The 70,016-nt window shown below is 51.3% G+C and overlaps 2 protein-coding genes across 3 annotated transcripts in view; both read left to right on the top strand.

Moving 5' to 3' along the window:
• The window catches only part of NPM1 (nucleophosmin 1), a 16,222-nt gene extending 13,042 nt beyond the window's left edge, over window positions 1–3,180 (top strand). Inside the window, exon 11 of the mRNA XM_059417353.1 lies at window positions 2,803–3,180. Coding sequence (XP_059273336.1) covers window positions 2,803–2,841 — 39 coding nt within the window. The 3' untranslated portion in view covers window positions 2,842–3,180. The remainder of the gene's footprint in view (window positions 1–2,802) is intronic.
• An 8,199-nt stretch (window positions 3,181–11,379) lies between these two features.
• On the top strand, window positions 11,380–43,854 carry FGF18 (fibroblast growth factor 18). 2 transcript variants are annotated; one of them, XM_059416558.1, is made up of 6 exons: window positions 11,380–11,468; window positions 11,641–11,677; window positions 25,010–25,190; window positions 36,139–36,245; window positions 42,841–42,929; window positions 43,648–43,854. In XM_059416558.1, exons 1-6 carry the CDS (start codon window positions 11,437–11,439, stop codon window positions 43,835–43,837), a joined length of 636 nt encoding a protein of 211 aa, XP_059272541.1. In that variant the 5' UTR covers window positions 11,380–11,436; the 3' UTR covers window positions 43,838–43,854. The 2 variants fall into 2 exon arrangements, with proteins under 2 accessions (XP_059272541.1, XP_059272542.1); XM_059416559.1 differs by having other exon boundaries at window positions 42,841–43,740.
• Window positions 43,855–70,016: the final 26,162 nt, after the last annotated feature.

Genomic DNA, 70,016 nt, shown 5'->3' on the forward strand with positions numbered 1-70,016 from the left:
TCCTGAACTCACTTTTAATTTTGGTGCTTTGTTGGTTAAGGAAGTAGTATTCTGTGGTTTCCTTGCTGCTCCATTTGAGTATTAGAGGTAGTCTGGACTTGGACTTTCTTGTGAGTTGGCAGAAAAGACCATTTTCTGCATAGGTCTTAGGGGAAGCACGTTTTGCTGAAATCAACCTAAAGTGTAAAATCTGGAAGCAAGAAGCCAAATTGTAGTTAATATTCGATATCTTAGTTTGAGTCATCTGTTAAGTTTTGTGTTATGTGTTATTTTGTCAATAGAAAAAAAATGCATTTATTTTTATTGTCTTATTTATGGTTGCTGACTCAGATTATAAAGGAAAACGTAAAAACAGGTAAGGTTCCTAGGCGTCTTCTATATACAGAACACTCTGTTAAACGGCTTTTGTCAAGAATCCCCAAGCCTCAACTTTTCTCAGTAAACGAGGAAATTTTGTCAGTTTGAGTTTATTTTCTGCCAGTTATGACTTAAATGGCAGTACTGTTTATGTCCAGTTTGAAACCCATTCAGTATTTCAACACTACTATTTATGAGGTCAGCCATAATTGACATGGCTGTGAAGTGATGAAATTCAGTTTTGTACTCTTGGTTGCTGTTCTGTTTGTGTATATTTGAACCCCAAAGTACAAGTGTGAATTTTCTGAATAGTGGACATCTGTTAAACAAAAATCTTGTGAAACTGCAGTATGCAGCTATTAGTTCAATATTGTGTAGTGGAAAGTAAGATGTAAACCAGCATTTACTAACAGGGAAGCACAAAACAAAAGATTTCTTCCACTAGTACCAAAGGAAGTGGTGAAATAAACCGGGAATTAAGAACAGTTCAGAGGAAGAAAAAATAACCGAAGATGTAAAGAATTTCCACCCAGTATATCAGTCTTGGTAGCTGAAATGACTGAATTCCTGCTTTCAGAAGTATTTTCCGAGTCTAAGACTGAAAGCCTATTCTTAAGTGCAAGGATGAAATTTCTGCAATATTCAAAAGTAGTTCTGCTCACTATTAACATAGATTTATCAAAACTATAAATATGCCTCACGTTTTTACAGCATACTTACAGATACAGGTCACAATGTATAAACAATTTTTTCCATTGCTTGTGCAGTTTTTCTAGTGAAAAAGAGTTGCTTCTGAGGATTTGGCTAATAAAATCCCTTCCAGATGGGATTTGAGAAATACTAGCAAATCTTTGCAAACGCTCTTGAATTAAGAGTTAATGAAAACAATTGTACTGCCTTTTGTGGAGAAACAACAGATGAAATTTTGGTGAATGTTTTTGTAAAGATAAAATGTTTACTCAAAGCAGTGATGATACTACGAAAGGTGTTTTGCAGTCCATATATTCTGCATAGCACTGCCCCGGTGGCGTCCTATGTTTCTTTTGACTTGAGTGTCATGAGATTGTTCTTCAGCATTTATATTGAACTGAGGGAGGATTTTTGTGAGATTTACTCACGTTTGATACTCCGTTCCTTTGTGTTTGAAACCCTGTGGCTGTTGAGTAATGGTATTTTTCAAGACTCCTATTTGAAGGCCTGGAAATCATACTTCTGAAGAAAAGATTCTAAATGTTCGTAGTGATCTTTTTTTTTTAAAAAGATTTTATTTATTTATTTGACAGAGATCACAAGTAGAGAGGCAGGCAGAGAGAGTGGGAGTCAGGCTCCCTGCTGAGCAGAGAGAAACCTGATGCGGGGCTCGAACCCAGGACCCTGAGACCATGACCTGAGCCGAAGGCAGAGGCTTTAACCCACTGAGCCACCCAGGCACCCCCTTAGTGACATTTTTAAATGGTTAATTGAATAAAGCCTACGTTTAGCAGTAGGATTATGTAAATGCAGAGAAGTTCAAAAAACTTAGTCTAAGGTACTCCTGTTGTCTTAAAAGAAACTTGTTAAAGGCTGTAGAGTTGACAAACATTAAGGCTATTATTTTTATTCATAGTTTTAAAGGTTTTTTTTTTCTTAAGTACCTCCCATCCATTGCAGGAATTGTACCACAACCCCAAGATCAAGAGTAACACGCTCCACCAACTGATCAGCTGGGCATCTCAAGATGCCTTTATAAAAGAAGGTTATCTATGAATAGGAAAAGAAATGCCAACTTGAACTGGATAATTAATAACTATACTTAGCCAAGACTGTCATTTGAATAATGATTCTTTTACATGGATGTTAATACTAGCATGAGAATAAGTAAGAATTTCATCATGTGTTAGAGGAGGACAGAGAAATGGACAGAGATGCTCTTTTGTCAGTAGACAACATCAAATCATTAGATTTTAAGAATGGAAAACAGATTATGTCTTGGAAGATTGGTATTCAGTGATTTAACAAACCAGATAAGAGCAAGTGTGAGTAGTTAATCTGGTGTGTTTCAAGTAAATATAATTTTTTTTAGTATGTGTCCCATAGGCTTAGAAATAAATGTGTTTAACTGTGTGTTCTGTATTTCTCCATGTTAAATCTGGCAGCCCTAAAGCAGATTACATTGGCCTATCTGGCTTACCTACTCTTGCATTTCATTTATCTAAGCTCTTAGGTACATACTAGTACCATTGACTCTAATTACAAAGATTCACATGATTTTAGTCTGATTTGAAGTATTTGAAATAAATTATGTCTGAGTATATATTTGGTTGAAATTAGTTCTTAATTATGTAGTGAACCTTTTTGGTGGTAAGATGAAAAATAGATATGTTGAACTGTACAAAGAGACATGGTTTAATTTATTGGTGTCTATGAAGTGTTGTGGTTCTTTAACCGCATTTCTTTTTTTTCCAGGCTATTCAAGATCTCTGGCAGTGGAGGAAGTCTCTTTAAGAAAATAGTTTAAACAGTTTGTTAAAATTTTCCGTCTTATTTCATTTCTGTAACAGTTGATATCTGGCTGTCCTTTTTATAATGCAGAGTGAGAACTTTCCCTACCGTGTCTGATAAATGTTGTCCAGGTTCCATTGCCAAGAATGTGTTGTCCAAAATGCCTGTTTAGTTTTTAAAGATGGAACTCCACCCTTTGCTTGGTTTTAAGTATGTATGGAATGTTATGATAGGACATAGTAGTAGTGGTGGTCAGACAAATGGAAATGGTGGGGAGACAAAAATATACATGTGAAATAAACTCAGTATTTTAATAAAGTAGCACTGTTTCTCTTTCTGTTATTTACCCTTCTTATACTTTGTCAAAGAAATAAGTGTATATAGTTAAAAAAAAGTGTCAAATACTATGCTAAAATCCCTTCCCTACCCCTCCAAATAGATCTGCTTCTTGGAGTTAACCCATCTATTTTTCATCTTGAGCATTACATGTTTAAAACTTCCCACTTCTTAATAACAGATGATAATTATGACCATGTAGGCGTGTTTCCAAGTGTTCAGACCAGCTATCCACTTTAGCCCAGTTTTTACTGGTAAAATCTGGCATGTTGAACATGTTGCAGCAGCTTTTCTCAACGTGGGTTCTTCATCTAAAGGGGAATGAATTCTGTTGACTTTTTTCAATTTCTAAAGGACGAATTCTGTTGACTTTTTTTAGTTTGCCCCAAAATGTGCATAATTTACACATTTTTAAATCTGTAGGAGAAAGATTGATTTATTGCATGTGGTGGTTACAGGAGGACATTTAGGGGCTAATTCTTATCTGTTTTACCCTGTGCCAATTGTATGATCGTTCTATTAGATTACTCTTCTTCCTCTTGTTTTGCTGTGGTGTCTCCCAGTAGTTGGCTAATACCGGGAGGAAGAATTTTCTGACTACTTTTAAGTCCATTTTTTTAATAAAGATTTTATTTATTTATTTGAGAGAATGAATGAGAGTGCGTGAGAGAGGAGACGGGCAGAGGGAGAAGCAGACTCCCCAAGGAGCTGGGAGCCCAACGTGGGACTCGATCCTGGAAGTCTGGGATTATGACCTGAGCCGAAGGCAGCCGTTCAACCCACTGAGCCACCCAGGCGCCCTGAAAAGTCCATTTTTGACACAATTCACTGCTGCTAAATCTTCTCAGAATTTTAATTGTGCCCTTTCTGGCTTACTCTGTTTAGATTTTCATGTGTTCGTCTAGGACCAATTTTCCTGAGAACTGATTAAGAGTGCCCTATTGCTGGTTTCCTGAAATTTTATAATTTGTCTTGTTCTGGGCCCTGGGTAGACTGGGTCTGTTCTCTAGGGAGTCTCTAGTATGGGGCAATGTTCTTGGGGGAGATTTTGCTCTCCTGTTCAAAGTCTGTCTGTTCTTGGGCCTTTGGTTTGACGCTCTTGGAAGTTTTCCATCATTGCTTTTTGTTTTCACTTTAGGAGAAAGGACTATTTTATGTCTTCAAATTTGTGTTTTATTAACTTCCAAATGCTCTTTGGTGTTTGGGGGACATACTATTTGAAGTTTGAAGAAACCCCTTTCACCCATGCATTGTTTACTCAAAGTTTTTTTTTTTTTTACCCTCTCTTATATTGATTAGGAGAATTACTGTCTTTGATGAGGCTGTAGTTCCAAATACTTCGATGGGAATGAGCGGGTATCAGCCTTTTAATCTTTGTAATGGTTTTGGTAGAGCATCCTTATTTTTTCATTTTACTTTTTAAAGTAGGCTCCATGTCCACCATGGGGCTTGAACTCATGGCCCTTGGATCAAGAGTTCTAGATGCCCTATGGGCTGAGCCAGCCAGCAGGCGCTCTTGAGTAACTACTATGGAGGGTGGAAAGGGTTGGTGCAGTAGTCTTTCTAATCCCACTTTCCAGGCTTCAGGTGTCTCTTCTAGTTATTTACTTTAGATTTTGGTTTTCTTCATTGATTATTTAATTTCCTTTTCAAGGTGTCCTTGTAGTTTCTCTTTTTATATCTTATTTTAATGGAGATTCAGTTGGAAATGGCAAATGTTCATCGTTCTTAATTTGACTTAAAATTTAAAGGATGCTTTATGCTTAACTTTTAAAAGATCATATACTTTAAATTGATAGACTCCCAAAACGCGTAGCTTGCACGTGAATTTGAAAGTTACTGGTCTTAAAGAGTGCCACAGAGTGCTACCAAGAACTAAATACATTAAAGTTGAGTCATTCCTTCCCCAGATAGTGTTTCGCATGACAGTATGTGATGATGTAGGACTATATTATGTAATTAGTTACTTAAAATGTTCAGAAGTAGATGTATACTTGGAATATAATGTCTTAACCAAAATGTAGGTCTGAACTGTTTGGAGTTGCTTCGTGTAGGAGTTAACCCTTGGGTTTAGCTGATGGGTACCTAATGTATCAGGAAGACCAAAAGGACTTCTCCCCAAAAAGCTGTTGGCCTTACTGGTGGTCGTTTTTTGCACATTAAATAAAGCCGATCAGATCCATCTTTGTAAACGATTCTAGGTAGGGCAGGTTTTCTTGTGCCTCCGAAGTCACTTTAATAGTGCTTGGTACTGGACTTCAGCCAACAAAATATGTTAATCTGAAAATTAAACTCTTAGGCTTGTGACTGAAAATTCTTCCTTTAAAAAACACTTGTGCAATACATACTGTTAAGTGAGATTGGCCATATTTAGATCAATATTGGTTTAATTACTAAAAAACAAATACATTTAAGGTACTTAGGGAAAGCTAAAGATTTTTAAAGCATTTTTAGTTTTCTAAGACTAATTAGGAAAAAAGCAATTCTTTCCCTTTGTCCTTAGTGCTTTTTTTTTTTTTTTTTTTAAATTTATGGGACACCTGGGTGGCTTAGTTGGTTAAGTGTTTGCCATTGGCTCAGGGTCATGATCCCAAGGTCCTGGGATCAAGTCCTACATAGGCTCTGTCTCTCCCTAACAAGTAAAACTTAAATTTTTTTTCTTTTTGTTAGAGTGAGTGTACAAGAAGGGGATACTGCAGGCAGAGGAAGAACTAGGCTCCCAGCTGAGCAAGGACCCCAATGTGGGACTTGATCCCATGACTTTGGGATCATGACGCAAGCCAGTGGCAGACACTTAACTGACCAAGCTACCCTGGTGTGCTCCTAGTACTAATTTTCTTTTTAAAGATTTATTTTAGAGAGAAGGGGAGAGAGGGTGGTGGGAAGGGGCAGAGGGAAAGAATCTAGAATCCCCACTGAGCAGAGTTTGAAAAAAGGGGCTTGGTCCTAAGATCTTCAGATCACATGACCTGAACTGAAATCAAGAAGCAGCCACTAATAGCCACTCAGGCACCCCAAATCTTGATTTAAAGTAGTAGAGGGACCTGTAAGAGAAACCTGGTTTATTTTCCTTAATTTGGGGAATTTATAGTAGGTAAACCTGGTTGTTTTTAACTTTTTAAACATATATTATTTGCTTCAGGAGTACAGGTCTGTTGAATCATCAGTTTTACACAATTGACAGCATTTCTTGATGGAATAACTATTATTTCCCTTTCTTAAGCCAGTCTCCAAGATACAAATATTTAATGGCTTAGTTCTTTAGCAATACTGTTCACAATTTGCAGGCATTTTCTTGAAAAATCCCCGCTTGTATTGCCTCTGTACCTGACTTAAAAAACAAGTATTTGGATGTTCTTTACTAATTTTCAGAATGATGGATTGATGTTCTTTCATCAAAGCAACCTCTGAAAGTTTTAGTTAAGTATCCTGGATTCAGATTTTTTTATATATTGGTATTTTGCTCTTAGATCATTTTTGGCTGTTGGGAGTTCCATTTGAGCTTGTTCCTACCATCACAGACTCTCAGTAGTCAGATAGTGTCTTGCTTTCTAGTGAGAACATTTTCCAAGTTCATCTTCATTTTCTTTCTCGGACCTGGAATGATCCATTTCTTGTAAAGAATGGCAGGGGCGCCTGTGTGGCTCAGTTGGTTGTGTCTGACTTTCAGCTTGGTTCATGGTCTCAGGGTTCTGGGATGGAGACTTGCATGGGGCTCCCCACTCAGCGGGGAGTCTCCTCCCTTTCCTGCTCCTCCTGCTCATGCTTGCTTGCTCTCAAAATCTTGTAAAATAAAGAATGACAGTTACGAACAGTCTGGGTGGGTGGTGATCATTAGCTTCACTTTATGGATGATCAGATCAGACCCTTTGTAAAAGTAATGGAGTTGTCAGAGCATTTAGAGGGCAGTGACGTAACTTGGGTAACTGAGGGAGGCTTCTCTTCACTTGATACCTTGGTCATGTAAGGTTGTGTTGCCTTCAGTTTCAACCACAGAACAAAATAATGCCATTTGGGGAGAACAGATCAGACTGTCTAAATGGGCTTATGCAAGTAATAATAGTATGAGGTTTATAGTGTCACAAAGCTGTAGAAGCTTCTAGGTGGTCTTGACAACCAGTAGCATAAATGAGGGAGATAAATAGTCTAGGGTGTGGGGCTTTTTTTGGAAATGCTCCAAGAAAAGTTGAGGGTCACCACACATGGAGCTGCTGAATAAAAGGTAGTAGTCTGGGCTCTGGAAATAAAAGGTTACAGTTTGTTTTTGTTTTAATTTTTAAAAATTCTAGTATAGTTAACAATAAAGGGTTAATGTTATTTCAGAAAGTCTAAGGCTATCTTCCAGCCAGTTCTTGCCAGAGCCAGTTGCTCCCTGACTCATGCATTTGGCAGTAGAGGTCCTGTTTAATGCTGTGAAAGTTCTAAGAGCTGGTTCTGAGAAAATTTTTAGAGCCTCGTGTGTGCTAAGGGTCTACTATTGAAGGCTTGAGGCTGTTCTATGTTCTTAGGCTGGAGGTTCTATTTTTCTGTATCCAAAATACTTGTATTCTACAAACTCCCTGAATTTTGTGAGTCTAAGTTGGAGAAAAGTGGAAAATAATCAGGTTGCTGTGGTGTATATTACTTTCACACTTCAAAAGGATAGGAGAAATCTAAAACATTTAACTACATACTCTGTCCCAAAGTTCTAGGTGTTCAGTCAGAAAGCAAAAAAAGTTAACTGCCCTGTGGAGTATACATCCCCTTGCACTAGCAGTCAATATACATTTTCAACTCTCTTTAAGATTTTCAGTTCCGCATAAGAAAAGGGGGTTAACAGATGAGAATCTACTCAGAAAATTGTAAGTTACTAGCTGACAACTGGGAATTGGATGTAGAACACAGTCATCCATCCCAAGCTACACTTGCCTAGAGTGGTGGTCATAGCCTTGGCCTCCCAACTGCCACAGTTGGACCCTTCCAATTCATTCCTTACTTTAGCATCTGTGATACGCTTTTGAAAAGCAAATTCATTTTGACCATGAGTTTCAAAGCCTTTGACACTGATTGCCAAACAAATTAGTATATCCATGCTGTTGAGTACTACTTGGTAATAAACTGATAAAAGCAACAGTGAGGGTGACTCTCAAAAACATAGTGAACAGAAGAAGCTGGCCACAAAGCACATAATACAGGGTTCAGTTTACGTTGTAGTAGCATCTAATGCCAACAGATGTTAATTTGGGACCAGCAGTGGGTATGGGGAGGATCTAACACATAGATCTGTGTTAAACTCTGAGCACACTTGAAACAGATGGACTTAAAAATTGTACATAAAATAGTGCCTTTAAAAAGATACTGGCTACCTGTTGGCCTCTGAGAACCTATGAGGTAGGATCAAGCATTTGCTTATTTTTACCCTGAACTTCTGCCATTCACCCCTGGCTAATCATGCCTGTTACCTAGCTTTTTTCTTGTAGGCACTTGATGTCTTGCTTGGAATATTCCTTTGCATGGCTAGCTCTCCTCACCCCTGGAGCTTAGCCTAAGTATTACTAAGAGGATTTCTCTGTCCCATTGGTTTTCTTCAAAGCACCGATAAGCTAGAATTTCTCTTGATTTCCATTACTTCCCATTTTCCGTAAAAGTGAAGTGGCTTTTTTTAGAAGAGGAAGTTGTCTGTCTTCACCCATGGCCTGACAGTAGGGTCAATAAATAGTGATTGGATGAATTGATGAGAAGTGACTACCAAATTAGTGCTACATATTAAGTTAATATGAATGTGTCAAGTTAATATAGGAGAACTTCATATGAAAATCATGTATATAGTAAGTAGATATGTGAAAACTAGATTAGAGATGTAAGTGGTAAAAAATGTGGTTAAATGACGAGCGGGAGTCAAAAGACATCCTGGTTGGATGCCTCTTCAACTGTAAGTTGAGAATGATACTGCCTCCCTACTTCATGAAGTCATAAAGAAAGTGAAAATCTGAGAAACCTAATTATAATTATTAATAATGGCTAAAACCTTTGGAGCTTTTCTTATGTGCCAGACTCTGAATGACCTCATTCAGTAACTGGAAACAACTCTTGAGTTGTTACTGTTCTTAGCCGTGGTTTGTAGATGAGGAAGCAGTCTCAGACTGTTACTTGTTGGAATTTATAAGTAAATGTTGGAGGCGATATGCAAATCAAGGATTTCTGACTCTTGAGTTCATGCTCTTACTCAGAACTATTCCCTTGACTGGACTTTTTTGGTCCGTCTTTATTTGGGTGATAGAAGAGTAATAGAAAGTAATAATGGTATGATAAGCAAGACCAATCCTGGCAATGAGAATGTCTGTTCAGCTCAGCCCTCCACAGGAGGCTTCGCTGTCACCCAGCACTTAGTTTTCAAAAGGTTTTCTGCTCTTGTGTCTAATGCTGAAACAGAGACAACCTGTTTCAGAGCCTCAAGGGAATGGGAACTTAAGAGCTTGCACAGAGGGCTGGTACACGGAAGAGTCCTTTCCTGTTTGACAGCAGCTACCCCAGTTTATGCTCTAGTACAGTGGGGTTATCAACCACTGCCAGCGACACCAGGTTTTTAGCCGAATAGTATGGATTCCTGAATTTTGCTTTTTGAGTTTGTTTCCCACTATGACCTCTCCCTTAGCATCAGGGCCAAAGGACAGCCTGACTGTCGGCAGTTCTAGAGAGGAAGCAGTTGCATGTGACAACACCTACATTTTGAAGTTGGGAGTGTTGCCTCTGAAGCGGGGAGAGGCGGGGAGAAGAGCTATCCTTATTGGAGTCGTGGTTAAAGGAACTAAATGCAAACGGAAACAAGTCTCAGCCAGGTGGCCCGAGGACGACCTGGAGTGGTCGCTGACCAGAGTCCTGCTGGTAGCTCCCCGTTAGCCCTCCCGGGCAGGGGTTGCAGCGACGCCTCGGGGCCGCAAGGTGGCAGCCGCGCGTTTCCAAAGCTGGCTCGCCTACCAGAGCCCAGCTGGGATCCCTGAGAACAGACCCGAGAGCTCCGGAGGGAGGTGAGGGGGAGAGAAGTCCTGGAGACCCCCTCCCCCGCAGCGGCAAGGACGGAGAGATCAGACGGGGTCTCAGAGTGCTAGCCGTCCGAGAGGGCATCTGGGACACGCCACGGTCCTGCGCGGACTCACCCAGAGGACGAAAGCGAACCCCCTTAAACGGAGCCGCCCCGGGGGCTGGGCCTGACCCGCCCCCTCCCGGCTCCCCACTCAAGCGCTAGTGGGTGTGAGTGAGTGCTAGTAGCGAATGTGGGTGAGTGAGGACGCTCCTCACCTAACTGCCTTCTTGGGGACTGCCGCCTTCCCAATACGGGCAGTATTTGCGCCGCCGCGGCGCGGGTCATTGCGCCTGGGCGCAGAGCTCCGACGGCTTCCAGCGCTCAACAGCTCCAGCCTCGCGGGCTCTGCCCTTTCGGAGCTGCCGGTCCCGTCTCCGAGAGTCAGAGCACCTCCCTCCAACCCGGAGCCGCCAGGAGGAGGAGGAGGAGGCGGTGGAGAGGCCGCGACAGGCAGGCAAGCAGGCTGGGCCGCCTTTGATGTGGGCGAGGCGCACCCAGCCGAGCTGAGCGCCCGTCCGGCCGCGCCCCGAGGGGGGAGCCCCCGGGCCCCGCATCCTCATTGTGCCGACTCGGGCCCGGGCCCGCCCCCGGCCCCCCGCCCCCTCGCCGCCCGCGCGTAGAAAACGCCCCGGCCGCCGCCAGTGGTGGGAGGCGGCGATGCGCACGGCCGGAGAGACACGGAGGAGGAGACATGAGCCGGCGGGCGCCCAGACGGTGCGGCCGTGACGCGTTCCTGCTGCAGCCGCGCGCCCCGGCCCTGGAGCGCTGACCTCTGGCCCCGCACAGCCCCGCGCCCCGGCCGGAGATCGCGTCCCAGCTTCCAGCCCCGCCGCGCATGCTGCCCCCGGAGTGAACCGAGCAGCCAGCCTCCCGTGGATGCCCGGACGGACGGCCGGCCAGCAGTGAGCAAGCTTCCCCGCACCAGTCGGGCGCCTCCTGCACAGCGGCGGCCACCCCGTAGCCCCCGCGCCAGCCCGGAGGGCGCAGCGCTCGGGAGGAGCCGCGCGGGGCGCTGATGCCGCAGGGCGCGCCGCGGAGCGCCCCGGAGCAGCAGAGTCTGCAGCAGCAGCAGCCGGCGAGGAGAGAGCAGCAGCAGCGGCGGCGGCGGCGGCGGCGGCGGCGGAGGCGCCTGGTCCCGGCCGCGCGAAGCGGACATGTGCAGGCTGGGCTAGGAGCCGCCGCCTCCCCCCCGCCCAGCGATGTATTCAGCGCCCTCCGCCTGCACTTGCCTGTAAGCGCCCGCGCGCGGGGCTGCCTACCCTGCCTGGCCGTCTGTCCGTGTGCCTGTGACTCTGTCGCCCGCCCAGCCGTTCGTCTGACTTTCCGACTGCGTATCCGTCTGTCTGTCCGCGCGCCCCCCTCCCTCAAGTCCCACTGACCACCTCTCCATCTCTCTCCCGCAGGTGTTTACACTTCCTACTGCTGTGCTTCCAGGTACAGGTACGTAGGATCCTGACTCTGACCTCCCCCTGCCCCTACCTCGCGGTACAGGCCGAACCCCCTCCCCTGGGCCGCGCCCCCTCCTTGTGCCCCACCCCTACTGGGCGCCGAGCCCAGTGCACCTGTTCCCAGGGCGCCAAAGGGCGGCTCCGCGCGCGCCCAGTGCCGGCGGGGGCCAGCCAAGGGCAAGGGGCTCTGCTGCAGGGCTCAGACTGGCGCGGCCCCAGTTAGCCTCGGCCGGGAGGACATCCCCGGAGCCAGCGGACTCAGCCGCTGCAGTGTGCCCCGCTCCAAGCCCCCTGCCCACAACCGGGGAGGAGTTGGGACCTGGGGATTTTTTCTGCCAACCGTCCCTTAATATCTCCGCTCGCTCTTCCAAACAAAAAGGCTCCTTTGAGCCGAATGGATTTTGAGTCCAGGGAGAAAGCTTCAGTTGTAAATTACTCTGTGGTTTCAAAGGCGTTTGCAGGGAGGAGAGAGAGAGAGAGGGAGGGAGGGAGAGAGACAGGTCTAGGAGAGACTCGGTGAAAGGTAGCAGAGACGGGCGCTCAGGCTGCAAGGCCATTGCCCTTGAAGCCGCTCCGGAATGGGCCACGCTCCGCACACCCTCGCCCAAGGTGGTGCAGCCCTGGGCTGGTTCCTCGCTTTGCTCCCCGCTCGCTCGCTCTCTGTGAATCAGAAGAGGGCTTGGCGCTCAGCCTGGAAAGCACTTGCTAAAATCTGATCTGTTACTTCAGCAGCTTTCAGACTCGGGAAGGTCTTGGCACGCAGACAGTTGGAACGCTCCGGCTTCCAAAGCCGTGGAAATGAAGGAAAGGGGCGGGGGGGGGGGGGGGCAGAGAAAGAGAAGAGGGAAAGAGGGAGCGACTTCAGCCCCGATTAGAACCAGACCAGGGCTGCCTCAGCATGGTTGGAGGGGGGGAGGGCAAAGGAAAGGGGAATAGGAAGTGCCAGCTGCCCTAGCCCCCCAACCAACCTAGAGCTGCAAGGGAGGGGCCTTAGGAGGAGCTGGACTGGGGCCAAAAGAGATTATCTGCCCCTTCCCCCTCTGGGTTGAAGGCAGGTGTCCTCACAGGGTTAGAGAGGATGCTTAGGTTTTAGCCTTTTGGGTTCCAGAGGTGCCCCAGAAGAAATTTGAACAGGGAAAATGGTGGCTCTCCCAGCTTTATGGCATAAGGAATGGTGTGTGTGTTAAGTGCTTTTGAGACCCAGTAGCCTCTTTCAGTGCTTGGTGTGGTGGTGGGTCTGCTTACCTCCCCTTGCACTCCTGCGAGAGGATCCTTACCATCAGGATGGACATTGGGCTGGGAGAAGCTAGTTGGGGCTGGGGGCTGTGAGGATGGCTGGCTGGCTGGCTGGCTGGCTGGCTGGACGGATAGACGGACTGATGGGTTCTTTCCCCCAGCCTGGGAAGGCTGAGGTCCCCAGTGACTCCTTGAATCAATATAACTGGAGTCAGTAACTTAAAACTGGCTGTTTGCCAAAGCAGATGTGACCCTGTGGTGGCGGGGGCAGGGGTGGGAATGGCTGGTGTCAAAGAGAGAGGCCAGTGCCAGGCATGACCTGCCTGATTTGCAGCTGAGTCCCCAAGCAGAGGGCAGGCCCCAGGGTCATTCCAGGGGATCTGCTTGTCTGCCTTGGGTGAGAGCTCTTCTCCTGCATGTTGCACCTGGGGATGGGGGAATGCTGCAGTGGCCACGGGGGTAGAGAGAGATCTGTGCACTCCTGCTGCCTGCTGCCTCTCTGTCCTTAGAGCAGGCCCAGGAGGGGTTGCTGTGTCGTCTTTGTGTTCTCCAGGGAAGCACAAGGGAGGGAACCTGGACTCTGCATCCCACCTCCACCTCCTGGCCTACAGCTAGAGCCAGCCTCTCAGGAAAGAGCTGGGTGGTCCATCTAGGTTAGGACTTCAAACAGGTGATGGAGCCTCCTCTCCCCCTTCTCTCACCTCTTCCTTTCTTTTCAGACTTTCCCCATCCGAACTGCCATTAGACTGATGAATTTAACCCATGGTCCAAGCGCCCATAGAATCTCTAAGGATGGGCTTCTGGAGGAGGCAGACCCCTGATATGTCGCATCAAAATGGTGCCCAAATGTGCCCATGTTTTGGAGAGGGCTCTCAGGTCCCCACAGATTTTCAAAAGCATCTACGATTCCTAAAAGATAAAGAGAGGGCAAGCTCATGTCCCCATTCATGGTCTAAGAACAAAGGTATAGTGGCCATTAGAGGTAGAGATGAGGAGTGGGGGGTGGGCTTCAAGTGTTCCTGGCTGGGAGTGTGAAGCCTGCTCCCTGCTGAGGCCGGCATTGGGCAGGCAGAGGGGAGAGAAGCTACTTCCCTGGCGGGGTACACTTAGAGAGGGGGGCAGGTGCTCCCTTGGTGAGAAGGGGCTGGGAGAGGCCTCCTTGTGTGGTGGGAAGGGCTCCGAGTTTTGCAGCCTGGTGGTCGGGGCCTGAGCCCCAGCCTCATCTTTCTTCAGCTGTAGACCTCTGTGAGGCTGAGCTCATCCTTTGTGAGTGGGCGGACTTGAGGCTGAAGCGATACATGACAGGTACGGAAGAAGGTTTGGAGAGTCTCATCCACCCAGGAGCATACATTGTTCTGCTAGGAGTTGTTCTGCTGGGAAATGGATATATCTATGCCCTTCCCATCTGCACCTCCCTGGTTTGGGGGACTGCTCCAGTCTTAGCCATAGAGTTTCTGGGCTCTTCCTTTCTCCCCATCCATCAGCCATCAGGCCCAGAATGGGCCCCCACCTCCAGACACATTTTCGAGAGAACACAACAGTCAATGCCAGCCAGACACTGCCTTCCCTGGCAGCCCCCCATGGGGTGAGCCCTGCCCCCACCCCAGCCCCTGCTGGCCACCCCAGGAAGCAGGAAGCTGGGAATTTAATAAAATCCCTTCTCCACACCACTTGGGACACCGCAGATAGCTCAAATCGGAAGAATTTTAAAAATTTCCGAGGGGAGCAGGCGGCGTGACCAGTAAATTGCTTTTCTGCACTTGGCTGAGCGCTGACAATGACACCGGACTGGGCCTTTCACGCAGCTTGGCCGGCACCTGCCTGACATTGTTCCTACCGCCAGGCTCGGCTAGGTCCTGGCCTTCCCCAGACAGGCCAGGCTTGAGGCGGGCCAGGGAAGGGGGGCTTCCGCCACCCACCCGCTGTCACTCCCACAGCACCATTCCTCTCTCACTGCCCGGTGTGTTCAAGTTTTGAAGTTTCCTTCCACACCCCCTCAGGACCTGACCACCCCCTACACCTGACTTCCTCTGGGAGGTTTAGAACCCTTCTTCTAGCTGGCTAGAATAGGAAAGCCAGAGACACAGTCCTTTGGGACATGAGGAGGATGGGGGACTGTCCTATTGAGTAGCACTTTTAGCTTCTTAGGGCGGTGACATCATCCATCCATGTCCAGTCAGGTATTTGTTCAAAACTCTGCTTCTTGCTGGATCTGAGAACAAGTCAGTCAGTCCCTGGCCTCAAGATGCTCCCATTCTAAGGGGTGGGCTGTGATCCTGCCTCCTGAGAAGTACAGTGGGGCAGGCATATCCTGTTCTGTCCAACCAAGCAAGATTCCAAGGCTCTTGAATCCAGAAGCTTGTTTCCTTCTTCCTGTCATTTTTCCTCCTGAAGTAGGTGGGGTAATATTCCTACTTCACCATTGGAGAGACTGAGGCACGGAGTGGAGAAGGGATTTGTTCAAGGCCAATGCTAAGACTCAAGACTCTGGATTCAAGGTCTTGTATTCTTTCCATGACACCAGACAGACTTCTTCAGAAAGAATACCAGGGGTGGGGGGCAATGGGAGTTCCAAGGGGCGCGCTAGGGGTTCTCAGTGAGATCTTTCCCTTGGATTCTCGCCGGTAGGGTCTCCACGGTACAGATGATCAGAACCCAGATAGGTGTCTCTGACAGAGATTTGGAGTCTGCAGGCCCTGGTTTTCGTAGAATGTTCTGGTCTGAAAGGATCCCAGAGCCATAGGTGGGTGTTTAGGAGGGTAGGGCCTGGGGCATTCTGTACACCCCTCCCAGCGTCATTCCCAGCAGGGAGGGGGAGGGGACACTCTGCCAGCATTCCTGTAGCCCAGTAGCATCACCCGCTCTGAGATAAGGAGGTAGATTGTTTAAATATCTTGTGGTTGTCTCTGCCAGTGTCAGCAGGCATGGGATAGCTCTGAGGTCACATTGGGCCCCCAAAGGGAGATGGAAGGTGACAGGGAGGAGACTTCCTAGTCTCAGCAGGACCTTCTGGCTCTGACGTGGTTTTCTAGCAGGAGACGTGTAGGTGTGGGAAATCAGGGCGCAGACCCATCAGGCGGACAGTGACACTTAGAGCCACGGCCAGGCACAGTGTCCTTGCCATGGAGCAGGGAGGCACTTCCTCGACTCAGGCTCACAACCAGCCTACGATGAGGGAATTCTGCAGAAAAGAAAGTGAGGCTCAGAGGCATGACATAACCGGCCTCTGGCCACACAGCACAAGAGAGGCAGAGCTGGCCTCGACTCTGGGTCACCCGGCTCCAGGCCCTAGGTTTATGAAACAGCAGTATGAGGGTTCTGTATGAGGGTTCTGGCAAGTCCCAGCATTGTTCCAGTGGTCATCCTGACTTACCTTTGCTGTATGACCTTGAGCAAGTTACTTAACCTCTCTGGTCTCAGCTTCTGCATGTGCAAAATGGAAAGAAAACTACCAACAGAATGATCCCTGCTCCGTAAAGATGGAGAGCAAGGGTCAGCACACCAGCCCCTGGGTCTCTTGTTTGGGGAAGCCTCCCTTGCCCCGATGCCCATGTCAGTGTGGCAAGCTCCCCTTCCCCAGGGCCCTGTCACCTCCTGGTGACGACAACAAAGGAGATGTGGGTGGGTCCCTTTCTGGGGGCAGCAGCTCTCTTCCACCTTTGTGTGCCCCATTTTTTTTGCTGGGTCATGTTGCTGACCACTCACAAGGACTCTGGCCAAACACTCAGGGATAGGGCAGTGCCAAGGGCCTTGGCAGGCTGCCCCGAACTTGGGGAAAGCTGTCACACCTCAGAGGGGCTGAAACCTGTCATCTCCACTTTGTGCCTGAAGATGGGGACTTGTTCTGGAACATCAGTGGGTAGATTGGCCCCTCAGGCTTTAATCAGGTTGCCGGTAAGGGCTGGGAGAGGTTTGGGGATTATTGCTCTCATATCTAAATGACACAATGCTCATGGGTCACTTAAAATACTCCTGTGCCAAAGATGGGGCCGAGGACAAGCCTCCTGTGGGCCACTGAGCAGAAACACTCTCAGGACCCCTGGGATCAGTCCTGGCTTTTTCACGGGCTCATGGGGTGACCTCCCTCTCTGGGCCTCAGTTTACACAACTGGGTATTAGTGAGGTGAGCTAGATGACTTCTGTGGAGCTTGAATGCATGGGCTTTGGTGTAGGAGGGACCTAAGTTAGAACCGTGTCTGTGCTGCTGGGCAAATTTCTTAATGTCAACCCTTTGCAGTTTTTGGCTTTTCCCACCTCTAAAGTGGGGTGATGAACGGGACCTGCTACTTAAGAGTCACTGTGGGAGTTGAGATAATGCACACAGGTTGGCTGGCACAGTGGCTGGCACTCTGGCCGTATCCAAGTGACAGTAGCTATTGGGTCATTTCCCTGCTCCGTGTGTGTGTCGGTGCGTACTGTTCTGCAGGGTACTGAGCAAGGCTGGGAAGGATATACTCCTTGCATCAGTGACCTCAGGGCTCCTCTTGTCTAGGTTGAGAGCCCAGCCCTTGGACTTAAGTCTGCACCTGAGCCTCACTGCACCCCCTCCTAGGCGGTGTGGCCTTGGGCAAGATTCTTAACTTCTCTGATTCTCTGCCTCCTCGTCACATGGGCAATAGGGATGATAGTACCACTCCCAGGTGTGTTGGAGGGTGTAATCAAAGCCATGTCTTGGGCCAAGTATGCAGTAGGTGCTCAGTTATGATGCTACTCCTCATTAGCCATCAGCAAACATTCATGGGACACTTGCTGCATGGGTGGCCTTGGACTGGGTTTTGGAGGGGATGCCAAGAAGGCATCCATTCAGCTTTTCCCTCAAAATGTTTCCTGTGAAGAGATGACTGACACTTTGGGCAGCTTTATTTGCTCCACCCCCCATTCTACCTCTGCCTTGGAACCCCTTTGTACTCTGTCACTGTCACATGACCCAGTGTTTTCCATGGGGCTCACGGGAATGCACAGGAGCTCAGGCTTGGGGTCCAGCCCACCAGATCACACCCTGCCTGGGCCACTTCATAGTCTTAAGACTGAGCAAATTGCTTGGCTTCTCTGTGGCTCATTTTTCATATGGGATTTAGGGTAGAACCTCCCTCTTGGGGTTGCTGTTGGGGTGAATTGTGGCTACCCCAGGGGAAGTACTTGGCACAGCACTTGGATCATTATAAGTGTTAAGTAAATGTGAGCTTCAGTTAGGCATTTGACTTTGGTGTGTCTGGAGGCCTGTTTGTCTACCAGCTCATGATTCCTGGAAGTCAGGGGAGGCTGGACCCATCCCGAGGGCCCCACAGCATCTGGCACAGACCTGGTGAGCAGGCTGAGTGTTGAGTCAGTGATTTGGGGCCAGGCACCTGCATTCAGGCCCCTTCTGGCACCAGCCGTGGGCCGAGGGAGCTCAGGACCTATCCCAGCCCTTGGGAACCTGAGAGAAATCTGAGGGATCTGTGCAGGGGGACAGGGGCTCAGGGTGCCATGGGTACTTAGGAGAAGGGCCATGAAACCCAACGGGGGGCTGGAAGATCTGACCAGGGAAGATGCCCCATTTGAATCTCAGATTAGGAACAAGTTGGGCGAGGACACTGTGAACCTGCGTGTATGTGTGTGTGCATATCCATGTGCATGTTTGTGTGTATATGTGAGTGTGCATGCATGCAATGTGCGTGTGTATGAATGTGTGTGAGTGTGTGTATGGAAAAGCCATTGCAGGCAATGGCACATCTCTACATGGAAGCAGGGAACAGCCCATTGTGCTCAGGGGACTCTGAGCCAGTTAGAACATCAAGTTTAGGAATAAGGGTGATGTGAAAGGCCAATCATAGGCATTGAGTGCTGGAATAAAGGGCTCATTTCTGATATTGTAGGCATGCTGGACCACTCTCCACTCTCGTGCATTAAGGGATTTGAAGAAGGGATTGGCAGGAAGGGGAAAAGAAGGGAGCTTGAGTCTTTAGGGGTCCTGCCTCCTTCCCCAAGCTGGCTTCAGGCTTGACTGCCAGGGGTACCCGTATTGACAATCTGTACAGAGAAGGCTGATGTGTGGGGAGAGGGGCTTCTAGTCAGCCCCTTGGGTGGCAGCACCTCCCTCCCATGCTGATGCCTCAGCCCTGCCAATCAATACATTGATAGCCCTGGGAGCTTAATGGACAGGCTTGGGGGTGGGGAAGGGCCCTTTGCAACGTCACTATTCTGGCTGGGTTGGGTGTGGGGACGATGACAGGAGAGAGGGGAGAAGCCTGGGGATGACGGGTGAATGGGAATGTGAATCTGAGCCAAACTCACATCCAGGGGTGGGCTTGGCCTTCCCCCTTTCCTTTCTGTCCACAGATGCGAGCTGGGGGAAATTTATGGGCTCTAGAGCCAGAGATGGGTTCAGATCTTGGCTCTGTTGCTTTGTGTACAATATCGTGGGTAAGCCGTTTGGCCTCTCTGTGTCTCCCTTTGTCATAGGGTTGGCAATCATCCTGACCTGCCCAGGTTGTGTGAGGAGAACAGAGACCATGTCTGCCATGTGCTTAGCTCAGACCTGGCGCAAAGAAAGTGGCCAGCAAGTGGGAGCCAGTGTGGGTCTCACCCTCTCAGATAATAATCCCCAGTGCACTGGGGCGGGCAGCAACTCCTGGGCCCGAGTCCAGACCTGCTTTCTAGGAAGAGTTTGAGGAGCTGCATTTTGGAGTGGAGAGTGGGGCTGACTCTACCAGCGACCACTCCTAAAGGGGTGAGTTGAGAATTTGGAGAAGCTCTGAAAGCCCTTGGCAGGGCTGGCTACACTGGTGCTGGAGAAGGAGGCAGGCGGTGGTGGAATGTGGCCGGAAGTCTGTGGGCTGCCCCTCCGGGGACTGAGGAGACCCTCCCTTTCTGGGCAGGCTGCCTGGAGACAGGGGCATGGATTATAGGAGGCCTCAAGGCTGGGGACCTGGGCGGGAGGGGGCAGTGTGACCCCATCCTCCTCTGGAGTTAGGGGGAGTGAGCTCAAGGCCTTCAGCCCTTTCATGTTTAATTCCTGCTCCAGTCCCTGCCCCAACTGTGGCTTGTGGCCAGAACGAAGTTGCCATCCTGAACTGAGGGAAGGGAGGGGCTTGAGAGAGGGGAGAACGCAGGCAGGCAAGGCTGAAGTGCTGGAAAGCTTGCGCTCTAGGCTGACGGGGATTTGAATCTTGATTCCTTTGCTCACTAGCGTGTGACTTTGAATGCACGAGGCCCCGTCTCCAAGCCTCAGCAGTTTCCTCGTCTGTAGAATGGGGACTATACTCAAACCAACTCATGGGGCCACTCTGGGAATTACATGAGGCAGTTGACCTAAAGCAGGTCTTACACACAATAAGCAGTGGCCGTTCAGAAAACAAAACACAAGAGAAAGGAAAAAGAAAATAACTGTGGCTGTTGTTCCTAATACCATCTTTTTTCTGAGATAAATATGATATGCAGTCCCCATTCTGTCAGTGAGAAAACCAAGGGTTAGAGAAATCAAATATTTGGGCTGGAGCCAGACGACCCCCAGAGGTCAGTCAGTGCTGGTCATCTTGAACGTGTGTGGTGTGTGTGCTGAAATGAAGCCTGATGGGGAAGGTGGCGGTGTGGCCCAGGAAGAACTAGGAGCCCCCAAACATTTCTTCAGAGCAGGATTGTGTCAGGGAAACTGAAATCTACAGCCAGACAGAGCAGGGGTGGCTGATGATACCCCAGTAGGAGGGGACCTGGGTTGACGCCTGGGGGCGGGCATTGAGATAGCCCCAATCTCTTTCCACCCCATGTAGGGTTCCCCCCAAGGTGCCTAAGGGCAGAGGCTCAGAAGGTAGGAGAAGCCAGATGGTACAGGACCCCGAGTGGGCACTGTTCTGTGGGTAGGGGGGAGCCAGGCTGAGTGGGCAGTCATCCTGAGCGTTAGAGAGCTGTGCCCACAGCGGGAGACTGCAGGCCAGGCCAAAGGTGGGGGGCTCTGTCCCACTGGACCCCTTGTCTGTGCCAGGGCCTGGGACCTTGACGCACCTTGGGAAAGATTTGAATCTGTCAGGCCATTGCTGCCTCTGTGCCATTCCTGGATTGAGGAGTGAATATTTCCACCACAGCCCAAGCTCTCAGGGCAGGGAAGGTGCTGGTAGGGAAGAGGGTAATGGGGGGGTCTTAAGCTGTAGGGGGACCCCACTATGGGCCATCCTGCTGTGGGGAAAGCTGCTTTGACCCAAAAGAAAAGCTGGAGTGGAGGGAAGGCAGAGTCACAAAGGTGTCTTCGTCTGCTCAAGGACACGTCCTGGCTGTGCCCACCTGATCACCTTGTGAGAGCCGCATAGTCTCATTTTTTCCCCACTGCAGCTTCTTAGCACCCCAGGTGACTGTGCCCCTGGAGGGGGCTGAGCCCATGGACAGCAGCATCGGCTCTTCTAGGAGGGCCTGGAAGACAGGCCCCCCTCAGTGAGCAGGAAAGCAGGAGGGAGAGAATGTTCCCGAGGCAGACGCTAGAGCCCCACTTGCTCAGGTTCCAGCTCTGTAGCCCTGGAGAAGTGCCTCACAGGTCCAGCCTATTCAGTGAGCTCCGACGGACACCCACCTCCTAAGGAAGTAGCACGTCTAGGGAGCTTCTTAGCAGAGCAGAAGGAACAGAGGGAAGCTCAGCAACTGAGAGCTTTCAGACGCCCCATTGCCATCGCTCTGTGGGGCTCTCTGCTCGTCTGGGTAGTAAGTGCTGGGGCTGATTTTGGCCTGCAGGTTTCTCTCATCCTAGCCACAGTCATTTAGCAAGCATTCGTCGGACACTTCCTGAGGCTAGAACCGGAGGCCCCAGGATGAGCTGGACAAGCTGCAGTTTGGGGCTGATAAGCCATTATAGTAATGTCCAGTGACCCTAACCCAGCTGGCGTTGGGGGGAGGTAGGGCAGGAAAGGGCTTCGGAAGAAGGTACCTGAGGGCAGGTGTCAGCAGGGCACAGGGGGCAGGATGCCCTGTGCAGAGGGCCTGACCTGTGCAAAGGCCCGTGGCTCCCTAGAGGTCTTGCCCAGGAAGCCCAGGGGTCTCTGCCTTTTCAGAAGGAGGGACTCTGTTTATGTGTCAGAGGCCACCCCTGCTACCTCCCTTGAGAAGGATGTGACCACAGAATGTGGCTTAAATGGTGGAAGCTGGGCAAGATGGATTGTTCCCTCCACATCCTGGGGAAGGGCCACCGGATAGCCCCTGCTGACCCTGGGTCACCCGCACTGCCTCTGTCCAGTGGGCCAGGGAGAAAATCGTTAATGGGAGGCTGGCTTCTGGGGCAGGGCAGCTCCCCTTGGGGATCCAGGGTAAGGAGATTGGTTTGACCTCGGGTCGATAAGGTCTCCTGTGAGCAGGAGGAGAGTTGGAGGACAGGGAAGGAGGCCGGAGACCCGCCCTTGGGGGGAGGGGAAAAGGCGAGTCTCCCTCAGGAAGTCATTCTGAGGGAGGTCTAGGGCCATAGATGGGGGTTTTTCAGGACATGTGCCCACCAGGTGTGAACCTCATGGGGTATGGAGTTCTTCCCTCCCCGAGCATCGGGATATGAGAAGAGGTGGGTCCCAGGTGTCAGACTCTGGTTGTGAATTGGTGACAGGGGCTGGCCATTGAGAATATTGAAGGCTGTGCGCTCTTGGTGGGCCAGCCGCCAGGCCCCACACCTCTGGCTGTGTGGCTCAAGGCAACCGACTTAACTTTTCTGAGCCTGGGTTTCTGCGTCTGTTAAGCAGAGGGGATAAGCCCTCCGATGGTGCAGCATCAGAGGTGATAACGTCTTCCCGGCCTGTGACTGTGTGCAGAGGTGACCCTTCTGCAGGGACGGGAGTGTGATCTGCTTGTATTTCCAGACAGGCTCTGTCTGCGGGGCCTCACCTCTGAGAGGGCCCCCATGTGCTCTCTTAGTTACGCCTCCTGAGTACTCGCTCTGTGCTGGGCACTGTTCTAAGACTTTCTGTGTTTCGTCTGTGAAGAAGCCCATGGGGATGGTGCCATCATCACCCCTCTCATTTTCTAGGGAAGCTGAAGTCCAGAGGGGTTGGTAACTTGCCTTGGGAACCTTAATGAGGAAAAGGCACACCCTGGGTTCTGACTCTGGGACCCCCTCCTGATTGTGCAGGTGCAGCAAGCAAGGCCCAGCAAAATGGGGCTGGAAGAGGGGCTTTGGAGCCATCACTGGGGCTGATTCTGCCGTGGCTTGTTCTGGGACCTTGTCAATTTAGCTTTGAGACCTCAGCTTTGTCATCTGCAATGTGGGATAATAGTTCCACCCTGAGGATGATAGTGGAGGATCAATAATGTGATCCAGCTGGAGTGCCTGGGAGGCCCAGGCTAGCAACAGGGGACACGTGCATGTCAGCTTGAGGACAGAGACCCTGCACTGGGCATGGGCTGTGGCAATGAGGAGAACACGGTCCCTGCCCTCGGGAGCTCACGAATGATAGGTGAGACAGATGCTTGGGTAGCCCTGGTCCCAAGAGCTCTGTGACAGTCTGAGTCGGTGGGGTCCTTCCTGCCCAGCATCATGTTGGACCTCATGGGCACACAGAACAAACCAAGAACACTGTCTGGGCTTCGAGAATTGTTCAGCTTTATGGTGAAGATGGGATGGAACAGGCATCCATTTAGTAGGGCCTAGGAAAACCTAATTTAATAGTAAATGGAATGAGAGGACTCGACATCTTTCCAATGTTCATTTGTTCATTCATTCATGCATTCAAGAAATGTTTGCGTTTCTTCTATGCTACATGCTGGGGTGATAGCAGCAAACAAGGAGACAGCCCCAGCTTTCATGGTACTGCCAATATAATGTTGGGGGGAGACAGACAAAAGCCAGATAAGTAAATGTTATGTCAGGTTGGTCAATGTTAGAAGGAAAAAAACAGCATGACAGAGAGATGGAGAAGGGCAGAAGTAGAGCTGCTTCAGAAAAACAGCCGAAGAAGGCCAGTCTCAAGGATGCGACATTGAGCAGAGATCCTAATGAAGTAAAGGAGCCAGAATGTAGAAATCTGGGAAAGACCACTGAAGCCAAGGGAAGAACAAGTGCAAAGGCCCTGAGGCGGGTGTGTGTTTTGTGTTTGGAATGCTCAGTGGCATAGAAAGGCAGCCAGTATAAGCAGGGGTGAAGAGTTGTAAAGGCTGAAGAGGGGGCTCATCCTGAAGACCTTGAGGCGGGGGTGGGGACGTTTGTCTAAATGTGATGGGAAGCCCCAGAGAGTGTGGAGGGAGAGGGAGCATTACTCAAGGTGACTGGGTTTGGTGGAAGCCAGACGAGTGGGAACAGAAGGCTGGTGAGGAGGTGGCTGCAAGTTGTCCAGGTGAGAGGTCATGTTCAGGATGGGAGACTGAGAGATATATGTTGACATAGCCAGGGGCAGCTTCCTGGAGGATGTGGTCAGACACAAACTAAACCTCTGAGGATAGGGGAGTTTTGGTGGGAGATGCAAAGTGAAGTCCCTCCCCCACCCAAGAGAGGCCAGGAATGTGGGCAAATCCCAGCTGAGGGTGGGTGAGCATGAGGATTCCCTGGTCATGCCGAGGAGGCCCCCCAGCATCGACTCCTAGGGACGAGTGACAGTGGATTCTGGCCCACTCCTTCCCAGGGTGACTAGCCAGGCCTCTGTCCTTCCCTGTTGTGCACCCAAACAGCAGCTCTATGCCCCCCGCCCCATCCGTCTCCCATCTTCAGACTGATTTTGATCCTGTACTCCCCACCTGCTCACTTGATCCTCATGACCACCCTGGTCTGTAATCAGGGTAGGGACTCTGCCCTGCTCTTTCACTGAGAAGGTGTCTGTGTGCTCAGGGTCACAGGAGAAAACTCGGCTCCAGACTTCTTGCTTTAATTTGGGGCTCTGGTGGAAAGGTAGCAAGCTTTGCTGTCAGTAGACTGAGCCCTGCTTCTTAGCTTTGCCACTTCTTGGCTAGGCCACCTCACGCGACATGCTTCCCCTCCCTGAGCCTTGTTGCCTCATCTGTGCAATGGGATGGTCATAGAGCAGGTGTGGATCTATGCTGGACCCAGGGCCAACAAGGAGCAGGCCTTGGCCATCTTGTGTGAACGCGGCTGCTGCATGCAGGGCCCCTGGTCCTTCCCCGGTAGACCACTGATGCCGCTCTCCCTGGCCAGGTGCTGGTGGCCGAGGAGAACGTGGACTTCCGCATCCACGTGGAGAACCAGACGCGGGCCCGGGACGATGTGAGCCGAAAGCAGCTGCGGCTGTACCAGCTGTACAGCCGGACCAGTGGGAAGCACATCCAGGTCCTGGGCCGCAGGATCAGTGCCCGCGGCGAGGACGGGGACAAGTATGGTAGGTACCAGCCCCCTCTTCCCTCACCCAGCCCGCAGGTTCAAATCCCAGGTCTGCCCTGTCCTGGCTGTGTAACTTGGCACCTGGCACAGCCTTTCTGGCCCTCGGCTTCCTTGTCTGCAAACTGCAGGTGTGGTGTGTCTCCCGGAGAGCCTTGGAGGGAGCACTCACTGCTTTGCTGGGGAAGGCCAGTGGTCATGGGTATCGGCGGCTTCCCTGGCATGGCCCAAAGCCGGTAGCAGCTCCCCATGGCCTTGCTTCACCAGCCCTGGGTTCAGGCGCTTAGAGAGGTAGGAGCCTCTGCGCAGTGCTTTCTGGATGCTGCTGGGGGTGCTGGGTGCACGTGGGTGGGAGCACGGGTATATGCTCTGCAAGCTTGAGCTTGTACACCTGTGAGGAACGGTACTCCTAGCACCTTGGGCTGTGGTCCCTTTGACCTGCCCTTGACCCTGAAACTGTCCAGCCCTCCTCTGGGATTTAGGGAACCATTCCTCACCTCATGCTGCAAGGGGGCTGGGAAGAATGAGACACCCTGAATCCCTTGCCACCCCACGCGCCCAGCTCATAAAACCCTTAACAGTGAGAGAAACACATAGGACTGCACCTTCCCAGAACCTCGAGAGGATTCGGGGAACTCTGTCCCATGGGTTCTTGCCTCCTGAGGCCAGGTTCTGAGAGGTGTCCCAGCCAAACCGCCCCTCCCCCGGCCTTGGGCGGGGGAGCTGGGGCTGCAGGAGGCCCGATGTGTGGGGCTGGGGCTCGGGTCCCGGGTGTGCGTTGTGGTCCTGCCAGCCTAGCCTGTTCGGGGTTGATGCCCCACTTGCCCGCCGGCCCCTGCTCGTTGCAGTCAAGACATGACAACAAGACAAATAATTTCTTGGACCTTTTATCTTGGACACCATTTATTTTCCCTCTGCCCCAGGGCAGGACTGACCTCATGGTAGGGCCCAAGTGTGGCAGCTGCACCGTCACTGGGGGCTGGGGCAGGCCAGGCCGGGCAGGGCTGGGCCAGCCTGGGCTCCCCGTCTCCGGGCCAGCTGCCTCCCTTCTCCCTGTGCCATCACTCTTTACTGCCTCCGTCCCCTCCCTCCCTCTTTCCCCTTCTTCCTTTCTCCATCTTGCTGCTGCTGCATTTCTCCTGACCGCTCTCTCTCAGTCCTTCTCCCCTCCTCCCTGGGACTCATCCCTTCCCCTCTTTGTGTCTGTCCACCTCTCTGTCTCCCCCTCCCCACAATCTCTGTCCTCCCTGCCTCCCTCCCTCGGATCACAGCTTTCCGGTCCCTCCTCCCCACCTCGCCCAGGTCCTCTGCTGGCCGCCTCTCTGGGGCCTCCGTCTCTCCGTGCTCCCCGCTGTGCTGGGCAGACCCAGGTGGTGCTTTTCCCTGGGATCTGCTGTCCAGTTGCTGCCAGGGAAGGGGCAGCTGGCTAGCCGGGGCGGGAGGGAGGTGCCCTCCTGGGGAGTCCCTGGAGCTCTCACCGGCCCCTCCAGGCTGGGAGAGTACAGGGGGGTCAGATGCTGGTCTGAACCATCTGTCCATGTCCTGAGACAGGAGGTAGGAGTTCGGGAGGGAGAGGAGCCCAGAAATGGCCACCCCTCACTCCAGAAGTTACTTGCGTCTCATCTCCTCTGCCTGAGCCAGACAGAGACTCAGGGGATCTCGCATGCTGTGTGACATCAGGCAGGACCTTTGCCTCCTCTGGGCCTCAGTTTCCCTTCTGTACCATACTAGGCGTGGACGACCGCAGTGCTTCCTGAACATTAACATGCCTGGGAGTCACCAAGGGATCTGGTTAGGTGCTGACGTTCATTTGGTGGGTCTGGGGTGGGACCTGAGCTCTGCACTTCTCACCCATGCCCAGACAGTGCTGACGGGCCACACTGGGCACATCCGGAAACTAGCCCATTTTGGCTTCTCCAGCCCCACAAGCCCCAGACTGAATCATTCTCTCTCAAGGAATATGTTTATCACTCCTCCAACCCACCCCCACTTCTCCCCCCCAGAGCCCGGGTAGTGTGGGGCTTTGCTGAGGCTGCTTCATTTAAGTGTCGCATTAGAAACGCAGATGAGGCAAAGGGACCCCATCTGTGAGCCCTGGGAGAGGAAGTGAGACAATGGAGCCAATTGAGGCTTCCAATCTAGATAATCAATACAAATATTATTGGGAGGGTGATTTATGTGGCCAGGCCAGCCTGGAGGATGGGGCTGTGGTAGGAGCCCGCCCTGCCTGTGGGGGATGGGCAGCCAGTAGTCTCCCGTCAGGCCAGGAACACCCCACCCCCCCACCCCCATCCCAGGACAGTCTCTCCTTCTCAGGACTCTGTGGGACTGAAAGAATGGTGCGGTCTGAGGCTCGCAGTCATAGGCATTTGTAATGTAGTCTGGGAACAGCAGCAAACACCAAGTATAAACAGGGGCCCCAGGAACACCTGGAATCTGGAATCCTGACAGACACCTGGAATCTCAGATTCAGTGGCATCCTAAGGTGTTGGACTCCGGGCAGGCACAGGCTCAGGCCCACTTTAGTCTGGGGCCTGGCCCAGGAGCTCTTGGTCTGCTTTACAGCTTTACATCTGTGAGCGGTCTTCAGTGAGATCTGCAGAGATGTCAGCCGGGCTCCCACAGCTTGAGGATCTCCCCAGGACTCCTGAAAGCTTTCCCAGAGCGCCCTAGGATGCTAAGGGTGGGCGGGGCACTGGAGGGACAAGTGTGCTAGCTCAGAAAGCTGAAGGTTTAGGAACAGGGACTGCTGGCGGGCCGTGGCTCCAGGTAGGGCCCCCCTGCCCCGCCAGCATGGTTACATCAGGCCCTCCCCTTCCTGCCCTTGGCCCTGGCCACCTCTGTCATGTAGGTAGTGGCCCTGTTGCAGAAACAGCCCCAAGAGGCAGGACACCTGCCTTTTGGCTGCCGCTCTGCTACTAAGCAGCCCGTGGAGCTTGGGGCAAGGGTGTCTGGCTCTGGGCTTAGTTCCTTCCTCTGCCACGTGAGGATGAGAAAGGCCTGCTCTACCTGCCTCTGAGACTGACACACCTGAGCCGGGGGGTGTGGCGGCACCAGTTCCTTCTGGCTGCGGGAGGCTGGGCTGCCAGTGACACAGGTGGAGTTTCAGAGGAGGAGGACAGGGGGTGGGGAGGGGGTGGAGGAAGTGGTTGGGGGGGCACTGAGTCAGTGCTCAGAGGAGTGGGGAGGGACCCTGGCAGTAGGAATGGTGGTGTGGGGGCAGTTCTGCTTTTATAAGCAGTATGATTAGATATTCTTTCCTGTTGTCATTTGAAAGAAAAAAGGATTTTCTACTTTACAAAAAAAAAAAAAAAAAAAGACACAAAAACCCCCCAAATCCAATGTTTTGTAGTAGGGCCAGGCTCCCAGGACTGACTGTGCCCAGAACAGCCACTGGAGGGGCTGTGTCAGCCAGGAAGTTGATCTTTGAGAGGATGAGACTGTAGACTCCAGAGTAGAACAAGATTTGAACCCAGATCCACCACTTGTGGGCTGGAGATCTGGGATCTGAGTTAGCCTTTCTGATCCTCTTTGCTCTTCTTTGAAATGGGGTAATAGAAATGAGAGCATCTCTTACACTGAAAGATTATGTGTGATTATTAAAGCAAAAAAAGATGAAGAATAACTACTTGAACTCATTACCGTTGTATGGGTGTTCATGGGCTCTGGTAGAGGTTCCCCTCTCAGGAGCTGGTTCCTGGGGCTTCCAGAAGGGGCCAGGTCTCTCTCATATCATGGGGCCCTGGCATGTCAGTTGCAGGCCTAAGAGGCATCTTTAGTGTGATTCCAAGCCGCAGGTCTGGTCTGCTTGCCTTAACTGCTGTCGGGCCCGAGGAGGCAGGGTCTTTGGACCTTCTTGCTGGGGGTGGTCTGATGATTTCTCAGTTTGAGCTGGAGTCCCTCACTCACTCGGCATAGAATTATTGAGTCCTGGGGCTACGGTGTGAGACACACCTGGTTCCAGCCCCCAGGCTGCTCCGGGGCCAGAGACCCTGCTCCATCTCAGGGGGCTGACTCTGAGTAGGAAGAGTCTAGTTCTCCAACTTCCAGTCATGACCTTGGGGCCTTCTCACTCCGTCCCTGAGCCTGGCCTTTCTCCCCATTCATGGGGGCTGGGGGCGGGGTGTGGAGTTAGCACTCCTTGGCTTCCTTGAGAGCTCAGGCGTGGATTCGTCTGTGAGTCCAGCTGTGATACAGCTGTGTGGGGTTAGGAGTGGTCAGCCCGTCCCAGCATGGGCCTGTACCTTCCTGCACTGAGAACATGAGCTCCTTGAAAGCAGTGACCCTTCCGCATGTCGCTATGTCCCATACAAGTCTTGGCAGAAAGCAGGTCCACACTTATGCTGGGGGAAGGCATAAAATAACTATGGGGCAGCTCCCAGCGTCATCGGGGACTGCCCTGTGTGGCTCACGCAGGGCGGTGTGGGGGGTGTCCAGGGCTTTGGCTGAGCAGATGACAAGAGTTGGGGGAGTCCTCTGGTCCCATTTTCCTCATTCTGGAGGGCCAGAATGGAGGGCCTGCTGGAGGGCCATGTTTCTACAAGGAGCAAGGGCTGGTGTGGCTGACGCCACAGGGACCCCCTACTCTCCGAGTCGGATGCCCGGAGTCCGTATAGCAGTCCAAAATGTGAGATGGTGTCACTCCACTCTCTAAGGGGCTTGTCTCTCTTAGGGTTAAATCTCAGTCCTTGGACCAGTCCGGAATGGCCTGGTTCTTGATGACCACTCCAGCTTCGCCTCGCTGCCCCTTCCTTGTCTTCTCGGCTCCACAGTCCCACCCACCAGCCAACAGGCCAGGCGTGCCCCTGGCCAAGGACCTTCGTGTTTGCTGTTCCCTCAGCCCTAGGATGCCGTTCTCCCAGACAGCCTCCTGGCTGGCTCCCTCACTTCGCTCAGGCTTCTTCTGTTCAATGGTCTCCTTGTCAGAGGCTTCCCGTCTCTGTCTCCTCGTGGGCAGTTTGTTCTTCCTAGCATTTACCATCATGTAGTTGCTCCCTGTCTCCCCTGTTACAGTTCACACTTTTTGAGGGTAGAGGGCTTCTGTTTGTTTTGTTCACTGCTGTATCTCCAGGCACAGAGCTGGCTACCAGCAGGGGCTCAATGTGTGCTTGAGCCAGTGGTTGCGTGGATGAGCCCTGTGTGTGTCTGGGAGTGCTCCCCCTGGGGCAGGTGCCGCACGGAGCTCGGGCACACAGTAGATGCTTGGCAGATCAGTGCTCCCTGTCTCCTCTCTCTCCTCTCTTGCCCTCTCCTTCCATCCTTCCAACCTGCCAGCTCTGCATCATGCAATGTGGGATACAGAGAGCAGCAGACCTGGCTTCCCCCAGGGCTCTTGCAGCTGGGGAGAGGCATTAAAACCCCTGCCCTTTGAGCTCATGTCCCATAACTTCTGTCCCCAGTGAGGAGTGGTCACCCACACCTCGCTGACTCTGCAGCTAAAATGGCAACACTAGAGCTATGGCTAGGATTAAATATAGCTCCTGATCAATCCCATTGATTTTTTTCCCTCTTCCTTTCCAGCAAGCCCACGTGGCTTGCAAAAAACCTCCTTCGGGGACATTAGGAGAAGGGGACTTTGGGAGAAAGCCTCTGTGTGTGTGTGTGTGTGTGTGTGTGTGTGTGTGTGTGTAGAGTGATGTGGAAACATCTCCAGAAAGTGTTCCTTCTCCCCACCCCCTCCTCCCCACCTGGTCCACCTTCAGAGGGAGGAAGGGAGACTGATTTGCATTGACCTTCTGGTGCCTTTGGTGGCAAGGACACTTCCTCGCTGGAGGACACCTGGAGAGTGGCCAGGGGCGCAGTCAGCCCTGGAACCATAGAGGCCCGACAGCTGCAGGTCATCTCACCCAGGGCCTGGGGGGGTTTTGGCTCCCACACTGCTCCTGCAGGGGTGGGGGGGTTGAGGCTGAAGCTTGAGGTGGGGAAAGAACCCCCCCTTCTCCAGCTTTGTTCTCTTGGGCTTCCTCCTTCGGTTCCTGTCTCCTGTGTCTCTCTTTGCACTGCGTCTCTGTCTGGTTTTTTGGCCACCTCTCTGTGTCTTTCCCTGCTGTTTCCTACGCTTCAAACCAAAGGCCATCAAAGTGAGGCCCTGGGTCACACACTGGGAGGCCCAGCTAGGGAACCACACTGGAATCAGTCAGTCAGTCAGTCGGTGTCACCTCCTTTTTCCCTGCCATGACCGGCCTGCAGGATGTCTGTCTCCTGCTGCTGCCCTACCTCAGAACCTCTGTCTGGCTCAGACAAGCTCTGGGGTTACTCTGCCAGTGTTCAGATCCTGGCTCTACTGGGGTGGCTCTGGGCGCATAACTTGTCTGCTCTGTGCCTCAGTCTCTTCACCCATCAAAAGGGTGTCATAGTTCTTACCTCAGAGGATCGCAAGGCATTGCACGTTCACTCTAACCACCGTGCCTGACGGATGGGACTTTTCAATTATCCTTGTGACTTCAAGCACTTAAGGAAGAAAAAAAGGCAGCATGAGTTTTTTATAGAAAGGGCTTTGTAGGCATCCTTACCGATAGTCCTTCTGTGTCAAGAGAATGAGGTCAGAGCAAAGACCTTCCCTGCCTTTGGTGTTGACTCACTTACTCCCCCAGGAAAGGGACTGATGTAGAGGGAAGAGAAGCAGTGGATGAGGTAAGGCCCAGACTTCTGGGCTAGCCTGCCTGGGGTTTAACTCCATCACTGGGTAACCTTGGGACTCAGTTTTCTCACCTGTACCATGGGGATGATAATAAGTTCTCACCTCATGGGATTATTATGAAGCTATTGCGGGTGACAGAATGCATATAGAGCCCACTACCTCATAAGCTCTAAGTAAATGTACGTTACTGATAATATTTCTAGAGGGGCAGTACTGAAAGAGGCCTTGGAAGTCGCCTAGGCCTGGCCCAGAGAGGAACAGGGTTTTCACCTCTGTCATACAGCAAACTGAAAGACGTGGTAGTAATCCTGAGGCTAGGCACAGGTGGGTGGGAGCTCAGAGTTTGAGTGAGTCGGAGGAGTAGCACCAGGAGAACACCAGCGGGGGCAGAGTGGCTAAGGGACTTGACTCTGGACTTAGACTGGGTCCCAACACCTGCACTGCTTTGATCAGCTGTGTGCCCTTGGGCAAGCCCCTTCACCTCCCTGAGTCTTGTTTTCTTTAACTCTTACCTTAGATAGTGTTACTCATATCTACTTCACAAAGCCGTTTATGCGTTTACTAAAACTTACTTGTTGGTCATTTCCTATGAGCCAGGTATGGGCTAGGTACTGGAAATCACAGTGGTGTATAAGACAGATAAGGCCCTGCTGTCGTGGAGCTTACCTTCCGGTGGAGAGACAGATGGTAGAAAAAAGGAATATAGCAACTAAGACCATGTGGAGAAGAGCTCTAAGGAAAATGGAGCAGCGGATGGGTAGCCCTGGACTGGGGAGGTGTAGGAAAGGCCTCTCTGAGGAAGGGGTATTTGAGTAGCAACCTAAGAGAAGAGAAGCCTCAATGGGAAGCTCTAGGCAAGGCAGCCTCCAGGTAGAGGGAATAGCAAGTACAAAGGCCCTGAGGTGGGAGTGTGCCTGGTGTGTCAGAGAGGAACAGCAAAGAGGCTTGCTGGCTGGCAGGCTGTGAGTGAGGGTAGGACATAGGAATGACCAGTAGGGACCAGAACGTGTGCCCCCAATGGGTCTCCATGAAGAGGCTAGATTTTAAGTGGATTGAAGATCCCTAGGAGGCTTTTAGTAGGAAAGAGATAAAATGATTTTTTTTTTATTTTTAAAGGCTTTTTCTGGCAGAGGGTGGAGGCTGCTGAGTTGTGCAGTCTGGGTGGGGGGGATGCCTGGAGAGGGGTTCTGATGACGAGGGGAGCCAGGTAACATCCCAGACTCCTCCTGCCTGGTCTGGTACAGGCCTTGAGAATGCAACTGAGCCCAGATAAGGTTTCTAAGCTCCTGAGAGTCGCGTGTTGGGGGCTTGGGTCATGAGAAGGGGGAATGTGATGCTATGGGTGAGGTAGGCTGTGAGCAAACCTGGCCTGGGTGGGTGGGGTCTCTCTCTCTCCATCTTGCTCGCTCTCTCTTTCTCTTTCTCTCTCTTTCTGAGAACTGCTGCTGCTATTAGTCCCTGCAGACTTTACATAATTCTGGCCCGGCTCCCTCCTCATTATGTCATGCGCCCGAGTGGAGTCTAGGTCACGGCAAGGCCTGCTGTGGTCGGGAAGAACAGACTTCTGGCTCCCCGGCATGGTATCCAGAGCAGACCTTCCCCATGCTGGGGTGAGGGCAGCTAGGCTTGTGGGGGTGGGGGTGCAGCCCAGCCCCAGCCTAGGCCTGGCCCAGCAAAGGCCAGGGCTTGCTGTGGTGGGCCGCACCTGATGAGAATTAGGGGTTGTGGGGGCAGGGAACTACACCTCTCCAGAGTTGGGGGCCCTCCCCTGGTGCCCAGGCCCCAGCGGAAAGTCAGGCAGACCCTACTGCTGGGTTGCTTCTCTGAAAGCCAGTTTCCTAAACTATAAAATGGGGACAAAGCCACCCAAGCTCAAGGGGATGTATAAATTTCAGTGGGCTCACACAGGAGCCAGAATGGTAGGAACTGTTCTGAGGACGGAGGTCCAGGCACATGCTGGGAGAGGGGCAGAATTCCTCTCAGACTCAATTGGGGTCTCTTGGGCCATAGTTCTGGGGCTTGATCCCTTTTCTACAGTCTCCCATCCCTAACCTCCTAGGCTCTGCCCCAATCCCAGAGAGAATCAGAATAGGGGTGAGCCTCCCCTTCCCCCTTGCACAGAGCAGGAGACTGAGACTCAGAAGGGGGCCGTGCCTGGCTCAAGGTGATACAGTCTAGCGTGGCAATGCCAGAAATGGAATCAGACCCCATAAGTCCCAGTCCAAGGCATGTTCTGATGGACTTACTGTGTGGGATGCCCGTAACCCTGGAGGATGCCAAAGAAGTTCAGGTTAGAGGGCATGCCTGGGGAGGCAAGTTTGGCTCCACTTCTGCCCTTTTACACACATCTGATTTTTTCCCAACAGACTATGCTGTGTGTTTGTGTGTGTTTAGGGGAAAAAAGTTTTGTTTTGCCGTTACCATGAAACTTACACAATATTATGAAACTTACACTTCCCTCACCTGGCCTCTGATAACAGGTGCTAGGCCCTTTCTGCCTTCCTTCTGTGGGATCCTCACAATATCTTTTGAAGATTAAGGATGATTACAACCATTTTACAGGTCAGGAAACTGAGGCCCAGGGGCACCTGGTTGGCAAGCGGGGCCAGGGATTCATACCCAAATCTGTGCATTCCAAAGCTCTTGCCTTTCCCTTACATGTGCTGTCTTCTTCACCGCCCTAGGATGGGAGACACTCCTGAACCCCACAACCTCCATTCTGTGTGGGGCCAGAGTTTTGGAGGAGCCCCAGGTTGCTCTGATGTTTGGCCTGGGTTCCCAGGGAGAGCTTCAGGGAGTTTGAATTAAAGGGGAGCAGGGAGGATGAGGGTCGTGTAACCCCCTATCTCAGTGCTGCTTAATATTCTTGACTGTGTTTACTAGGGATGGGGGAAGGTGGAGAGAAGAATGTGCCTCCCCCTCCCTCCCTGTTACTAGAATTACTAAATTCTTGTTAGATCTTTAAATTTTATGTAAATTCTTCTTATTTTCCTTGGAAAGGTGGGGTATCATATTTTAATTAGTAGTGGTGTCAAAGGAGGGCTAGATTAATTATTGGAAATCCTGAGTTCCAGATGGTTTTAATTTTCACAGCAGGGCACCAGGGTATATATTTTTAAATTTTTTTTATTAAAATCATACCTAGTGTATTTTAGGGGCACTGAGGTACACTCTTTGTGGCTCCAAGGATGCTGTATTTAGGGCTATGATTTTTGTTATGGAGAAGCAAGTCCCTTGTCACTAAAATTAAAAAGTTTGTGGGTGAGGGAGGGGCAGGTGCTGGGAAGCAAAGGGTCAGAGATGGGAGGGTGAGAATGAGGGGGTCATAGGCAAAGAAGGCAGCAGTGGGGAGAAGGTGTTGGAGGGATTCAGGCATAGAATTCAAGGCCAGATAGGAGAAAGAGCTCAGAGAGGATGGGTGGCCTACTGAAGTCACACAGCACCTTACTAGGGAGAAAAAGTGGATTGGCAGATGGACAGGGAGGGATCTGGACAGGGCACATCAAGGAACAGTCACCCTTTGACCACTTGATGCCCTTTCACAATCAGGGCTTTGGGGGATCAGCTCTGGACAGCTCTATGGAGAATGGGTCATTTAGTTGGGGTCTCCTACTTCAAACCAGGGAATATTGTGTCCCGACTGAGATGTCTGGGTTCCTGGTAGTTAGCTACATTTTAGCCTCTGTGGCCTTGATTGAGAAAGTAGAATATTCTGAAGATAGTCTCCATTCCCAGGGCCCTTAAATCTCCTTTCGTTGGGCCTTCCCCACTTTGAGTGGCAAAGGTGTGGCAGGGGAGGGGACATAGCAGGGGTTCTAGATGTTCGCCCTGGAGTGAGAGGCCTTTGGCCCAAATTTTGAAGAAAGTAGCTTGATGTCCCCCAAGGCAAGGTGTGTGCGTGCCCATGCAAACTTGCATGCATTTTTCTGTGCCCTAACTCCAGAGACTGCTACTTCTCTGGGATTATTGGTGGCTGTGTGTCCTATTCTGGGGAACAGAGGTGAGGGGCTGATAGAGTGGAGGATGAGGTAGAGTTAGCAAGGAGGGGCAGAACAACCCTCTAGCTGGAGCCATCTAGGACCCAAGTGGAGTCAAGAGAGGGTGGGGATGGGGAAGCTTTCTCTGGCTGCCTAAGGGGCGGAGTGCTCCAATGAGACCTGTTTAAAACCTCCCCCATGCCTGATGTTGGAACAGTGAGGGGGTCCAGGGACGGGGTTAGTTGCCGAGCTTTTCCGCCAAACCATTGTCCCTGGTTAAAAAAAAAAAAAAAAAAAAAAAATGTATCTTATTCTCCTTCTGCCTTTCGAAGCCCAGCTCCTAGTGGAGACAGACACCTTCGGTAGTCAAGTCCGGATCAAGGGCAAGGAGACGGAATTCTACCTGTGTATGAACCGGAAAGGCAAGCTTGTGGGGAAGGTGAGTGATGGTCTGGAATTCCCAGGGTATTTGGGAGGGTTCCCCCTGGAAACTCTGTGCAGCTGGAACAGGGTGCTCAGGGCCTTGTCAGCCCCACATGGAAAACAAGCCAGGTGAGTGTGTGTGTGTGTGTGATTCTGAGTGTAATCTCTTCTCTACCCACATCCCAGCCTGCCAGGCTGAGGTATCCAAGGCCATGACTTTGGGGAGCAGGCAGGGTCCTGCTCTCTCCTGCTGGTTGTGGACCTGGAGGGGCTCAGGGCTCCCTGCCTATGTGTGTCTGCTTTCCGAGAACAGGGAAATGGCTGGCCAAGGGCTGGGGCCACAGCATTGATTGAATAATCGCCAGGGGTTTGTAGAGAAATACAGCATCTCCTGGACCGCACGGCTGTCTCAGTGCTGGGCCTTATGGTTCTAGCATTTCGGGAAGATTTTACTACTTGGGCATAGGCCACAGAGCTGCATGTAACAAATTAGGGTGGAGTGAGGGTATGGGGGCGTGGACCCACATGGGGCTCATAGTTTCTGCGGGTGCTGCTGGGTGTCCCCCTTTTTTCTTGGGTGTGCCTATTTGTGAAGTTCATACACTTGCTTCCTTTGGGGGCTCCGGTGGATGGTGTTATGGGTAGTCGCTCCATGGTGCACACGCTCTGTGTTCCCTTCTCTTTGCCGGACCCCCACTGACACCCCCCCCACCCCCGCCCCCGCCCCATATCTAACTTGCAAAATGATTCCGTTGGGCAGGTGGAGTGAGGGGTGCAGGGTAGATCCTGATTCTAAGAAGGACGGCTCTTCCTGTTTGGCGGCAAGGCCCGGCCTGGTGATTTGCATTTATTACACCGTGTTGGGAGGAGGAAGCACAGCCCCAAGTCCCAATTCCTGTTTAAGTCATGGTTTTGTTTTCTGGAAGCCCCCAACTCTTCGCTGCCTTCCCCTCCTCCACACCCTGGTGGCTGCGGAGAGTACAACAGGCCAGGGACTTGAGCCCGAGTACCTACCGTTGCTTCTTATTTGTTAATGATAACACCACCAGTAGCTTCGGCTAATTGAGCATCTACTTTCTGCCAGGCACTGTGCAAAAATACTCCCCAATAATCCCATGAGGTCGCTACCACTACCATCCCCATTTCGCAGATGAGAAAGCTGAAGCTCAGCCCCGTCGCCGGGCACTTGTCCCGGGTCCCACACTAGAGCCGCGCGGATTCCAAGCCCGGTCTGGAAGGCAGAGAGGTTTCCGCCGCACTGCCCACGCCAGCCGAAGCTTCTCAGAGAGCGCAGTAATAGTAATCCGCAGAGCGCAGCTCCGGGACGCCGAGGAGTGGTTTTAATTAGTGATTCACTTTCCGCGTCCCGGGGCGGCCGGCCGACCGGCGAGGGGATCGGGGCAGGGGCGGCGGGCGGGCCGGGCGCCGGGTCCCCTGGCCTGGCCGTGCGTTTCCTGTGGCGGCGCGGCCCGGCCCCGCGTCAGGCGCTTTGTTCTGCTGCCCGCCCGGGCCGCCTCCCAGGCCCAACCTGCCTGCGGCTGGACGCTCGGCTTCCTTTTCCCGCGGCTTCCAGGGGGGGCGCGCAGCAGCCCGCCGTGCCCGGTGCCCGCGCGCCCCTCCCTCTGTGCTGCGCGCTTCCCGGCAGCTTGACCCCAGGAGGGCCGCGCTGGGGTCAAAAGAGCAGCCCCGCTCCCCGCCGCCGGCCGCCCACCGCCCGCCTGCCCGCCCGCCCGCCCGCCGGCTGGCCGCTGAGTCACCGCTTCCACAGGAGCCGGATCCGATTTCCTGCCCCCTCGCCCTCTCTCCCGTCATTAATATTGGGGACGGTTCAGCTGGCGCGGGCTCCGCCAGGCTCGGCGCAGCCCGGAGAGGGCCCCCTCCTTCCCGCTCCCCTCGAGGCAGCTCCCCCATCCCGGTAAGGACGCGCCTGTCTTCTGGGCTGGCCCCGGGGGGAGGGGGGCTCCAAGGACGGGCCCCAAATCCACCTGCCCCAGGATGGCCCTGGGCAGACCTCTTGTTGCCCTCTGCCTAGCCCAGCTCCCCTCACTGTCTCTGGCCCCTATAGATAGAAGTCACAGGCTCATGGGGTGCTGTTTCATCACAGCCTCCCAGGCAGTCAGGTCCCAAGGTCCTGAGGTTGCCCCCGTGTTGTTCTTCATTGATGCCACCGCCTCTGTTGTGGCCTCATCCTTTCCCAGGAACTGTTGTCCTGGCTGCTTCAGGACTCCCAGCCCAGGCTATTTGCCTTTGCCCACTACCTACCGTCAGCTCTCTAAGAGCATCCCCTGTCTTCCACCCCTAACCCATCTCAAAACCTATGCCTGGGTCCGCACCGTCTACCGTCTACCGTCTACTAGAGAAAGGCCACACTCCCTGGGGAGACACAGAGGGCCTGGGGATCCTCCCTGGCCTCACAGCCCTGCCACCATCCTCAGGTTCCTTAAGCCAGACCCATGGCCCTGCCAACTACCACTCTCTGGATGGGGCACTCGGGCTTTGTACACGATGATTGCCCTTCCCTCTGTCCACCTGCTCTAAGTCCTGCTCAGCCTTCAGCAGCTTCTAGCTTCTCCAAACCCTCGTATAGCACACCTGCCCTGGAGCTCATAATCCCACACACAGTCCTCTGTTGCCTGTCGCTAACCCGAGTTTTCACTGTTTGTTCCTGTGCCTACATCTTGCAACTAGACAGAGAGCTCACTGAGGGCTGATTCCGGATCCATCCACCCATGTTCTGGTACTGGGACCAAAGAGCCGCAGGAGCACCAAAGAAGTAGAAAAACGCTTCTTGCTTTCCGATTTCCACAGCCAAAATTACTCACATCAGGCTGGGGCGTCAGGTCCCCTCACTCCTGAGCCTCAGTGTCCTCATCTGTACCATGGCAGCGATGATGCTGGTATCTGGTGGGCAATTGACAAATAGTCATTCATTTCCCCTTTGAAGCCAGGCCCCAAAGTTACTCCATCAGCTGTGGGAACCCTTAGCCTTAGCTTAGGCTCTGACTCCTTTGGAGCTTTCTTGGGTGGTCTAGACCCTGGGTGCCAGCCTTGCACCTCTTTGGCCCCAGCAGGGCACATGCAACGAGCCCCCAGCAGAGCCTTTTCAGATGTTCTGGGCCCCGGCTCTAGCTCCTCACTCCTCTGCTGCACTGTAACAATCACATACCAGAGCTCTGCCCCAAGCCCCTGCATGCTCAGGGAGCCCCCTTCCCTGCGCCAGCTTTCTGGACCCCACGTCCATCTCGCCCAGGAGGGTGTACATCCTTTCACTCCACAAATAGCTGTTGAGTATAGAGCACTGTGTGCTTGGCATCCCCCTCCCCCCGCCCACCACCATATCTTTGTGAAGACTGCTTTGGTTGTGAACGACCGAAGCCCAACTCAAAATGCCTTGAGCAAAAAAGAAATTTTTTGGCTCACATAACTACAAATGTCCAGGGGGTAGTTCCAGTTTCAAGAAAGACGGGACCTAGGGGCCAAATGATGTCATCAGGATTCAGTCTTCAGATCAAATAGAAGGAACAGGACTCCAGTTTGGAAAGGAGGAGGTTGGAGGCGATGGAGGGGGGAGAGATGCTCAAATTCTACTTAATCACCAAAGTTCTGTGATGGGATATTCACTCACTCTGTAAATACTGATGGTCTGCCTTGCCCGAACCTATTGTGTCAGCATTTTGGGGGGGTGAGGTTTAAGTATAGGTGATTTAAAAAAAAAATCTTTGCAGGCAATAAGCAGGGTCAGAGAGGTAGTCAGGAGTAGAGGTGAGGGTCAAGCCCAGGTGCAGCCTGCCATTAGCTTTGAACCTGCTGAGTCTGAGCTCCGAGGGGTGGGTGGGGTGTGGGGGGTAGTGGGGGGAGTGGGGACTTGTAACCATCATGGGTCCCGTGGCTCCTCCCAAGGGGCTTCTGAGCTCTCCAAGGGGCTCAGAGTTTCAGCCCTCATAAGTATACCTGGATACATACAAACACATTGCCAGGCACTGTGCGCGCACCTCGCATGTCCAAGACCTTGCTTCATGCTGATGGTGGCCATGTGGGCCTGCGGAGGGGAGGTGTTTTTGACAGGCAGTGCTCTGCCCTCTCTTCCACACTCTTTCTTCTCCTGGACCTCTCTGAAACTGGACAGAGCAGGAATGAGCTACAGTGGCTCTGTCTCTTAGAAGCCCCATGACCTTGGGCAAGACATTTTGCCCTCTTTGAACTCTGTTTTCTTCTAGCAGGGAGAGTTTATCTGAGCAAGTTCAGAGGATTAAATGAAATAATGCACACGGAGATGTCTGGCTTATAATTAACAAGCAGTAAATGCTGAATGAGTGAATGAATGAAGGGGTAGGGAGACCAAGTGGGCCAGACCGGGCACCCTGGTCCTTTGCTTGCTCTGTCCCTTTTTCAGCACGCCTCCAGGAGGGCCTCCCCTAACTCATGATGGTCTCTGGGACATCAGTGAGGGTTCCAGGAGGCAGCATATCCTTTCTTTTAGAAGAAAGCCTTTTGAGGGGTTTCCTACCACCAGTACTATCCCAGAACTCTTCTTTATTCAACCACAAATGCTCTGGGGGCTGGAGACCTATGCTGAGCCATGAGGGCAACTGACAGGTTGTCCTGACCTCCTGAAGCTCTTGGGCTAATGAGGAGGCAGGCAGATATGGGATTGCTCTGTTGGGGGGTGTGGGTGGGAGGAGGAATGGGTGCCAAGGGGAGAGGCTGGAATATGTGAGTCCAATAAAACCTGATGCTTGAATGGAGTCTTAAATGAAGAAGAGGACATGCCGAGGGAGATAGATGGCAGTCAAGGAAAGCTTCCTGGAGGAGGTTGACCCTGAAGGATGAAAGCAGTTTTCCAGGTAGTGGCAGATATTCTGTGGCAGGGAACAGCATGGTGTAGGCTTTGTTCAGTTTGCTGTGACTGTTCCATTGAGAGTGACCGAGGGATCTGGACTCAGGCTAGATAGGCAGCTTACAGAATTATCCATGGTGGGGGAGGGGGCTGGCCAGAGACCGCTCCCTTCTACCTTCTACTTGCCGTGTACAAATGCCCCACTCCCCTCACCAGAGTCCCTCACTCTTCACCCCCTGACAGATACTGTCCTCTGGGTCCCACATGTCTCCCAGTCCCACCCCCTGCCTGCTCTGCAGCCTCCTCGAAAGATCTCAGCCTCCGGAGAATGTTTTCTTACCCTGCCTGTCCCTTTCTGCAAAGTTCAGCACTTTGTCTGCAGGGCCCAAGCTTGCCCTCCACTCAAAGGTGAACGTTCCTGGAAGCTCCAGCCTATTTTCCACTTCAAACAAAAGGTTGGAACTCGCACCTCAGTCACCACGCACAGCCAGACCGCTGGGCTTCCAACTTGGCTGGGCATCCGTCCGGAACGAGGAGTGGGCCCGGCCTAAATTTGGAGATGTTAGTTGGAAACTCGAGTGCTGCTAATTCAGGCCTTCCAGCTTTGTGTGCTTCCCACTCTGCTACATGGAGCGATTCAACTGTCTCAGGAAGGAGGGTCAGAGCCCTGCCTCCCACCGTCCTTTGTCCAGATCCGATCCAGGGAGGGAGGCCAGCACCCATCTGAACCACCTGCAATTCTGAAATAATTCAGCAAGTTCCTACCGTGTATGAGGCTCAAGTATAAGTATCATTCCTCACATTTATGTGACACGGGACCACTGTCCTGGTTTGGTCAGACGAGGAACGCAACGTCTAGCGCGTGGAATTAACTAGCCTGAGGTCACATAAGGAAGTGTTAGAGTTGATTCAGCTCCTGACTCAAAATCTAGTATTCCTTGCCCGGCATCCCTTGTCTCCTAGGGAGTTCGCACATCTGCTGGGGAGCCTGAAATCTCAGAACCAAAGGCATAGGCTCTGGAGTCTGGCCATGCAAAAACTCTTATTCTTGGAGTTCCCCTCTTCACACCAAACATTTAAAATGCACCACATCCCACATTAAATGTTATTTGAATTTAACTATATTGCAGTGGAGTGGCGTGGCCACGGTGTAGCTGACTCTGTATCAGGTTTTGTGCACTAATCTCTACGACTTTAAAGGAAATGAGATATTATTGGCCCACATCACAGTGAGGTAACGAACTTAGATACTGCTTGGTCCAGAGCCCAAAGGATGTGACGAGAACTTGGTTTCTGTCATTCCCTTCCTCTTGGCATGACTTCCTCTGGGTTGGCCTTGTTGTCAGACACCGTTTTTCCTCATAGTGGTAAAATGGCTGCTTTTGCTTCAGCCTTAGGTGTTCCTCTTGTTTAAATCAGCCTATGTTCGGGGGGATTAAACAACGGTCTTGAGGAGCACTCTGATTGGATGAGTCAGGCCACGTGCCCAGCTCTGCACCGGTCATGGGAAATAATGTTTTATTGGCCAGGTCTGGGTCTCTATTCTCTGTGGGGAGTCTATTACCTAATTGGCCGGTGAGGAAGGAGGCAGGGGCCAAAATGATAAGTCCACCCGGCAGATCTAGGAAGTGAAAGTACTGCGGATAAAACTTGGGGGAAGCCCTCTCAACTTTACTGCTCCAAGCCTTTGCCACCTACCCACACCCTGTCCGTATAGCTTGCCCCTCGTACCCACCCTTCCCCTCTCACCTCCTCCTTTTCTTGCCTCCTACAGCCCGATGGCACCAGCAAGGAGTGTGTATTCATTGAGAAGGTCCTGGAGAACAACTACACAGCCCTGATGTCTGCCAAGTACTCTGGCTGGTACGTGGGCTTCACCAAGAAGGGGCGGCCACGGAAGGGTCCCAAGACTCGGGAGAACCAGCAGGACGTGCACTTCATGAAGCGCTACCCCAAGGGGCAGGCAGAGCTGCAGAAGCCCTTCAAGTACACCACGGTGACCAAGAGGTCCCGGCGGATCCGCCCCACGCACCCTGGCTAGGCTGGCCCCACCGCAGTCCCCCGGGCTGCCCCCTGGCCCACACTCACACTCACAGAGAACTGCATCAGAGGAATATTTTTACATGAAAAATTAGGAAGAAGCTCTATTTTTGTACATTGTGTTTAAAAGAAGACAAAAACTGAACCAAAACTCTTGGGGAGGGGGGAGCAATAAGAATTTTATTGTTGACTTGAAACCCCCTGTCTATGACAAAAGACTCACGAAAAGGGACTGCTGTCAACGGACAGGTGCTTGTCTCTCTCTAGGAACAGACAACTCTAATCTTGTCCCCAGAGGAGGATTTGAATGAGGAAAACGACACTCTGAGAAACCAAAGTCCTTTTTCCCAAAGGTTCTGAAAGAAAAAAAAAAAAAAAAAAAAAAAAAAAAAAAGCAAAGCAAAAAAGAAAAAAAAAAAAGAAAAGAAAAAAAAAAGAAAAGAAAAACAAAGAGAAAGTAGTACCTATCCCCAGACTCCTGGTCTTTCCCAACCCTTATCCCTGCCCCAGACTCCAACAAAAATCGCTCTCTGGTTTGCAGTCATTTATTTATTGTCCGCTGCAAGCTGTCCCGAGACACCGCGCAGGGAAGGCGTGCCCCTCGGAATTCTCGGCGCCTCGACTTCCGACGACAGACGGCCTCGTCCAATCAAGTGACCCTGCCTTGCTCGCAGTTCTGGAGGATGCTGCTATCGACCTTCCGTGACTCACGTGACCTAGTACACCAATGATAAGGGAATATTTTAAAACCAGCTATATTATATATATATATTATATATATAAGCTATTTATTTCACCTCTCTGTATATTGCAGTTTCATGAACCAAGTATTACTGCCTCAACAATTAAAAACAATTGACAAATTATTTAAAAAAAACCCTGAGGTGAGTGGTGGGGGGTGGTGGGGCTCAGGCAGGGCGGGGAGCCCCCTTGTGTTTCCTTCCTCTGGGTCTGCAATCTGGGCTCTGAGAGCAGGGGTGGGAAGCTCGCGCCTGCTCTGCGCACTGCTCCAGGCTGTGAGAATGCAGCCTTAGACCAAGGGATCTTTGCTTCCGGACATCCTTGCCCTCAGAGACATTATATTTCAATGAGTCACTCACTGATTGGATAACTGATTCAGGCGTAATCGTTCACAAACATTTGCTTGCCGACTCCAGGCACTGGGTATTTACCGAAAAACGCGCCCAAAACATGCCAGCCTCCCAGGGACCTTCACTTAGTCACTGATTAATTGCTTCATTCACTCATTTCTTGATGGAACTGTTCATTCAACATATGATTACTAGGCACCTAATTAAATGCCAGGCACTGTTTTAGGTAATGGGAATTCATCAAAGAACAATACAGACCCAAAATCATACTGCACGAAACTTACAGTCTAGGGATGATTGCTCGAGTCATTTGTGCAGCCCCATCTGGATTTTGCCAGACACCGGCTGAGCGAGGCAGCAGTGGGCCCCCTTCTGTGTCTGGTGGAGTTGGAGGGCCCAGGTCAAGAGGAGACTGGTGTTTCTCCCCTTAAACTCTCATGGGTGGGAGTGTAAGAAGTCTGTCTGTCTGCCTCTTGAACTTCCAGGGGCCCTATCTTCTAGGTCTTCCCCAGGACCTGGCCAGGATGGAGGGGAGAGGCCAGCTTTGTCTTGGGATGGGAAGCAGATTGGGCAGAAGGTTGACTGAAGAGGAGATTGCCTCCTGTGGGGTCCTGTGGCTGTTCCCTGCCTCCCTTGAAACCACCTCCCGCCAAGACTGGCCAGAAGACCCCAGTGAGGCCCTACAGAGAGGAAGGAAAGAGGAGGGCAGGAGAACCTTCTCTGCAAAGGGCTCCTGGCTGGGCGGGGGCTTGGCTCCTGACATGTGTGCTCCCTCTGCAACCCACCTCTGTGCTCTGGCCAAGCACAACTCCTGGTTCTGTCCTTCCTCCGTGCATTAAGAGGGTCTCTCTCCACCCCTGGGCCCCATTCCTTGTGTCACAGCACATTGGCTTGGGGCTTTGTGAAGCCCTTTCAGGTGCACAATCTCATTGTCACCTCAGGACATCCTGCGGGGAAGATACTATCATTATTCCCATCTCATAAATGGAGGAGACCGAGGCTCAGAAATATTTAGCAGCTTCTCCAAGATCACAGAATAAGAAAGCTGGGGCTGGTGTCCACATCCTACACTCCCCAGGGTGGAAGTAGCTGCCACTTGGTGAGTGCCTTCTGTATTTCAGACGGCCTGCTGCGGACTTACCACAGCCTGCCTGGCCTCACTGCACGCCCCGGCGGGGGACACATGCGCACAGTTGATGGAGGCTCAGAGAGGCCATCAATGTGTCCAAGGCCTCGGTGGGTGGGTGACTGAGCCTCGGACCCCTGGGGAGAGTAATTATGATGGTGGTTGTCATTTACTGAGCGCCTACGGGTGTCAACTCCTTTTACACTGTCATTTAATTTAAACACGAACCCTGTGAGATGGGTGTGTATTACCTTTTGCACTGAACGTTTCAGAGACATGAAATGACCTGCTCAAAGCAATTCAAGCTAGAAAATCGTGGAGTCAGAAGTCAATCAATCATTTATTTATTCATCCAATCAATATGGGGTTAGTTTACCCTGTGCCACATGCTGTTCTGCAGGCAAGAGACAGAGCAGTGAACTGAGCAGAGCCCCTGCCCTCATGGAGCTTACATCCCATTGGGGAAAATCAACAATAAACCTAATAGAAGACATGTCAGACTGTGATAAATCATAAACTAGGGGGAAATAACATAGGGTGAGGGGATAGAAAGGGAGGGGCTGCTACTTTAGAGTGCTCAGGGAAGGCCTCTGGAGAGGGGGCTGGGGGGCACAGACAGACACTGAGGGGAAGAACATTCTGGACAGAGGGAACAGAGAGAGTGCTAAGGCCCAGAGGCCTGCCACAGAGTAAAGAAGGGCCTGCAGGGTGGAGCACAGTGAGTGGGGGAGGAGAACTTTGGAGGGGGCTGAGTTTTGGGTGGGGCCAGACCACCACTTGGTCTTCTATTCAGAGTGGGCTGGGGAGACATGTGTGATATATCCTGCACTGTAAACGGAATGATCTGGCTCCGGCGTGGAAAAGGATGGCAGTTTCCAGCCCAGGACTGCCTAGTACCATAAGCTGGGCTCTCACCACGGCCCTGGGCTGCTTCCTGCTGCTGGCTCTGCTCACCCCCTCACAGGCTGCGGGCGCCTCCCACACCCACACCTGGCTTTTACTCCATCTCGTGGAGCAGTGAGGCCGGCGTCCATTCTCTTTTCCTGCCCCTTTAGAGACTCCCTGTGTTTGGAAGATGTGGCCCCAGCTTCTGTTTACTCTAGACAGGCTTCCTGGACAGTTCCTGGACAATGAGAACTATGTTAATGATAGGCACAGTGGACTGGTGGGAAGAGTTCCCAGCCACGGATGATGTCTTAGGATGCTCGCTCGACGGAGGAGCCAACTGAGTGTTTCCACAGTCCAGCTGAGTAGGGAAACCTCTCAGAGCACCTATTATGTACCAAGTACAGTCTTTTTGAGTCTTCCCAACAGTCTTTGGGGTGTAGATTTTTAGCCTGACTTTAAAGAGCAGGCTCTGAGAAGTGGAGTCATTTGCCTGAGGTCACCCAGAGAGTCAATAAAAGCACTGGGATTTGAGCCCAAGTCTTCTGATCCCTAGAGCTTGGGGCTTTGGGCACCTGTCCAGGGTTTCAGTCTTCCCCACCCCTGGCCCTCCCTATCCTGTCTTGGTGTCCATCATCTCCCAACCCACCAGAGGGAGGAGGCAGACCGAGACCACATTCCCACGTCTCTGATAACAGCTCTTCTCCTAACCCCTGGACCCTTCCCAGGATGTCAGTGTCACAGACAGTACAGGGATCTGGGACCTCAGGCCCCTGAGTTTATTTTCAGCTTGGCCACTTTGCCAGCTATGTGACCTTGAGCCGTAACCCTCATCAACCCAATAGTTTTCACCTTGCAGGGCTGCCCCTGTCATGTTCAAAAGAGATAGCAGAGCATAGTGGGAGTAATTCTTGCCCGGAAAGAGCTGGAAGGCCCAGGCAGGTGTTTTACCCTCAGTCGTCTCTCCATTTCCCTTCAACCTCATCACTTTAGAGAGGAAACAGTCACAACCCAGACAGGTAGAGCGACCTGCTCCAGGGCACCCAGCAAGTAAATAAATGGCAGAGCCCACTCGATGACCAATGAATAGCGCGATAGTGATTCATAAACACGCTGGAGTATGGCAAAGGGAGATGAGTCAGGGCTCTTCTCGGGAGTTCAGGGGGCAGTTCGGTGGCCCGCAGGTCCCTCTCACCATCTTTCCCAAGTTTGCTTCTTGACCCAAGGAAATGGAGGACAGGGAGGAGAGGGCTGAGGTTTCTTGGTCCCAGACCCTATCCTCTGCTCTTCATCCCTGCAGTGGCACCGTGTGACCAAGTGCCAGAAGTGAGTAAAGATGGAGGCTTACCTCACATTTCAAGGAGTTGGCATACAAGAATGGTGGGACTGGCCCCCAAAAGGGAGAGAAATGGGTTTGATGATGAGGGTGCTCTCTCTACCTACCTGCCCCACATTTGGGCATTGTTTGGATTCAGTCTCCTCCCTCCATGGCCACCCATGCCCTGACCACTGGCACAGGAGAGGGAAGGGATGTTTATCAGGCACCTACTCTAGAGAGACTCTTATGATCATAGCTGTACACACACACCCTGTTCAGGATAGCTCCTGGTGCAGAGTGAGCTCTTGGTACCCTAGCTGTTACTGTGATCTCATTTGACTGGTACAACAACTTGGCAAGGTAAGTGTTAGGAGGCCTATTTTGTAGATGGGGAAACTGAGTCCCATAGAAGAATGCGATTGGCCCCAGGTCGCATGGTAGAAAGTGACAGAGATGAGGTTCGAACTCAGGTTTCCTGGTCCTACTTTCCGCTTCCTTACTGTTCCTCTTTATCTCTTTGTTGGGGATGGAGAGGGCAATAAAGCCCCAAAACTTGGGGCAGAGAAATAAAGTGCCGCTCCTGGTGGGTGGGGAGGATGTGAGGACCAGGAGAGGCTGTGTCTGGGGGTGTTTCTGCCAAACCAGGTGATCCTGGGCAGTTGGAGGCAATAAAGCCCCAGGCTGAGTGCAGGAAGTTGGGGGGAGGGTGGAGATGGCCTCCTGGATGCCTACACAGCTGGAGCCTAACAAGAGGGGGCTGGGATGCCCGGGGCTTGAAAACCCCATAAATTGGCAGAGCCCTCCTTCCCCAGACGTAAGACTGGGGCTTCCAAAGAAACAATAGTGAATTAGGTGCTAAAGATGTGAAGGTTGCTCCCCAACCACGCAATTAGGTAGTGGGTCTGTTACAAACATTAGGGGTGGGAGCTGGGACCAGATGTTGGTGAGCCTTACCCTCGGCTGTCCTTTCCCAGAACTGCCTGGCCTCCTGGCTGAGGTTGCCAGCTCTGAGAAGGAGGGAGGTGGCAGGGAGCCCTGGTGTATGGCCCCCTGCAGAACAGGCCAGTGATTAATCAGACATTCCCCCACCACCACCCTGTAGCTTCACAGATCTAATTAGCACTTGCTAGAATTTCTGCCTACCTCCTCTGCTTGCAGTCAGAGCTATATGCTTTCAAGGTTCCAGGCTCCCAGGCTGACCACTCTGAGGCTGTTGGGCACAGGGTTGCCCCCTGGGGTGGGTCAGAGGCATTGGCTGATTTTAAAAGACTGTTGCAGACTGAAGCTCCCCTTGCCTCCCCACGTGGGGCTCACTGTCATCTCTTGAGCATCAGCTTTCTGTGGGCATTTTACCCACTTCTCTTCTCTAATTCCCACCACAGCTGCCCCAGAGAGCTCTTTTTATCCGTTTCCTACCAATGGCTTTCCCTGTATTTCCAGGCTTATGTCCTACTGGCTTCAAAACTTCAGAAGGAAGAGAACACATCTTTCCCAGAGGCCAGTAAAAGTCTCAGGGCTGACTCTCATTGGATCAATTCTCTCTCTTGTAAATCCTTGAGCCAATCACTGTGGTTGGAATAGGACCCCTCCTCTCCCCGCCCCCCACTCCCCCCTTCATTCCATGACCTGGAGTTTCACTCCAGCTTCACTAGGGGGACACAGCAGTTTAAGTGGCCAGGTGTAGGTCATGGGATAGACCCTGGAACTGGTGTTGGGGAGACCTGGCCAGTCCACCCAATCGTAAGTTCGCAAATCAAAGAAGGGGTGATTTCCCAAAGGAATATGGGACCGTTCTTACCAGAAGAAAAGGGGCAAAAGCAAGAAATGTCTGTTCCAGTGCTTGTTTGCTTGGGTGTGCAACACAGTCCCAGGCAAGGGGTTTTCATATACAGATAGTTGAGCCTCAGCCCTGGAGGTTCCACTTCAATAGGTTTGGGGTGGGCCAAAGAATTTTCAAATCACAAAGGAATGCTGATGCTGCTGGACTGGGATTCTTTAAGAACCCACTGATCTGGGGGCGCCTGGGTGGCTCAGTGGGTTGAGCATCTGCCTTCAGCTCGGGTCATGGTCCCGGGGTCCTGGGATCGAGCCCCGCATCGGGCTCTCTGCTCAGAGGGGAGTCTGCTTCTCCCTCTCCCTCTGTCTCCCTGCTTGTGCTCTGTCTCTCTTTCAAATGAATAAATAAAATCTTTAAAAAAAGAACCACTGGTCTGCCCCTTTCCCTTACTCTCATTCTCTCCATCATCATTGTAAGCTCTATGCTCCCATCCGGGACTTCAGAGTGCGGACACATACACCTCAGGCTATGCAAGGGGTTTCCGAGGCATCCATGAGTACAGTCATCTCGAGGTAATCAATTTAGAGCTTACCGACTTTCCTGAGTACTTTCCCCTAAATTGATCTGATGAAGAATGCTCCCATGGCTGGCAGGCTCCCCTTCCCCCTCACTCTTCCTACAAAGCCTCCCTTCCACTTTCCAGTAGAAGATGCACCCCTTACCCCACCTGCATCTCACCACAGGCATTGCCTAGAGTGTAGGAAACTCCAGCTCATGGAATGAATGGAAGATAGTATGGGGATGGGGCCATGAATCTGTGGAAAGTCCTCATGCTTTTCCCTGTCTGAATACTGGTTTATGCTATCACAGGGCGAATGGTATATTTTGTTTTGGTCCATGTTGGGTTATTCTGAATGCAGGTATATTGCACAGTGGGATGTACTGGCAACTTTTCTTTAATTACTTTGCCTCATTTATACCCCAAATGTTCTGGAACTCATTCACTATGAAGGGGTGTCTTGTGAAAGGAAAAGAAATAAGGGTAATGGAAGTAATTTATTCAGGGGACACAACTCCTGCTAAGTTCCATTCCGTATGTGCTCCCTTATCTGTCACCTGCCTGTCTATCTATCCAGCCACCTATCTGCCTATTTACCTCTCTATCTACTAAGCATCTTAGAATGACAGTATTCATGATTTGGAAAAAGCATCCTGGCGTGTACGAGTGTGGGCCAAGTGCATCTTGCTGTGTTGCCGCTACTCTCAGTGATGAGAAGAACCTGTTGTGTTTCTCATCCATCCTCTCCTTGGCCCATGGAAAGCATTTTGCCCAATCAAAGTAGGAGGAGGTGAAAAGTTCCGCATTTACTTCCTCCAGGCCGTCTTTGAGCAAAATATCTTGTATCAGATGCAAGTTATTGTTTTCTATTTTCTTGAGCATTTGTTCAGACTTGTAGGGGAAATATTTTCATTTAACTTTTGCAGAAAGATTCCTGGCTACTGTAAAGCCACATTTGTTTTTTACATGGTGGAAACCTCTTATTTGTTGTCGCCTGTTCACTTATTTGTGCCTGGTGTTCATTTATTAGACTTAGATGAATTTAAGTGTGCACGACATGGATTTTACTGAAAAGATATAATTATCAAAATTACTTAAGGGGTTCTAAATTTAAAAAATATGAAGATGCACCCCCTTCTAGTCCAACGGAGGCACCTGTATGCACTGCACCCACACAGACACTGTCGATCCTTGATCTGGAAACGCTGGCTCGCTTGTCTGTCTTCTGCAGCTGGGAGCACAGAGGTGCCACGACACAGTCCCCTGGGGGTACCCCAAGAGGCAGCCCTTGGGGAGCTCACAGTTGAATGCTGCAAACAGGTGGACTATAATGCAGCAAGAGGAACACCTATAGATGGAGGCCCAGAAGTTCCAGATGCTCAGAGAATGAGGACATGAACTGGGTAAGGGGCGAGGGGTCAAGAGACTCTGGAAATCTGAATGCAGGTTTAACTGCAGAACAGGGAGGGGCAGCCCAGGCAGAAGGAAGAGCACGTGCAAAGGCAGAAAGGTGTAGCTGGAGCTGGAGAGTGGGAGGCCGGGTGATGGGAAGTGCAGCTGGGCGGGAGAGGGACCTGAGAGTCAAGACAGGGTGTTTCTTTCTTTCTTTCTTTCTTTCTTTCTTTCTTTCTTTCTTTCTTTCTTTCTTTCTTAATTTATTTATTTGAGAGAGAGAGAGAGAGGTTGGGTGTGGATAAAAGGAGGGAGAGAGGGTCTAAAGCAGACTCCATGCTGAGTGTGGAGCCCAATGTGGGGCTCCATCCCATGACCCCGAGATCAAGACTTGACCCCAAACCAAGAGTTGTTTAAGCGACTGAGCCACTCAGGTGCCTCAAGGCTGTCGCTTTTGTAGGCCCCCATTTCTGCATGGCCCTTTTGCACTGCGCATGTACATCTGTGTTCACACTCACCCCGATGTGCACATGTGTGAACAGTCAGTCACACTCTGAGGCTCAGCCAAGCGCATACACCAGCACTAACCGAATGCCAGGCCGCGCCTCCCTTCCTCCCTCCTTCCTCCTCACAACGTTTTCTGAGTGCCTGCTCTCTACCGGGTTCCTTGGAGATAGAACAATGACTCTGGCATGGTCTCTGCTCCTGCAAGCGTTACTGAGGAGACAGACCATTAACAGTGCCACACACTGTGGCGAGTGTGTGGGGGATGTTACTGGAAGATTCACCTTGGGTTTCTGTTTTGTTGGGGGACACTGGGGCCCAAGCTGATGGACACCGATGGTCGTGGTGGGTCCCACACCTTCCTCAAGTACTTCCAGGGGCTCTGATGAGTCAGACGTGGTTCTGTTCCTCCCAGATATAACCTCGTGGTTTGAGTAGCCATTGAGCGCCGTGACCTGCATCTGCGGTTCCCAATGAGGATGACTTTGTCTTGCAGGCCACCGGGCAGTGTGTGGGAATGCTCTGGTTGTCACAGCCCCGGTGGCTGCTACTGCCATCTGGGGGGTTGGGCCCCGGGGGGGGTTGCTGAATAAACATTTCATGTGTATGCCAGGTCCCACAGCAAAGAATCATCTGGCTCCAGACGTCCAGATGTCAGTTGTGCTGAGGTTGAGAAAACTTGGCCTAGATCTGTTCTTTCCGGAAGGTGACAAAACGATGGTTTTCTAATTCTCTCATTTCTGCTGCGTTTATTAACTGGGATTCTCCGATAAACTGAGAACTTACCCCATCAACTGTTCAGTTACCCCGAGGGGTAGTTCCTTGAGGAAAGGCAGGTAGGTCCTCGATTCTTTCTCTTTATTTATCACTTTTCAGAATTATTTGTTAACTGGTATTCTCCAAAGATGACCAATGCATTTTTCAGTGTCACCCTGGGAATTATCAAAGACCTAATTAATGTCTTTCAATTCATAGCAGTCATTATTCTTTTTGAAGGTTAAGTTCTTCCACCTTTGGCCAGTGAGTGCTCCTTGGCAGGGGGTGGAGGAGAGGTGGGGGGTGGGGGTGTGTGCATTCTTTTGCTGCTGCCAGCTTCCTTGCTTCCTGGTGTGACAAGATGTTCCATCCCCAGTTGGTCTTGCGATTTCCCAGCCCCCACCTTGGGAGCAGCTATTTCTTTCAGAGCCTGAGTTCATTTTAGTGGAGAATGTCAGGGCTCCCAGAGGATGGACCGAGATGGTGACTGTGAAGCTGTGAGCTCAGTGCCTGGGACATAGTGAGCACTCATCTTGTGCTGTGGTTTTGAAGACAGGTTCTCTGCCAAGTTGCTGCAAGTCTCTTGCTCCCCTCCACCTCCAGTACGTTCCAACACTTGCCCTCTGTACCTCCAGACAAGCTAAGGTGGGGGCCCGAGTGTAATGAGGGCTCAGGTTCCCCAGGGGAGGTTTGTAGTGGCTTCCTTGGGCAGAGGGACCTGCCAGTCAAGAGACCCCATGCATTAAAAGCCAGAGTAAGGCAGAAAAGAGGAGCAATTAGGTAATTCAGGAGTCAAGGCCTTCCTTTATTTTCACTCTATTTTTAATCCTGCCATAACCTTTGACCTAAGCCTTGGGGCAATTAGTGCTTGATAATGAAGTGATGGTGGGTTTGAACTTCTGCTTTCCTCCCCAGCCTGAGTCAATACTTTGTATTCTAGCACACGTAATTGAGGTAAAAGGGTTTATTTAAGCTAAGGAATGATTATTTCCCACAATAGTATCTCCATCCCGGTTAGTGAATTGGCTCTTCAGGCATCCTATGTTTTGTCTGCAGCCGAAGCCTGTATTTTACTCAATGCTTTGTCCTCTTCTCCCCTTGCTCCTTGCTTCTCTCTCCCCGCTCTTTGCCCTCACAATTGAGCTCAGTAAATTGAGTGTAACTAGCATTCACATGGCAACTTAGTCCGGCGTTAGGCGGGCCTGGCCTTTAGAATCCAGGACAATTCTGCCCCAGTCCAGAAGGAGCTCACAGTCTAGTGACAAATCAGACTCATCAACAGATAAGTCACAAATCATACTGCATGGCGAGGGCAAAGTCATCCAGCAGGTCTAAAGGAAGGAGCTAGATGGTGTGGTGTGGTCTTTGTGCAGAAGAGTCTGGAAGGGGAGAAAAGACTAGAAACATTTGAACCTTTAGACACGAGTCTTCCGCGGACCAAAGTGGGTCTTCATCCTAGTGGCCTGAAAGGTGGTTATTTAAAGGGTTTAAAAGAACAGTTTAAAAGGATGGCGGCAGACCACTCACTACAGAATACAGATTTGGTTCTTGTTCCCTCCTCCCCTGAGGGCTTATGTACTTCAGAGAAGCCTTGTGTCATCTTCATTCTCAGGGTTTGAGTGTTAATTCCTCTAGTCTAAGCCAATGGTGCTAATTGCATTCCATTTCCCAGTGTTGGCTTAATAAGGGGCATGTGACTGTAGTCTGGCCAATGGGCTATGAGGGGAAGGATGTGGGAAGCGGTGCTGGACATGTTTCTAGGAAAGTTTCTTAGTTCTTGTAAATATACATAAGGAACTCACTATCGTTTCTCTAGAGTCTGGATTATGGTGAGGATGTGGTGGCCGGAGCTGTTGTAGCCATTTTGCAATCACGAGGACAACTAGCAGCTGTACAGAGGATGGAAGAGCAAAGGGATGGAAGAAAACTGGATCTTTGACGCCATCCTACAGCCACTGGATTAAGCCACGTGGGGCCTTCCTTGAGAATTCTCATTGTGTGAGACAACAAAATGTTTTTGTATTTAAGTCTCTTTCGACTGGTTGCTGAAGGCTTCCCAAGTGACACAGAAGAGGAGGGAGAATTTGAAGAATGTTTCCCAAGGAGAGGGGAAAAAGAGAATTTCAAGAAAAGGCATATAGAAAAAGGTGCTGAGCTAATAGGAAATGTTCATAGTAAGGATATGGAAGGCCTAGTTCTCATTGGGAAGTCAGATAGGATTTGGCCATATTAGGCAGCACTCCGTGTCCCCTCTCTCTCTCTGCACCCTCCGTCCTTCCGTTCCCCCTGAGGGGGTCCTCTTCTTTATTCAGTCTCCCCTCCAAATGTACCTGGGGAGGGACACAGGTAGCAGCGATCTTAGCCTAGTTATGAAATGTGTATCTAGTGTTCACTCTGTGCCAGATCTTGTGCTGGGCCTAAGTGAACAAGATGTGATCCCCTCTGAACGGAGCTCCCAGTCCAGGAACAGAGACACAGACAGGAACCTGTGATCCTAAAGGTTTCAGGGGTGAGCGTTTTAGATGGTTTGCAGACTAACATCATGTGTGAACATTAGTTTTTTTATTTGGGTAGTTATGAGTGTATTTTGATGACCCATTTCTGTAGGTGACAGAAATATAAATTTTCCTTTAGAATGTATTAAGGAAAGAAAATGAGTTAATTTAGGAAAACTAGTTGGGAATGTTATAAGTGGTATGTGGATATGATAAAATTTATGCCAGAATTAAATAATGTGCATGTGTGTGAGTATGTGTGTGTAATACGTTCACATAGTCTTTTTCTCAATCATATAAGAATGGACCTCTTTGGGGCGCCTGGGTGGCTCAGTGGGTTAAAGCCTCTGCCTTTGGCTCAGGTCATGATTCCAGGGTCCTGGGATTGAGCCCCGCATTGGGCTCCCTGCTCAGCGGGGAGCCTGCTTCCCTTCCTCTCTCCCTGCCTGCCTTTCTGCCTACCTGTGGTCCTTGTCTGTCAAATAAATAAAATCTTTAAAAAAAAAAAAAAAAAAGAATGGACCTCTTTTCTCTCAGGAACTACTGTTTCTGTGCTGTATGTGGTTTCTCTGGGAGACTACCATGTGTATATGACCTTCCCTACTCCTGCTGTATTCAACCAGTCACGATTTTCCCAACCATGAAAATCTCCTCTCTAGTGGTAGTTGCTATCAAACACGAGGCTTGGAAGCTGTTGGCCTGTTCCTTGCCTTACCGAGGACCTTGAGCAGGCAAAGAAAAGGAAAAAGAATAGATTTGGTCGATTCTCATTACTCATGGTAGTTATGTTCTCTAAATTGGCCACAAACTGAATTAGTGACCATGGTACCATTGCTCCTAGGGGAAAGGTTCCTGTGAGCTGCTGGTTGTGACATTTTCATTAGCACATCAATACTTAACCTTGTTTAATTTGTGTTTTGGTTTAAAGATACCTTGTATCATATACATTGCTGATCCATTGACATTAAACTCACGGTCAGCAGCACTAGAACTCACGGCTGAGTGAAGCTGATCTAATACATGTGTTTTTTCTATAAGGCATATCCCAGCCTTCTTGTACTTAGGATCGCTAGGCAGCCCTTCAGAACTACGGTTGGGGACCATTTTCAATGGCAAAATCACCACCAAAAAGCACTAAAATGAGAAAAATGCGGCACTAAATAGACAATGACAAGGATAAGTGTTCGACGTATGAGTGCGGAGATGAGCTGGCCTCCTTGTTTGACCTAAGCTGAGAATGTGTGTGTTGGAGAATTCAAATTTTTCTTCACTCTGCACGTATCCATGAACAACCATGAAAATGCTACAAATGTTGATTTGGGGGTTGCAGATAAATTTTCGTAAGGAAGTGAATTCACATATGCAGAATGCATTCTCAAATGAGAATTGACTGGAAGATAAAGAGGACTCTTTCAGCTATGGTGGGGGTTTGAGTCACTGATTCTAGCTATTTCTCTGCTCTTCTTATAGCTGGAACATCCAATTTATGTTCGATTATGTGAGATATTGCAAATTCCTTTCTACATCCCCACCCTCTTTTGTTCTACCCTAAGATGATTCCATTGGAATTCTGTTGCTTGCAACCACAAGAATTCTGACTCAGTGGAGAAAACCCTCGGCACATAGTAGGTCCTCAGTGAATGTGGGTCTCTTCCTTCATGGAATGCAGGGTTGGCTAAAGTAACCAGTGAATGTATGTCACAGGAGAAGCAGTGGTGAGGAGAAGGAGGCTTTATAATGTGAAAAATAGGGAGCAACATATCTCCAACTTTTTTACCCTTTGCAGCAACAGCCATTTCTTGCCATGTTCCAATACAGATGGAAAAGTCACTGAATTACAAACCCAGTTGCAAGCTATTTTTGGTGGAGTTGTGTGTGTGTGTGTGTGTGTGTGTGTGTGTGTAATGTACGCATTGGGATTCTTGGCCACTGCCTCTGTTTGTATCAGCTGTCAGCAAATCAGAGGCACCATACACGTTTGTCATAATTCATTACATTAATTAACCACGTTTGAGAACTGGGCACAGGCCAGAGGGGATGCGGGGGAGGGAAGCCTCCACATTGTTGTGTCTGAACCTCCCAGGTCAGAATTTCCACGGTTTGATGGGCTGCCATCGCCTGCACATGTGTCCCCTGACACTTGGACCTTGATGAAATCATCATGTTTACATCTTTGAATATTCCCTGCAGATGATGCCCGTGGCGGGAAGCCAGAGGCAGAGAGCATCCCAGAACTTGGCTCTGAAGACCCATTGCTGTACCCAAAAGAGTTTGGAATTACCCTGACGTCCAATACCAGACTGGGCATCCTTCTCTAGCCCTTCCCTCTCTGGCCAGTTCCCTGGGCAGATTGCCTAGCCTCGGCTTTCTGCAGGACAAACAGCGTCAGCTGTACCACTCTTACCCAAGACCCAGTGGGGTGAAGCCATCTTCTCTTCATGGCTCCCATTGCAGTGAATGAGGTCATTGCTGAACCCAGCCGCCAGTCTTGAATCCTGCAGGTAACTCTTGTCTCTTGCCACTTCCAGTCAGCCTCCATATCCTGTTGGTTCCCTTTGTACCATCTCTGGGGTCCTTACACTCTCTTCAGTTGTGCTTCCCCACTGCCCCGTCTGGTCCTCTCTTGCCTCTTACCTGGACCACAGCAACAGCCTCAACCCCTGGCCTCCTCTTTCATTCTTTCTTCCTTCTATCTCTCCTGCAGGCTGCCGCCAGAGTGACTTTTCTGAAATGCAGATAGTAGCATGCCATTCTCCAGTTGCTTTCCCATTGACCTTCAGGTTTTTTACAGCGACTTACAAGGCCCTTCCTGAGCTGGCCCTGCCAATCACTGATTACTGTCCCATTTCCAAGCCTTATTCCCTGGCCTCTTTATCAGTTCTACCAATAGATTTCTTTTGTCCAAGTTAGTTTCTGTTCTATGCAGCCAAAGACTTTTGAATCATCAGAGTTTCAATTTGTTCCATATGTGAGATTAGGAGCAATTTTTTTTTTTCAACAAAAATGTCCTATGTTCTTAAGATGTACTCAGTCACTGGGTCACCAAATGGTGTTTAGCTACAGTTTTTCTGCTTAGAAACTAGGCCCTTAGTGATATCATTTAAGCTACTCGATCAAACCTTACCTAAAGCAAGCATTAAAAGTTTTCCAGTGTCTTCAATCAACAGATTCTACATATTTTTGAATTAAATTATCTGCAACTTTCAACTTGACACAGACATTGAATCGCAAACTGTTTTGGGGGCAAAGACAATGCCTGCTTCATCATGACCCTAATTATCTGCTAGTGTGGACTTTGATTTGTATTATCCGGTCCCATTACCAACCTAAGGAAGATCCTCGGTTTGGGGATGAGAGAAATTGCCCCCTGCACATTACTTACAATTTATAAAGCACTCTCACATGCATCGTCTCATTTAAATCCCCCAACAATCCTGGGAAGTGTAATTATATCACTTTATAGATGACAAGACTGAGGTTCAGAGAGGTAACAGGCTTGCCCAAGGTTATATGGCTAGCGAGAAGTAAGGCTAGTGTTTAAAGTCTGTCCTCTGATTCAGAACTTGTAGATTTTCTTATATTCAGGCATTCATTAATTATTCCAGAACAGCCAAAAAGATTAAATGCCTACTACTTCCGGGGATCTTCTAGGCTTTGGGAAATACATTAGCAAACGAGACAGAATCCCTGTTCTCAAAGCACTTACTGACTCAGAGGAGAAACGCGGTGGAGTGAGGCATGATGGGACATCTCTTCATTCGGAGTCCGAAGAGCTGGTCAGGAAGCCACCGCTGGAGGAGCCCCGCCATCCCCGTGTCTGCGTCTGTCTGGGTAAGGTTCAAATTGCGGGCTGGGTTGGGGATGGGAGGCAGGTTGGAACAGATACAGTAGACTGTGAGCAGTGGAGAACAGAATTCTGCAAGAGGAAATTAGAACTCTGTTAGGAAGGGGAATAGGAACATCACGTGTCTGCTCTAATATAGGACACTCCAACCACTTATTGGATTCTGGCATTTTCATCAAGAGTTACAGTTGCTACACCCCAGTGTTTGTTAACTGCTCTCACAATTTTGGATGTGAGGTTTTTGTCCCCTTCAGTCTTTTTGACTTACTTTGCAACCATCTTCTTTGAACGTCATTGAACCTTTTGGGGAGAAGACAGAGTCTGGTGAGGAGGGCATTTTTTCCGTTGTCTTCTTTAGTAACGTCAATACTGCTGTATCGTCTCAACCCCTCCCGTGGAGGCAGGATGAACTGTGTCTGGCATTCTTTCCCACCGTGCCCAGTTAAAGACCCCAGACTCCATGCAGTTAGGTAGCTGCTGAGGTGGCATCGACCAGAGTTGGCATCTGAGGTGCAACCTATTTGTCAGTCTTGTTTTTGGGACTCTCGGGTCTTGGGAAAATTCCTTCCTTTCTCTGGGCCTCAGTTTTTTCATCTGTTAAATAATGGCCCGAGTGATTTGTAAGGTGCCTTCCAGTTCTGATGGTTTGGGAATGGTAGATCTTGAAGTCACCAGGTGGGAAGTCACCTCCTAAGGCCAGCTTTTTATGGTGCCCCTCCTCCCTTTCCCCCTCCACCTGGGGCCTCCAGAACTGGGAATTGGGTGGGAATCAGGCCTCCTACTGGGACACAGACTAAATATTTCCCTCACAACCTGTGCAGGTAAAGGTTCTGGATCACCCAAGGCTCTGGGGTATGGATTCAAGCAGCAAAATGGCAAGGACGGTTGGCATTTATTGAACTCCTACTATGTACACCTGGTCCTGCCTCTTATCTTCAGCACGACCCTTCAAGTCAATGTTTTCATTCTTATTTGTAAGTAAAATGAGGGTGCTGACTTCAGACTTTGGTGCACACAATTATCTCACCCAGTGACAGAGTCAGGATTAGAACTCAGAATCATGTCGCTTCCTCAATTCCACCTGCCTCCAGCTAGAGAGGCCCTAAGGAAATGGTTTTTGGTACTTTTTGGGATTTGCCAAGCCCTAGTGTCATGCTAGGTCCCCTTTCCCTGGGGTGCTGCTCTGTCTCTGCACCTAGCACTGTCATTGCTCTGTCTAGCTTCTCCCACCCAGCCCCTGACTCTGTTCCTTTTTGCTGTCCCTCTGAGCCCTTCTCCTGGCTTCTGTGTTCTCTGTGCCTATTGGCCTGGCTGGAGGTGCCTCACCCAGATGCCAAGAGATGGTCGTGCCCTAGGACTTACTCTACTAGTTCGTGCCCTAGAACTTACTTATTCTCTGCTCACACTATAGCAGGGCACCCTTGGCCACTGACTGACTGGTCCTGGAGTATAGAAGTCCAGTTCCCGTGTCTTGCACAAGCTCCAGGGGGAACGTCCACTCCTGTGTCTGTCTGTGGGATCAGCCTGAGGCTGGGGTCTTGCCTCAGTTGATACCCTGGCTTGGTTCCTTCCCTTCCTTGTTGGCCTCCCAATCTCTTACTGAAAGCAGTTCTTTAATAAATCATGAGCCCTCAAATATGTAGCTTAGAGACTGCTCGGGGCACGCTGACCGAAGATACCCTCCTTCCCTCCACTACCTAGGAAATTACCCAATCATCAGAACTTAGACTTATAGAATTCATTGCAAAGCATTTTTCAATCAGTGATCTTACATAGTTCTTTGCACACATAGTTCTTTCCGCCTGATATGCCCTCTGACCGCCCGCTTCCCTACTGGACTTGGTTCTATCCTGACTTCCTCTGGGGAGCTTCTCTGCTCAGACAGGGTTAGCCACTTTGTCCTTTGTCTCCCCACTTGTGGCAGAGACCCGCTAGAGGAGCATCCATCCCGGCTCCCCACTTCCCAGCCTCCCATGCAGTGAAGTGAGGGCAGTGTGACCCGTTCTGGCCAATGGAACATGGGCAAGTGAGGTACGTGAGTCTCGGGCCAGGCCATAAAACGTTCCGTGCAGTCCTCCATGACGCCTCTCTCTTGCGTGTTGGCAGACATCCAGTAGAGGATTCCAGTAGAAGACTCCAAGGAGGCCTGGATCTCATAATGATTACATGGAGCAGAAGCCCGTGCCAATACATTTGCACCGTGTGGTATCTTGTTACGCCATCGAGAGGCTGGGGTTATTTGTTAAAGCAGCTCGCGCTGAAGGCCCTAACACACCCAGTGTCTTATCATTTAGCTATTGGAACAATAGTCAAGCTCCATTATTATTGGTTACTTATCTATCTCACTGCGTGGGTTGGAAGCTTCTGGAGAGGTGGCACAGGCTTTCTCTCTCTATGCTCAGTGCCCAGGACAAGGAAATGCTCCTTGTTTGCTCTGTCAATGAACGCACAAAAACCTGTGAGATTCGGCGTAACAGGTCAGTCTTTGGGCTCCGAGTTGGAGTGGCTGGGTTGGGGTCCTTGCTCTTTCTTTTGTTGCTTGGATCACCTTGGGCAAGTTACTCAACTTCTCTGAGTTTACCTTTGTAATCTGTAAAGTGGTGATAACTCTCGTATTATTATCTTATCAATTACTGTTCCTGCTGACCCTGGAATTCAGAGCGAGTACTTGACTGCCCCAAGAGCACTCAGTGGAGGGCAGAGATGGCCCTTGCCTCCATATCTCCCCCTTCCCGCTACGCTTTGAGGAGTATGTGGAGAGCTCGTCTGTCATCTCCGGCTTTTCCTCTGGAGCTCTGGGTGACAGCCAGGGTTCCCAGCAGGAGTGGTGATCTGAGGGTTTTCGACACATTCAGGTGCTAAGTTGAGACAAAGGGCCTGAGTGACTTTTCAGGGAAGAGTCATGCACTTGGTTAAAAGACACCCCAGAGTGGGGACATGGCCTCAAGCTGGGCTCTCATGGTGGAGGGGTGGGGCCTCATCCTGGGGATGTCCCTTGTCCGGGTTGGACAGGCATTGACTTAGAAACCACGGAACTGTGAAGTCAGTGGCACCTGCTTCCCTAGCTTTCTTTTCTTCCCCTTCAACATCTACCTCTCTTCCTCCTCCTCCTTCAGAAAAATAGCAGTTGTCAAGCTGTGCTGGCAATCTCTGAGCTTGAATGTTAAGACCTGTGGCCTCTGAGGACGGGAGCCAGGAGGAAGGTTTTTAGCTCTGCAATCCAGACAGCAGGAAGCACCGGGGTTTCCTGAGGAGCTGGGGAAGGGAGGCACGCCAGGGCTTCCCTGGGCTGCACGGGACGGGCCCAGCTGGGATCTGACCTCAGTCCTTTGGGAAGCAAGGGCCTGGACCCAGCTGGAGAAAGAAGGCCCATGGAGAACGCTGGGGCATTCCAGGGGATCCTCGCCTGGTTAGTGGTCAAGGCCCACAGATGTCCTGGGGGACACCAAAGTGCCCAGCTGGAGGCAAGGTTGGCCTCCTCTGTGGCTGATGAGCTCTGCTCCTTTTTTGGCTTCTTTCTCCCTTCTGAAGCAGCAGATTCTCTTGGCCACCTCTCTGTTATCTTCCTGGCCTGCTATCTCCCACCCCCCTTCACAATCTGGTACCCGCCCCTCACCTTTCCAGAACCTACCTTTCTCTGTGAGGCCCTCACAGCTGACCTGCTGGCCTTCTCCAGGCTCTGCCTCGGAGATTTTCTGTGGAGAGCATGTCTTTTTTTTTTTTTTTTTTAAAGATTTTATTTATTTATTTGACAGATAGAGACCATAAGTAGGCAGAGAGGCAGAGAGAGGGAGGAGGAAGCAGGTTCCCCGCCCAGCAGAGAGCCTGATGTGGGGCTCAATCCCAGGACCCTGAGATCATGACCTGGGCCGAAGGCAGAGGCTTAACCCACTGAGCCACCCAGGCGCCCCTGGGGAGCATGTCTTAACCTGAGAGTGCTCGGAGGGCAGGGTCTGTGACTGTTTACCTTTGAGCAAATGGATCAGTGAATGAATGAGTGAACCAGTGAGGAAATGAAGGACCAGAAAAGTGGCTGCCTATGCTAATGAATGAGTGAGCCTGTGATGACATGAGGGAAGGAAAGAATGAACTTGCCCGAGTGGGAGTGAGTGGGTGAGTTGGGAGTTCCTTAGGTGGGTCCTGGGTGGCAGAGGTGGCAGCAATGGCAGAGAAGGAGGCTTGGATGAGCTGGGGCAAAGGGCCATCTTGGCTCATTATCTGGGGAGGACCCAGGGGGTGGCAGGGTCCCTTTTCCCATGCACAGACAGCACTCTGTCTTCTCTCCTGGCTCCTGTGTCCCCTCAAGCTCCCATCCTTGGCCAGGCTCAGAGGAGAACCCTCCTGGCCCCCGCCCTTGGGTTTTCTTGGCAGGATCCTCCTTGGAGGCTGTTTCTCTTGGATGAAGCCTCTCCTGACCCCTCCTCCCCTCCCCAAGTCCCCATAAAATGTTCAAAGTATTTTCTTTTACTCAATAAAGCAAACAAAGGCAAGGGCAGCCTTGAGGCCTGAATCTGCAGCCCTTGGCCTTGCTCAGGCGAGGCTCGCAAATCACCTTCACGCTGGAGTCTCTGGGGACCTTCCCGTGCGCTCCACTTCGTGGATGGGAAAGCAAGGCTCAGAAGAAGGGAGATCATTCAGCTAAGCACAGCAGGCAGAGCCTTGGCCTTGGGCCTTCAGACTCAGATTTGGGGAAAACATTCCCCTCTAACTGCCCCTCTCTGCCTCCCTTTGAGTCCAGTGGGTGACAGGAATGGGGAGGCCTTGGGCTGGGTCCCCACAGCCCCTGTGGTGAGGGTCCACAGTGCACACGGGTGGGAGGGAGGCAGAGCCGAGGGGAGGGACTTCCCACGGCCGAGAAGGTCAGGAATCCTTGCCTGGGGCTCCACGGGACCCCTGGGATGGGTGGGTGTGCAGGGCAGGCAGACCCACAGAGACGAACGTGAATCGAGTAAGCACACTCTCCATGCCAGGCGTTCTTTACAACGGCCCTCTAAGGCAGGTATTATTATCCCCATTTTCCAGATGAGGAGCCAAGGCCCAAAGAGGTGACAGGACTCGTTCAAGATCGCACAAGCAGTACGTGGTGGAGCCAGGATTTGATCCTAGCATTCGTCAAACTCCAAAGCCCAGGTTCTAACTTGTTCTCCTAGTTGGGTGAGAGCTTGAGGAGGGGAGGGGGGCAGGTATGGGCGTGGACTGCCGTCAGGCCTATAATAGGCCTATGCATTGTCAGGAGTAGAGAAGGTGCTCACCCGTGTTCCTGGTTTCCTATACTTCTGTGATGGAATGCTAAGCCTGCCCAGGAAGTTGGGGTCTTCCCATTCTCTCAGGACTCTCCTTGGTTAATCGGTTCTTCTAGAAGCCTAACCACGTGCTTCATCTTCTTTGGAGATAGGTGCTCTCCAGCCTTCCAGTGGGGGCCGGGTTCCCTTCCGCCGGTCCTAACTCTACAGCCCTGTGGTGGGCAAAGTGAGCTCCTCAGGAAATGGGGTTCCCTCTAGACAGCCCTGCCCTCCACCCCCCTCCCCATCGCTGGCCCTGGCCGGCCCCCTGGGCCCCGGCTTGAGAACAGACACTCGCCCCTTTGCCAAGCACGGAGTGGGAAGGGCAGGGCCGCGGCAGCCCAGCCAGGAGTCCCAGCCAGGGAACGGGATCAAGAGCGGATGGGATGGCTGGGGCTGCTGAGAGGCCAGGACCAAGGCACAGAGACCTAGGGCTGGAGCAGGCTGGGGGGTGGCCTAGAGGTTGAGGGAGGCACAGGGGCCCCCTATCCCCCTTGCGGAAGTCAGGAGTCTTACAGCTGCAGCCCCCAGGGGTGAAGGGGCGCTAGGTGGAAATGGCCTTGCCCATCTCTCTTCCTGACGGGGCCAAACCTCTTAAAGGGGCAGCTCTTGGGCTGGGCATGGGGTGGTGGGGTGAGAGAGCTCAGCCTCTCAGCCCTGGGGTCAGAGCTCAGTGCCTTCCCACAGGCAGAGGGGCCATCTCCTCTTAGAGATTCGATGGTCTCTTGCCTCCTCACCACAATGGCATCCCACTGGGCCTATCCCCACGTGAGAGGGCCATGGGGCTGGGTCCCTCATCTGCCTTGTGTCTAGTAGACTGGGCCAGGCCCAGAGGAGCACATCAGAAATTACTAAGGAGCAGAGGACATTGGTGGGGGGACCTGGGTGGAGCTATGAGTTGGGACCCTAGACTCCAACCAGAGGCTTGCCCTGACTCAGTTTCCTTTTGGTTTCACAAGCCCAGCTTAGCTGGGTGGTCAGAATGGATCTTGGCAGGGATGGGTGTTCCCTAGCTGGGCTGTTCTCCAAACAACCCTGCTCTCAAGGTCTTCATCCCCGTGGACATCACCTCCACACAACCCAAAGTGTCTAGCCCCGTAGCACAGCTAACAGCTCTGATGTGTTTTTCAAACTTCATAAATGGACACTGTAGCTTGTATTGAAAGAACCAGAGAGGCTGAGTTCAAATCCCCATTCTGCCCATTCCCAGCTGTGTCTTAATTTTCTTCCCTGTAAGTGGAGCCATCATCAGTGACACGGTGTCGAGGATTAATGCAAGGGTACCATCAATGAATGCTGCTGAAGTATTAGAATGGGTACAATTGACGGTAGTCAGGATTTGAACTCAGGTCCAGCTGGTGCCAAAGCCTGCTTTTTTCCATCTTCATATGATGGATCCTTCCATTGCTCAAGTCATAGGATGGCACATTCGTAGGGAGCTGGTGGCTGGTGATGGCTAGATTGGGAGCTAGAGCTGGCATCTCACAAGGGGCCTGGAGGCCAATGGCCCTCTCTGGCTGAACAGAATCTACTCTTCCTCTCACCTGCTTAATTCCACAGAAGCCTCAAATGATGGACAGTTGGGACAGGCAGAAACACTCCCAGAGCCCCCAGTCCCTTCCCCTCCCCAGGTCTTAGCTTCCCTGTCTGTAGGCTGGGAAGATCCAACAAAGGCAGTGGGAGCCTCAGCTGAGCTCTAACGCATGAGGAAGTTTTCAGGACACATAGTGGGCGAGGACTCCCAGGTTGGAGGACAGAATGGGGGCCCTTTGGAGCAGGGAAAGTGAGCTGGCTGCGTTCACAGACTCAGACTTCGGCCTGGGCCGGCAGCTGGGCCTGGACTCCTGCTCATGGCCGCCCCCTCTCATGGGCTTGCTCCAGGCTGACCCCTTCCCTGCTGAGGAGGCTTCTGCTGTCCACGCAGGCACACCCTCTTTGCTGAAGCTGGGTGCTCCTGTGTGTGTGTGTGTGTGTGTGTGTGTGTGCGTGTTTGCGTGTTGGGTATGTGAGTGGGGTATGGAGAGGTGCTGAACAGTGAGGGGCTCCTGAGCTCACACCGTGTCACACACAGAGCCCTCACAGACAGCTTGGGCTGCCGGCTCAGACGTCCTTCCCGGAGCCTCTATGGCCCCTCTGGCTGCTGCCACAGGCGGATTCCCGGCGAATGGTGCTCCTGAGACTGCCACGGGCCCGGGCTGCGTCATTCCCGCCCTCCCTGAGCCCTGGGACCAGCTGGGCAGCACTCCAGCCCTGGGAACTCCGCCTGCTGCTTCTTTTTTTCTTCTCCTTCGAAACTTCACTCTGTGATTCAATGAAATGTCCTCTGCTCTCCGTTGCCTGGCTTGGCCAAGCTGACCTTGTAGGGCAGAGAGCACTGGACTCGAAGTTCTGGTCTGCTGCCTCGGATGCCCCACATGACCTCATGAGGATGCCTTCCCCTCTGTGGGCCTCAGTTTCTCCATCTGTAGAATGGAGTGGGAGGATGGTGATGAGGGTGCATCTAGCACTGAAGAAGGAAGGAGAACTGCTTTGGCACCTTCTCATGCCTGTCTCCTGGCTCCATGGCGGGCACCATTCTTTCTTCGCAGAGGTTTACCCCAGGGTTCACCCTGGGGTTCTCACTTGGACCTCTCCATTCTGCCCTCCCTGCTGAACCAGCTTACAGATCAGTGGTCCCAGGCCCACCTGTGGTGGCCTTGCGTGGAGACCTATTGCCAGGCCCAAGAAGGTCCACCTCTAAGATCTAGGGCCCAACTGTTCTCCCTTCTCTACTGTCCTACCCAGCTGGGTAAAGGCTAAGACACCCCTCCATGTGGGGCTCCACCACTAGAGGGCGCCCATCGCTCCCCAAAACATGATTAAACACCAAAACCAAAATGCTTATCCCAACTGAATTTAATGATAACAGCCATTTATTGAGTACTTATCTATGTCAGCTGCTACATCAATCCCCCAGCACCACTAGGAAGTACACAGCGGCATCATCCCCACTTCACAGATCAGAAACCGAGGGTGGGAGAAGTGAAATTACTTACCCAAGGTCACTCAGCTCAGTCAGAGACAAGGCTGAACCAGAATTCATGTCCAAACCAGATCAATCTCAGGCTCCCAGCTGAGGGCTCAGCACCTCCCAGAGTCAATCACTGAGGTAGGGGATGAGGGCTGGGATGGAAACCAGAGCTAGGAGCTAGGACCGAGATGATCGGAGACCTCAGTGAACAGTTGCAAACTTTAAAATAAACACTCGACAGGATTTTTAATAATGACACTAGTAGGTAACATACATGAAGCAGTCACCATGTGCCAGGCACAACATCAAGCATTCTGCATACATGAGCTCACCTAACACTTGAAACTACCCAGGGGGGCTAGGTTCCAGCATGATTCCCATTTTAAAGATGGGGAAACTGAGGCTTGACAAGACCAGCAGTCTTGCCCAAAGTTACTCATTTGAACCCCCAAGTCTGTTTGCCTCCAGAGCAATGTTCATTTTACAGAGCACGTTCATTTTACACTGTGCTGCTTATCTTGTTTTAGATCAACCTTAACCGAACTCCCAATATTTAAAAGGGAAAAGTGGGCAGAAGCAGAGGAGGTGGGGACACAGAAGCCTGAGACATCCCTGGCCACTGCTGGAAGAGCCTTGATTGGAGGCATCCCCTTTCTGTGTCCCAGAGAGGAGCAGGGACTTGGCCAAGGGCACAGATCTGGTTCAGGGCAAAGCAGGAGAAGATCCCAGGTCTCCTGGCCCCCTGTCTGCTCGTTGCTTGCTCTCTGTGTTGCACTGACTTCAAGACAAACTCAGAATCCTGTCTCAGTCCAGGCCTCAGTGACTGAATGGTGGAATGACTTTCCTGGAGGGCACCCCTCAGGCCCGCCTGGAGACATTTGGACACATGGGCTGTCGTAGGCAGTGGCAGTCAAGAGGTGGCTGTGGCCTGGGGGGTTGCTGCTTGGGCCCCTATCGTGTCTATCCAGCCCTTCTCCCAAAGCACTCCACCCCCTCCCACCTCTGCCGAGAGGGCAGCCCCAGAGCTGCTCCTGGGCAAGATGGCAGAGTAGCCAGGTCATGTGAGCTAAACCCATGGTCTCATGGCAGCTTGTGCAGGACAGGAGCGCCAGAGTGGAATGTAGTCTCTGCGCTGTGTGAGGCTCTTCTTTGGCGTAATAACTGCCTGATCCCAGGTCCTGCCTTTCGCCCACCCTGGTCCTTTGCCAGAGCTGAATCTTTGGGAGTTTCCAACTCCTGCGGCTACACCGGGATGTCTAAGTTCAACGGCAGTATAGACCACAAAGCCCTGCAGCTGGGAGCGTTTGGTGGGTCAGGCTAGGGTCAGGGGCACCGGAACTAGTAATGCGTGAGAGAGAGAGAGAGACTTATGCCCAACTCTGCCCTGAGCGCGGAGCCTGCCCTGGGGTTAGATGTCACGACCTCAAGATTGCGACCTGAGCAGAAACCCAGGGTTGGATGTTTCACTGACTGTGCCATCTAGGCTCCCCTAGAGCCTTAAATTTTTTAAAACTCAATCAGAAATGTGAATGCTGTATGAACTTTTCCATTTTCCAAAGCCTGGAAAATGAATTAAAAGCTTATTTTAGAAATCTGGGGTCGGGGGTACGGAGCATTAATCAGAAAATGTAAAGATTAAAAAAAAAAATCTGAGCAGTCCAATAGGCCTGTAGACCGACTGTCCAATAGGCCTGTAGGCCTCGTAACTGATATGTTACAAGGGGCCTGTGGGACCCTTGAGGCAGGGCCCCTAACTCAGCAGAGGAAAGTCTTCCCACAGAGAGAAAAATATCCTGGGGATGAGAAGAGATTAGGAGAGGGGAACAGGCGGAAGAGTGAATCAGACACGGGGATGCTTTTAGGGGACAGCCTAAGCAAAGGCACAGGGAGGGCTCCATTACAGTGCCTGGACCACTGATGTCCCTTCTAAGGGAGACTGCCCCAAAGTAGGAGGAAATGGTTTTTTGGGGGAAAAGAGAGGAAGAGCAGAATCTCCCAAGAAAAACACAAGGGATTCCCTTTGTTGGGACAAAGGACCAACACACTCTAATGATAGACAATTTTCTCTGCCTAGTTTTATATTGAGATTTTTTCTTTGCAAGAATATTGCTCTGTTGTGGCCAAAAGCCCTATATTTGGGGTGCTTTGGGGAGTGGAGGAGAGGGCGCTGCATCCACGCTTAGGTGAAAGTGGAGTGAAGAGGGACCAGCGGCTGGCGGCTGGGGTGATCAGACAGGCAAAGTGACCCCAAACAGCCAGCAGTGGGCTTTTGGAGGAGACAGAGAACGCTGGCGGAAGACAGGAGTCCACTGGGGAGCTCAGCCTCGGGCTCAGCGGGGCTGGAGTGTCTGGAGGGGAAGAGGAAGGGCCGCCCCTGCTGACTTAGGGTCACACATGATGAGATGGCATTTGCTGGAGCTGCCGGGAGGGCTCCAGACACAGTGTGGTGGAACAGAGCCCCATTCCACACCCTGGGTCATCGTCTGCAAGGGAAGGTGGTTTGACCCAGATTAAGATGGCAAGTGTTTTCATCTCATGAGTCAGTCCCCGCTGATGGCCGCGGCTCTGCATTGAGAAGGCTCTCCGGCTGCCTCGTCTCAGCCAGCAAGAGCGCAGAGGTGGGTCGGGGGTGCTTGCTAATTGTGGAGGGTGTGAAGGGTTGAGACGCGGGGACTGTTTCCATTCCCGACTTGTTGCTCACACCTCCATATCTCCGAAGGAAAAGCAGTTCTTGCTTTTGTTCTCAAGTTCTCTTGACCCAGGTTCCCCTACCTTGGAGACTTCAGACATCCCCCCTCAGAGGACCTGATTGTCATGCATGACTCACCCTACCCTCTGGGACTTGGTTTCCACATCTGTAAAGGGGCAATG

Source organism: Mustela nigripes, chromosome 12 (assembly GCF_022355385.1).
Source record: "Mustela nigripes isolate SB6536 chromosome 12, MUSNIG.SB6536, whole genome shotgun sequence".
NCBI lineage: Eukaryota > Metazoa > Chordata > Mammalia > Carnivora > Mustelidae > Mustela > Mustela nigripes.

Excerpts from the sequence above, each read along its gene's own strand:
- FGF18 (XM_059416558.1), top strand. The coding sequence starts at position 11,437 with ATGTATTCAGCGCCCTCCGCCTGCACTTGCCT. Across the intron at positions 36,246-42,840 it reads AAGGCAAGCTTGTGGGGAAG|CCCGATGGCACCAGCAAGGA; the intron begins GTGAGTGATGGT and ends TGCCTCCTACAG. Across the intron at positions 42,930-43,647 it reads TCTGCCAAGTACTCTGGCTG|TCATTTATTTATTGTCCGCT; the intron begins GTACGTGGGCTT and ends TCTGGTTTGCAG.